The sequence below is a fragment of the Haemaphysalis longicornis genome, unplaced genomic scaffold, assembly GCF_048455015.1.
Source record: "Haemaphysalis longicornis isolate Haplotype H1 unplaced genomic scaffold, Haemaphysalis longicornis Haplotype H1 scaffold_2, whole genome shotgun sequence".
NCBI lineage: Eukaryota > Metazoa > Arthropoda > Arachnida > Ixodida > Ixodidae > Haemaphysalis > Haemaphysalis longicornis.
The window spans coordinates 56,510,597-56,582,685 of record NW_027526295.1 but is presented as its reverse complement, the minus strand read 5'-3'; the positions used below and the strand labels follow the sequence as shown (position 1 = coordinate 56,582,685).

Below are 72,089 nucleotides of genomic sequence, written 5' to 3'. Positions count from 1 at the left end.
TTTGTCATTATTTTCGATACTCCTTTATTCTTGTGCGTTTTGTGGAAGAGCTGTATAAGATTTATATTTTTGAATTTTTTACTATCACTTCTAGATTTCTTATTTGTCTACTTTGTGTATTTTTTTTTTACGTACGTTCGACTAATTATCTTTATTCACGCTTTGTAGCGATCAATTATATTAACTCCGCCAGTATACAAATGCAGGGATGCACATTTGGTGCCGTACGTAGGGTACTCGACGGTTGGTACGTTCGCTCTAGAATCAGCCAACAACAATAGGCTTCTGTTTTTGTAAATGCGATTGTATGTCTCATGGCATAAAACGTATATTACAGTTATATGTTGGCTTTCGCTCGGCGGAAGAGCGCGAGAGAGCAGTGTTGGGGTCCTTTTATGAATCAATGAAGATCGGGGGCTCGACCTGCAAGGCCGGAGGCCTGTGCCTCGAAGGTGTCGAGTTCTCGCCTGTTCCAGTGAATGACATATCCATTACAGGTGTTCTGTGTCAGAATCTTCGGCAGGAGCTGAGCAGAAATGCGGCCAATAAACTCGCAAATACAATCGTGCCAAGACCAGAAAAACTACAGCGTTGACATGCCGCTGAGTGCCGCAAGAACAGCGGCCCAACGGGCTGAACGATGCATTTGATGATGATGATGATGATGATTAGTGGCTTTCCCTTTGAATCGGGGCGTCGGTTGTCAGCAACCGACTTGCCTGTTTTATTACGTTTACTTGCCCTACTCCCAGCTAACCTATACATTTGCTTCCTCCCTCCCATCTCTCCCTCTTTTCTCTTTTAAGCTCATCGCCCCCACCACCGCTTTTTTTCTCCCCTCTCTGTTCTAAATTCTCATTCGTATGATTACTCTGCCTGCGTACCCATCCTTTCCATCCTTTTCCTCCACCACCACTTCAGTCGCCTCTTCGTCACCTCTATGGCCTTGAAGTTGAGGTTCCCCCTCGCCCCAAATCCCAAAGCCTCCGCCAGCGTCGTTTCCCCCTCACCCTGCGGTGGCCGTATCTCTGTGCAGCTCCTGACAATATGTTCTATAGTTTCCCGATCACTGCCGCAGCATGCACACGTTTCATCCTGCTGCCTGTAGCCACCCGTGTATGCCCGGGTTCTCAGGCACCATGCCCGTGCCTCGAAGAGCACGCACTGCCTCTTGTATTGCCGTAGAATCCCTCCTTCCTAATTTCCCGTTTCTCTGCCCTATAAGTCTCCAGGGTTTTTTTCGCTTCCATTCTCAGTGCCCACTTCGTCGCCTATGCTGCCTTTACCTGCTTTTTAACTGTTGTGTAAACCCCGCTTTCCCTTACCGACTTTCCGTACCGCTTGGTCAGCGAAAGTTAATTGGCGAAAGTTAATTCTGGTACCATGACCCCTTTCCAGACTCCCCTTACCACCTCGTATTTGCTGTATCCCCAGAGGGCTCTATGCTTCATTATAGCCGCGTTCCGTCTTCCTTTCGTCTTAAGGTGAGCCTCATGCGCCTGCGTGTAATCTTCGCTGTTGTTCAGCCATACTCCTAAATATTTATACTCTTTCACCAATGGTATGTCTATTTGCTGTACTGATACTGTTTTAAGAGGCAAATACACCAACCAAGGGCGTTTATTCAAAGCGGTCCCAACGTTTCGGAGCCAACTCGGCTCCTTCATCAGGGGTGACTATGTACGAGAGAGAGAGAGAAACACTTTTATTGAGTCCTGTGGTCAGCGGTACGTGGTGGCCGCCGGTTGAAGCCTGGCGGCGACGGTGGCAGCTCTTGTGACCAGGTGTGTTTGCAAGTCCAGGTCCGAGCTGCCCAGCGCACGCTCCCACTGCTCATCACTATTTACATACGGGAAGGGGTCTTGGGGGCATGCCCACATAGAGTGGACAAGTGTTGCGGGGGCGCCACAAAGGAGGCAATTCGGTGAGGGATACTGATCGGGGTACATTCGATGGAGTACTGCCCGGCAAAAGAGGGTATTAGTTTGCAGGAGTCGCCAGAGGCGTTCCTGATAGTTGGTGAGCCATGTACGACAAGAAGCAGCGGTTATATAGTATAGTTGGTGTATTTGCCTCTTAAAGTTTAACCCAACCAGACAGAGTTCTGTCGAAGATGTTCACATTCATGATACTGTTTTCTGTTCCTCGCCGTCATTAAAGACCATGATCCCCGATTTTTCTCTGCTAAAGGATAGCCCTAGGTGCGTCGCTTCTTCACCGCATATATCCATCAAACCCTGCATACCTATCCGGTTGTCCGCCATCAGCAATACAGTCAAACCCGTTTATAGCGAATTGCAATATGCACCGCGATTAGTTCGAGATATCCAATAGTTCGATTTAGCCGAACCCGCCAATAACGCACTTATCGTTACAAGTTCGCAATCCGCGGGAGTCCCCCTCCTCCTCCTAAAACCCCCATCCCCGCCTGCAAAAACGAACACAGTAAAGTAGCCGTTACGATACCCCAAAATATTTCATTTATTGCAAGTATTAAAGCTACTTTCCGCCTGAACTGCCTACTTTGCAAAGAAAAAACGGGTGATTTTTGTTTTCACGTTCGTTTTGGCGGCTTCAACTAGCATAGTATTTCTCTACACGAAACATTATTTGCACCAGTTCGAGTCTGCGTCCTCCAAAATCTAAGAAGCATTGGCGGAGCACATTGACTGCCTAAAGCGCTTCATTATAAGCGTCGGACGGCTTTCACTCGCGACATCTTCGGGAATGTGGGGGAGCTCTTCCCACAGTTCACCGATGCTGCTGTCTTGGTCCGGACTCGCTGACTGCGCGGGTTCTGTCGTGAGTCCCGCGCGTCGGAAACAGTTGCGGAAAGTTTCGGGCGTCATGTCGCTCCGTGCGAGGCGCAATGTCTAAGTCGCAACTCTTGCTCCGTGGTCGCGGCCTATCCACATCTGAATCGCCGCTCCGAGACCATGCATTTCAGCGGCCATTCTAGGCGCGCAGAGTTCGATATATGGGATGTGAACTTCGTTAAAAGGAACATGTTTCCCATGTATTTCCGTAACAGAATTATTTTTGTTCGATATATAGCATAATTCACTCTATCCGGGTTCGTTATAGCCGGGTTTAACTGTATGTCGTCTGCATACATTAGTCCCGGAACCCGTTGTTCCACCACCTGCCCGTTTTTCATGTAGGATAAGTCAATCCCCATCGTGCTGACTTCCAGCTTCCTTTCTAACCCCGCCATGTAGATCATGAACAGCAGCGCAGAGAGAGGACATTCTTGTTTCAAACCCTTGTAGGTGTATACAGGCCTATTGTATGTTACCCCCTCCCACACTATTTGCCCTTGGTTCTCCCGGTATAGCTCCCTGAGTAAGCTAATGAATTCTGCCCCAACTCCATCGTCCTCCATGATACGCCAAAGCCGCTCCCTGTCTGCATTATCATACGCCGCTTTAATGTCCAGAACGGCTAACCACAAAGGTCGGTTTTGCATCTTCGCCACCTCTTTGCATTGGCTTACCACGAATAAGTTGTCGTATAGTCTTCTGTCCTTTCGAAACCCATTTTGAAGCTCCTCTAATATCCTACTTTCTTCCACCCACTGCTCTAGTTCGAACTTCACTGCCTGCATTGCTAACCTGTACAGCACTGACGTGACGGTTACTGGCCTATACGAGCTTGGGTTTGTCCTGACTCCGTTTCCCTTGTACACTAAGTTCATCCTGCTCATTTGACACGTTGCCGGTATTGCCTTTTCTTCTATCCTTGTTGTGATGGCTTGCAGTAGCTTTTCCTTTCTCTTTGATCCTAACTGATCAATCAACTCCATCGGTGTCCCATCCGTGCCTACCGCGGTATTTTTGGGGACCATTTCCTCTGCTCTTTTCCATTTCAGCTTGTCCCCATCTATCTCCAGACATTCGGGTCTACCCGCCGCGACATCTCTGTGTCGATGCGGGACGTCTTCATCAACCTTACCGAACTTCTCCGTGATGATTTTGTGTAGGTATGCCAATGCTTCCCCTCCTTTGAGCATCTGCCCCTGCTCGTTTTCTATAGTACCGCCTTCTGTGGGACTCCTACGTTTCCCTAATGCCTGCACATGGTTCCAAAACCTTTTCGGTGCGTCTCTACCCCTTCCTCGTATTTGCACTACCCATCGCTCCCTGTCCCCCTTTATTTTCGCCTGCACTAATTGCTGCACTTCCTGTTTCATTTGCTTATACTGCTCCCATTTTAGGTCCACCTCCTCCTGATGTCTCCCTATCCTCTTGGCCTGCCTGTGCTCCCTAGACGCCTGTTTACGCATCTCTATCGCCGCCTTGATTTCTGTGTTCCACCAGCTTTTGGCGTTTTTTTTCCTCTCCATCGATTGGCGCCCTCTGCCTTGACTATTTTTTCGTGCATAGTCTTGATGAGCCTGTCATATTCCCATTCTTCTCCATGCTTTTTTTCTATGTCAGCCTCTATGCTTTTGGCTATAACCGCAATTTGTTTGCTGTTTAACTTTGTGTGCTGCCCCGGACGACCCCTTTTTCGCCCCCCAGTTTCCCAAAACTCAGGTTTATGCGCTTGTGGTCACTTCCCAGACTGTGGTGCCCTTCCTCATCTATGGTCATTCCGTCCAACTATTCATAAAGTCCCTGTGAAATAAGGCAGTAGTCAATACTCGACTGCCTCCTACCACACTCCCACGTTATTTGACCCTCGCATTTTTGTTCCCTATTTACTATGATCAGCTTCTGGTACTCACACATATCTAGCATTATATTTCCGTTGAAGTCTGTGTACCCGTCTAGGTCTTCAATGTGGCCGTTCATGTCCCCTACCAATAGTACCTCCCCGGAGCGCTTCAAATCTTCGATGTCCTTTTTTAGTCACGCCACCAGTTTTTCGTTTTGTTCTTTGCTATCATTGCCCGTCCACAGGTAAGACACCCCTAAAGTCATCTCCCTACCCTCCACTATCCCGTTCATCCACACATGTTCTTTACAGTCTTCCTTCACTCTCTTCCAATTAGCCCCCTGCCGTATAAGCATACCTACTCCTCCGCCTTTTCACAACCCAGCCGTCCTGTTACAACCTTCCCATACATACTCTCCGATTACCGGAGGTTCCTCCAAGTCCCGTAGGTGCATCTCGGTCACAGCGTATACCTGGATATCTTCCTCTTCTAGCTGCTTAGTAATCTCCATCCACTTCTGTCTTTTCCTGCCACCCTGCATGTTTATATACGCGATATTCAGTTTCCCCCTCTCTTCTTTACACGCCGTCGTCGTCCCTTTCGTTTGCCTGCACCGACCCCGCTATCTCCATTTGCTCCTTGCATTTGTCTACGCCATCTTCCCAAAGGCCTGTGGATCCCCTAAATACCACAGTTCTCGCCACGTGTCGTCTTCCGAAGGCTGCTCCCACCTTCCCATTGAAATGCGCTCCGCCACGCTGGAACGCCCTTTTCCGGCCCACCCATCGGACATCCGTGTTGATGTCTACGACAGCGAAACTCAGCTCCTTGCCCAGCTCCCGTATGTCTCGGTTTACCGCTACAACTTCCCTTTCCACATGCACCCGCTCCCAATTATCTCTGGTACTATGCTCACGATGACCTGCACATGTGGGCCCACCGCCCGAAGTTCCTTCACCCCCTTTTCTAGCTGCTTGCGCACTCCCGCGCCCCTTCCCTGCAGAACGTCATTGGTTCCTCCTGCGATAATCACTAGGTTCTGCCCCTGCATATTTTCCCACATTTTATCCTTTGCTTTTTCTAACACTACCCTGATCGCCTGCCCCGGGAACACGCCAACCTGCACTCCCTCGTCCTCTCTCACCCGGCCTCTAATCTCCATTTCTGAGTACCGCATGTCGGAGTCCCCCGCCACGATCACCATGCGCCTTTCTTCCTTTTCCGGGCGGCCCCCCGGCGCGGCCACCTGCTCCCGCACCGGCTGAGTCAGCGCCAGTCGGGATCGTCTTCCGGCGTGGCGTCTTTGTCCTCCTCCTTTCCCTTCTCGGGGTCAAGCACTGCCGACACATCTGCCTCGTTACCTGCTTCATTGTCGGGATGTCACCCTTCGTCGCCAGTTTGACCTCCATTTGCGCCAACCTCGCTTCGAGTGCCTTCCTCTGCCCATGTTATTCCTTCAACTCCTCCTGTAGCTCACCTACCAGAACTCTGACATGCTCCTTTTCTTCCTCGAGCCGGTCGAGGCGCAACGCTAGCACACACACTCTGCACCTGAAATCCTGCCCTTCCGCGTCCTCGACCGACTCGAATCTCGTCTCCTCGAGTGGGTATTCGTGCTCGCACCCCGTGCACACCACTCCCGGCTTCTTCCTCTGAGGCATGGTACTGCCAGTCCAAGGCGTGTCCAACTCAGGCTTACTTCACTGCCGCGTTCTCGCGCGCTCCCCTGCAATCTAAAAGTAAGCCACAACGTGCGATTCTTTCCTACAGCATCAATTCTTTCACGAATTTCCAACTATCACGCTTTCAAACCGCCACGTGCAACAACCGCGCGACACATCTGATTCGGTCACTTCCCTACGCTAACAACTACCGCCCCTTTCAACTAACCTACATCTCTGTCTAAAACATGGTCGCTCTAAAAAGGAATAATAAATTTCAAACACTTATCCCTTTTCATCGTCGATGACTCCTCCGTGCTCTGTACGTCCGCACACCTCGACAGCCACCGCGCTCCGCCAGGCGGCAGAGCGCGGGGGAACCAGCCCGCTTACAAAATTTGGATCGGATTGTAGGGTTTAACGCGCCGACGCAACGCTGGCGATGAGGCGCGCCGTAGTGGAGGGCGCCGGATTAATTTTGACCACCTGGTGATCTTTAAAGTGCGCCGAAATCTCGTACACACGGGCGTTTTTGCTTTTCGCCTCCATCAGAAAAGCGGCCGCCGCGGCCGGGAATCGAACCCGCGACCTCGTGCTCAACAGCGCAACGCCTTAGCCACTGAGCCACCGCGGCGGGTGCTTACAAAATTTGGCTGGGGCGCGCTGCGATTGGGACGGCCGGAGCAAAACGCGCACGGGGGAATCTCGGAGGCCATGGTTTGAGCACGGCCTCCGCGATCAGCTGCCGGCGGCGCGCCGCCGGCAGCCGATCGCGGAGGCCGTGGTTTGAGCATAGAGTTTCTTACAGTGTACACTAGAGAGGTATCTGGCGCTAGCGTCTATGCGGCTCACATCAAGGTCGTCTGTTTCGTCATGGGCCGCCATTATACATCGCGCTCGCCTTAGTTTCATCATTTGCTTTGATTGAAACGGTTTAGTGACCCAAAATTTAATCAAAGTGCCACGAAAATGCGTAGAAGAGTGTGCAATTATGTAAGTGGGAAATAAAAACAGGCTGTTTTAAAACTAAGGAAAAAAGAAGTAAAGGGTATTTTTGCCGGAACGGTTGTGCCTGCTATTTCGCAGGCCAAGGTTGTAGTTACGAACAATGTTAATATTTCGGGGGTAACTCATTAGAGACTGTGATTTTATTAATTTTACCATTAGTTCAAATAATAAGGTGCTTGAGGAGTTTCGAAAGTTTTTTTAGCGTGCCCATGAAAACGTTGCCTTCGTGGCGAACCGGTGCACCGACCGCCAGCTAGTTTAACAATAAAAAAGAAAACGTGGCGTTAAACAGTCCTGCACGATGACAAGATAGGACGCATACAAACGCCCGTATCTGCCGTATCTTGTCTTCGTCGAAGTAAGTTTTGCTTCTTCATTTCGTCGGCTACAAATTTCGTGGCGTCATATTACCCTCTCAGTCATACGTCGTTCGACTGCGGCATGGGCAACGTCAGGTGCGATCACACATTGCCTGCTGTTTCACTGAACACGGCTACCACAGAAACGGGAGGATTTCGGCTTCCCTGTAGCTCGTAAACGTGTTAATGCATAGTGACGAAAGCAAATCGCAAAAACCGCTTAGGAATCCAATTGTCATGCCAAGCTCAAGCCAAAAAGGGGGTCTTCCCATGAACCCCCACGACGACATGGCTTACGAGGCTCAGTTTCCTCTCTATTATACTTACTAAGAAACTCTATGCGTTTGAGAGCATTTGTACGACATCTCTGGATCATGGTGTGTTGATCACAAATTGATTCTCTTTACATGCTGTGTTGCGAATCAGTGTCACATTATGCACAGGCAACAAAGTGTTTAAATTTTTTAGTGCCCTTGATGAGTTAATTTTTTATTACTTTCATTTATTCTCTGACCGCTTTTCTGGTGATCATGTTAACTATCTTTGGAATGCTTTCCTGTCACTCTGTGGTTATTGCTTCGAAATACTTTTTCCAAACAAAGCTGAGAAACAACACTCAAAATTCCGTGACAAGCTACAGAAGTTATCCATATTGCACGGAAAGTTAAACGTATGAGAAAGCGCAACTCCAAAGGATTGACATTTCACAAACTAAAAGGAGTGATTTTAGAAGAGATACGGTAGAGCAAACATTTCATTCATTAAGTAACCCCAATTCCTTAAAATTATCTCGCTAAGTTTTGGCCCCACAAAGATTTATCAACAAGAAAAGGGCACATTGCCTCGTGCTGGGCTGGGCGAAAATTATTCAAGATAACAAGCAAATAGCCCCAGAGTTTAACCGTTACGTTTACGCTGCCTTTTTGAAACCCATGCACATTTCATAATGCCAGTGGTAGTAATTCTGCAGAAATTGATCCCTAATTCTTAGCATTTTTATGTGTCTGTTCACGCTTCTGGACATTAAAGGGAAGATGAAGACGTTTTAGAAACAAAAGTTGACTAGCAGCAAGTACACATTGAATAGTTCCCGTGTACGAAATATTTTCGCAATACATGCAACAGAAGCGGCGCAATACGCAAATAAAAGTGGCCCTATGCCCCGCCCCCATCTCGGCGGGCTATGCCGGATGACCGAACAGCGGAGGCGAAAACCGACCGGAAAACGTTATACCTGGACTTCCGGCCGGATCGGCCGCCTCTTCCGTGCTTTTTTCGTCGTGTAGGGGCAGGCCGCAGGAAGAATGATACTTGTTGTAGTTGATAGCACTTATCTGTACAATTTTCGTTTTCACAAAGTTTGCACGAACGCCAAACGAGGCATACGTTATCATGCCGTATTCTTAAGCAGGATAATACCACGCCAGGATGTTTTATACCATACGGAAGCGACAGCCGAGGTAGCTGTGCTTGATGACAGAGAATATACTACACTACGTCAGATACTTTGTAAAACGCACCAATGCGTTTTTTCTTTCTTTGTGCGACGGACATAAATGTTTGCATTAGATGCTAGATTTAGGAAGGATGGTGAAAATTGCTGTACCTTGCCTCGCGAGATGTTTCATTCAGTCCCGGAAACAAAATCACATTTGTTCAGGAAATACCTGTTTCGTTAAACGCGTCGGTTTTATTTCCCTGATGGGCTTACACAGTGTTCAAAAACTCAATTTTTTGGCGAAACTAAAACAAGGTGCCAATCCTGGTAGAAGTTCTCTCCCGGCTAGTAAGTAAACAGTATTCCTACAAAGTAAAAGAACCAAGACCACCCCAATATTTATTTTGCAAGTTTACATGCCTCGAAAATGTAATATTTGTCTGGAATGAAAAAACACCGCTGCAAGCTACCACCGGACCATAATTTGTGAGTGAGTGCGGGGGCCTAATTCGTTGAACAAGAATCCGTGGGCCTGCATATTATAACCTGGCAAGCACTTGTTGCCGCTGAACCTCAACTGTGCTCCAGCGATAGTCGTTGATATAAATAACGATGAGAGTAAAAAAATTAGGAGCGAAGAGTAAATATACGGCCTTTGTCCGACTAGCGCGGTAAATGCTGTAATCTAGAAATGCTGAAACAGGCCAACGATTCACTATCACAAACGTTTGGTGCTTGTTACCTAGAGTAACGTAACTACAACGTAACTGCCTTGTCAGAGCGGTCTGTTAATTATAACGAGGTGGCCGTAATATTGTAGCAGAATGCGCCACGCACACGCGAAAATCAAGCCCTACTAGAGCCGATAATGCTGCGTTGCCACCAGTAGGCTACCGTGTTTTTAGAATAAATGCAAGTCAAGCAGTGACACGCCAGTCATCGAAGTGCAGCTGGCGATAGCGGAGGCGCCTTAGCGCCGCTGCCCAAATGGCGCGCGCGTGTGTGTGTATGGGGAAGATTAAAGGGGGTGGGCGACAACGAACCAAGAAAATTCGGAAGCAGAGTACGCTTGTTGGTTTATACGTGTACCGGCAATACGTTTATGCGTGTACCGGCAATACCGGCAATGCGTGTACCGCATATACTTTTACAGCGCATGAACGATACATTTTCGCGCAGTGCACGTACGTGCTTTTTCCCCATCCCAAATTAACAAGGAAAGAGTCAGTGGTATATAGACAATTGCAGACGAACTCTCTACTGACCCCAGTGATAGCTAAGCATATATGTCCAGAAGTGTATACCAGTGATCTGTGCAAACTGTGTAATAGAGACAGAGCCACGGAGGCCCATGTCTTATGGGACTGCCGAACTCATCCAGAAGAAGCGAAAGGCACCACGCTCCCGCCGCAGCTTACAGCAGCAGCGAGAGATGTCAATTACAACTCACAACTCCAGGCCGTCCAGCTGGTGGTGGCTGCCCTGAACCGTCAACGGCCTGAAAGTGCTCCTCCAACAGAGGACGCGCAAGTAAGCCTTGACAGGGGCCCAGCTATCACGACGTCCTAGGCCGCGTCCCCGCAGCAGGTGTTTTTCCTATAAAGTTGTTTCCTCCTCCTCCTTCCTGGTACATGTTTTATAAAACGCCGCTTAACTTGGGCATAAATGGTTTCGTATATCGTAACAAACAGTTCAGGCAGTACCTAATATTAGTATAAGAAATCGAAACCTCCTACGCTGGTTGCCCAGTTCAGAAATATTCTGACGGAACCCTCTAGCTGACGCCACAGTCACTGCTTTGGGGCGCTCGGTCGTGTAAAGCAAATTCCAGCTCCAAGATACTTGACCTAACAGCACGGAAAGTTGGAAAATAAACTTGCAGTCATGTGCGAACATTAAACTGCAAGTTAAATTGCCGAAAAGGCAAGCGCCGCTGCCATGCGATCGTTCCCAATGCTTCCGACAACCCGCGCGACCGAAGGGTGTCCTCCTTTGACGTCATGACGGGCGCAACCAATCAGAGGCGTCAAAGACGAAGAGCGCGCCTCTTTCAAACGGGACCGCGTGTTTTGCAAGATAAATTCCGGTTGGACTCATGTACGAGAAAATCTAATGTGATATTCGGAGTCAGAATGCAAGAAACTATATAAACGTGCCTCTAACTCATTTTTTTATAAAGCGTTTTAGCTTCCCTTTAAGACGAACTCTTTTTGCGGTCGGCACAAGCTACCACATGCATTTTTTACGTGGCTACGCCGAATCGCTTTCCCGCTTCCTTATCGCATGTTTTGTTATTTTATCCCAAGGGGTTCTTCTCAAAAACTGACGCAATATTGGAGCAAGTCCCGTGCCGAAAAAACGAAATAACAGATTTTTGTCTAACTAAAGACCAACATCACTCATAAGTACATGATGTAAACTGCTATAGCACAAATTTCACATTGCATGAATAATTTTTGTAGCGTGAGCTACACTGGCCGAGGTTAAGCAGTTTCGTGTGGCTACTGGAGAGCTGTGCTGCGCAAGCGCGGCACGTGGCGGCCCGGTGCTGATCATGCGAGGGGTGGCCGGGTGGGGAAGCGATGGCTCGCGCGTCACAGAAACGCCGGTGTGCGGCTGTGAAACCATATCCCACGCGTTCAACTTCTTTGCCGACCTCCGTTCTGCACGTGGCAGCCCGGTCCACTTGATGATCATGCGAAGTGTGGCCGGGTGTGGAACGGATGACCCGTGCGTCGCTACAACACCGGCGTGCGCCTGTGGAACCATCTTATCTATTGAGCGATTGGTGACGCTGCGCCGGAGCCGCTTTATAAATGTAAATGTGCCGCATAATTCGTATACCGTGTGTGGGTTATTGAAGCAGCACTAAGTTTAATAATGAAGCTAAGTATAGACAACCAGGACAGCTCAGAATACCCGGCTGAACCTTAGCTCACACTACGTGTATCCTGGCATAGCCGTGCTAAGCCACTGCTAATTTTTCAGACCACCAAAACCTACGGTCATCTTTCCAACGCTGTTTTTGTAAAGGTTTATTCACTACTACCCAATTAGTTATTGTATATATTCTGTCCTCCTATTTCTAAATAGATCCCGTCAAACTGATGTCTTCCTTGACTTTTGCAACGCATTTGGTAAAATATCCCTTACAAATTAGTTTATAAACTTCGGTGCTCATTAAAGATCCCCAGGTGGTGAAAGTTAATTCGGAGCTTTCCACTACGGCGTGCCTCATCGCCTTTGTGTAGTCGACGCTTTGAACCTAATAATCAATAACTCATTAACTCAAAGTGACTGGTTTTCCGTCGAACATTGTTAAATGGGCAACACCGTATCTAACTTCTCCCAAACAGTTTGTTGATGTAAACGCTACTTACTATAATCATCCTCCAGTCAACTCCGGTGTTCCCCAGGAAAGTGTCTTCGGACCGCTACTTTTTAAAATGTATATCAATGGCATTACAACCCGTGCTAAACATGGCCGTGATATGCGGTTGTTCGCCTATTATTGCCTTCAGTTTCGTTCAGTTAACTCCTCAGATAACCAAAATACCTGTACCAAACTATTGATGCAATACCCCGTGCGAATGCTGGCGCATGCAGATACCCCCGGATAAAAGTGCCTTTATGCGCATAACCAATAAAAATAACCACTGTTTTACTCGTACAGTATAAAAGGAACTCATCTCAGTCACAGAGTTGTAAATATCGTGGCGTCCCAAGTGCTAGTATTATAACTTGGTCCCCCCCATCCCCCTTCCCCACGTTGAAAAGATTTCTTCATCCGCACGTAGAAAGTTATGGTTACTAAGACCCACCTTCAGAAGTTCTCTCTTATCAGAACAAACTCGGCCCATTTAACACAATAATCTGGCTTCTTCTTCTTCTTTCTTCTTTAATACCTGGTGGAAAAATAGGAGAGGTTGACGCTTTATAGAAGCGCCGGCTACTCCTACAATCTGGCTTTATTGGGATACTGCTTCTGTGGTTTGCGATCCACCCATTACAAAGGATAACAATGTTGAGCGAACCTAAATATTAGCTGTTCGTTTCATCCTTAATCGCTTCCGACAGTCACACTCGCCGACAGAACTAACGATTAATAAAAATTACAACATTATAGCCCCGAAGAAAACTACCAAGACCTAAATTTCTTTTTTACCTATCAAAGAAAACGGTATTATGGACCTCTTATACAACATCACTCCGTTATCTTCGCGTCCTACAAAAGGATGACATACCTACAACTTCGCGCACATCTATGCGCGCACTAACTACTGTAAGCATTCCTTTATCCCTCGCAAACTAACCGACTGGAACAATCTGCAGCGTCCTATATTAGTCAGGAAATGTGCTAATATTAATCGAAAATTCTTTTAAACTGTGGTTTCAATCTTGTGTCTGAATATCTTCGCCACACAAATCGCTACCGAGAGATCAGGAAAGATTATTGCGTGCCCTGCAGGTCAACACCTTCCCGCATCCCACCAGACTACACCTCTTTGACCGGACACACGTTTCTCCCGTTTGCCGCTTTTGTGGAGAGCCTGGGACTCTCAGACACATAGTGGGCGGCTGCGACAAGTCCACCCTAGACCCCCCTAACATCTACCTTTGCACAGAGCTTTGGGAGAGAGCCTTGGCCAGCTCCGTCCTCGAAGATCAGCTGCGCCTGATCGAAAGGGCTGTCGACGCGGCCCGAGCTCAAGACATCCTGGAATGAGGACGCCTCTCTCAAGCATTTTCTGGATTAATTAAAGTTTATTCTCTCTCTCTCTCTCTCTCTCTCTCTCTCTCTCTCTCTCTCTCTCTCAATATGGTGATGGTGTATACCTGTGTGTTGTTCGCCCGCCTGCACGGTTATGTAATTGGTCATGTTATCATTCTAACACCTCCCCCCCCTGCCTAGGTCATTTTTGTGACCTGCAGTAATCCATAAATAAAACATAGTTTACACTGCCTTATTTGGAGGGTAAAAATTACGTTATAAAGGAGATGAAATGCCCTATAGTACTAACATGGTGAAGAATGGCAAATTTTCTATTGAAAATACGGAAACAAAAAACCAGTAAAAATGCGGGTAGGTGTTTTTTTTTTTTTTTCTTGAGTGAAAACTCTATATGCGAAGCGAAGTTTGATATTCACCTCAACGCAGCTGTAGGCTACACAGGAAAGCTGTAAAGATTTTTTTAACTTCGAAGCTGAAGGAAAATTTGTCCTAGTCCAAGATTACGACCCGGGACAACCGCTTAACCTGACAAGTCGCTCTACCAACGGAACTAACCAGGAGGCTAGCAGTTTGTATCGCGAGAGCGAATTGATCAAGAACTGTAAGGGAAGGACAGGTGTTAATTGACCAGGTTTAATAAATACTGCGACCACATCTATTTTAAATATAACATTCCTGGTATCACTTAGGAATTTATGTTTTGCGTCAAACATGCCTAGCAGCAAACATGCTAATGTTTTTTTTTTTTTTTTGCTCAACCGGCATGAAGCATGCTACCTGATTTAGCAGGTTGGAACTGTTTGCCTGTATCATCGCGACTGCAAAGCCTTTAACTTGCAACCGGTCAAGCAAATCGACAGCAGGGTCTAACCTGGTGATATAAAATGTCATCTGTGGTCCAAAGAATCGAGCTCGCTCACTGTACCCTGTAGCTGGTGCACAGAAAGCGTCGGTAACTTTTGGTTCATCCAGTTGGCATGAGATTCAGTCTTGTATTTGCATATAACACTCCACAAATGTATTCAGTGACCACGCTTGTGACATAGTTTTTCAGCAGTGCAGATATAGATGTCAGGTCTTTATTTTGCTTGCGACACTGCACATACTATGCGGAGTTATGCCTGCTGTCTTCTAATATCAAAGCTGCTGCTTTGCTGCCAATCATCATACATGGGGCGTTTGTGTGGCCAGTCACAATGTCCGGCATCACGGATGCATCTGCCACTCTCAGTCCGGTCACACCGCCACGGACCCTGCGTAAACGTAATGTTGACCAGATTAGATACCACTTAGAGACAGATTAGAGACATATTAGAGACATATTAGAGACATATTAGAGACATATTAGAGACATATTAGAGACATATTAGAGACAGATTAGAGGCAGATTAGAGACTGTATCAATCGGCAGAGATAATTGACAGGATAAGCGCCAGGGAGGGATAAACATACGCCTTTCCTTGCAGTGATGCAAGTAACTTTTAAACGAGAGGGGCGAGCTGGTGTGAAAACTGTTTTTAACCTAAATTTTATACTTCTCCTATGATGCCTATTAGATGCAACGCATCTCATGCTCGCCCATTTATCCTTCCTGCGTCTGTCGGGCGTTGTCCGCACAGCTGCGCCTCTCCTCCTCTCCTCTCTCCGATAGCGAACACTCTCTCCCAAACAGCTGCGGGTTGGCGCAGCACGCTCTCACTCCGTTGCTAGGCGCCGGTGGGCGGCGCTGCGTGCGCTGCGCATGTGCAGTACTCTCTCTCTCCACGCTCTCCTCTCCTTCGGACGCTGTGAATATAAAGCGGCATGCCGCGCTCCGACGGTGTCAGTCGACGGTCGTCCGCGTTACGCTTGCACTCTCTCGCAGTACTCGGCGATTGCTTGGTGCAATCGTCGAGCCCCTAACTGTGCACTTTACGGACCACAAGGCACTCATTCTCGTCTGCAATAAAAACGGTACCTGAGGATACGTGTACTGCATGTGCATTGCTTGGTGAAAATGGAAAATTACGCCCACCTCCCCTTCGCGTGAGAATCCCTGCTATAAGCGTAATCAATACGATGGAAAACGGCAATAGAACCCCCCATGAGATGCGTTGCATCACACCAGGGTTCCTGCGAGGGGAGGTGGGGGTAATTTTTTTCTTAATTATTTTATATCCACGTGACCAAATGTATGTGTTAATCTGAAGCAGAGGTAGCTCTCTACACTTCACAGAGTTCCCGACTAATTACTGACCAAAAAATTTAATTTCTAGCTATGCCGTGTACATGTACACCAGTTTATAGGCTTCTTCCGGCTTTCAAGTACAGAAAGTTTTGTGCTGGAAGTGTGTGAGGAAATTCAGAACCATTAGAAAAAAATATGCAGAAATTCGAAGAATCGTCTAGTAATGCGTATTATTCTTATGCCGCTTGTCTTGAGTGTGACTTGTTTAGAGGCAACTTTTTTTCTTCCCGATCAACTACCTCCATTTACGCTATTTTAACGAGTACAAGTATTACTTGCGCCAAATCTGATTTGTTTTTTTAATGAAGGGCGTTACACGGCTAACTATTTTCCGTATTTGAGTGACTGCATTCTCCGAATTTCTGTATTGCGTGGCTGCAATAAGTAAGACCGCTGAAGGCCTTGGCAATGAGACGGGTTTAGGCTTGACTGACTTCGAAGAGTTATAGTAGGCAGTTTCAATCCCACCCAAAAAAACCCGTCATGCTTATGACAAGCGGAAAATAAACAAGGTCGTCGCACCGCTCCACAAGCTTCAAAACAGTAACACCCTATCAAACTGTACATTTTCTGTTGCTTACCTAAGTCGTTCATCGACGACAGCGCCCGAATGCGAGCCCATGGGCGCAGTGCAGCAAGCATGATACGTGGACTGTCCGAGGTGGCGAAACAGGCACTCGAAGTACTCCAAGCTCCACAGAGGCCCGCTGTCGGTGCAAGCTGGAAACGTCACATTCCAGGGCCTGGCTCCGATGCTCCGCATAGCGTCCGAGCTAAACACTTTCTCCACAAATGTTTTCAGGCCTGCAGGATCAGACAAGAACAGCTTAACGCGAAACTCTCCCAGAAACGCCAATACGCGGGATCATTTCATTTTGCAGTGAAGAAGCGTTGATGCCCATTGTAAAGCCAATTCACTAATTTTTAAGGGCCAATTATTTTTAATGCGGTTCTGCCGGTACACACAACATTATTATTAGCAAGAAAGTAAAGCACGTGTATCAAGAACAAAAGTTCGAAATACATATTCCTTGCATTATCATTACAGATGTTGCGGTAGGCCTCAGATACCCCGAAAGCTTTCAAGTAGCCCAATAAAACTGACCAGTGCTTCAGTGGATGCGACGCCTAAATTGGACCTATAAAAACGCACATTATGAACAAGTTAAAAGGGAACCCCCCAAAAATTTGACCGCGTATCTGCTCCTTTACCTGCTTTCATTGCAAATATCCACGAAAGGCTACAGTCGACTGGCGCCCAAGTAAATGCCTGCCTCCTTTTTCCCGCTCATGTCTAATGCAGTTCCTTCCAAGATAACAGGCTAGACGTTAAATATACCTTATATATTTATATTCTGCCTTACTTTTCCGTTACGTTTTGTTCTTGTTCAACAACGTTACAAGTATGAACATTGACACCGGACCTGTACGTTGAAATTTGGCTGTGGGTATAGTAGACTCTTGCGCAGCTTCTGTTTAACTTTGGCCGGGTGGCTAAATCGAGTCACAGATTGACAGACATACAGACAGACCAAAATTTCTGTGTTTAACTAGCCCAAGAAAGACTATTGCCTTTAAAAAAAGCAACTAGGTTACCCTTACCTAAACTTGATGTTTCTCTACGCCAAACAATTGCGACACCCTGGAATGTTCATAAAATATTATATTGCTTCAAAAAGACCAAATAAGCGATAAAATTTTTCAGAATACAGAGGCCTCAGTGTCCTCATTTGTGCTTTCCGAAACAGATGTCTTTGTTCCGATTCCTTTGACCTTGAGTGTGCATGAAACGCTCCTCGCAAATTCGCAACTTTCTGCCTCCTACTGCTGACGCCGCAAAAGTATAAGCGCAGTGCGGAAAATGGTAAGAGGTGGAAAGCCGATTATTCGGGATATGTTCACTAAAGAAATGTTTGTTAATTTTGCAAACGCCAACGGAATAGCGTTTTTCTTGACTTTAAACGTGGCGTAGAGGCGCATAATTGATTCCCTGTTTTGTCTGCATAAACACGTGGGTGTCCGTTACACCAACCCCAGGCGACAGTGAAACGCTTGCTCAGAGGTGGGTAGAGCGCAAGAAAAAGGGGGATTGGTTTATGGTGTCGAAAATGGTTAAAACGATGAATGTCCCAATCTTTTCATTGCGCCAATTTCATGTTTATTATTATTGAGCTATACTCATACAAAGGAACCGGTAATGAGATTTGAATGCGAGTCGTGTGCGGAGAACTTTTCAAAAATAAAGAAGGAGACATTACTTTTCTGTAGCTTAACATGTGGTCCCAAAAGCGCGTGGCTGCAGATTGTTGCTGGCTTTTACTGCGAATGCGACAGTTTCAGTGTTTCCAACTGTACATCTTGTGAGCGTCGTGATGGGGCCAGCATTTGACCACCTGGCGCCCTCCGTCGTTTGGTAGTTCTAGCTTGCGACGGGGACGGGGTCGTGGGCGATCTTGAAAGTTATTTGCAAATTCCTTCAGACAAAGGCTATTTGTTGGGTACAATTTGTAGTAACAGTACAATTAGTTCGCCTTGATGTATACAAGATAGTTGCTAGCGTTTAGTCGGTTGAGGGTGCTTATCAACGGAAGAGGAGCCAACGCAAAAGAGATGAGGAGAGGCCCAAACAAGCTCTGCTCGCACACCAAGCGTCCTAAATGCTGCTTCTTGTGGCCACAGTTTTTGTGCATGCCCATATGGGTGGATAGCGCCACGATGTCTGCTGTGGGTTGCAACGTGGATTGCGTTTATATTCTTGGCTGCATCGCCCATTGTGTCCGTATCGACATCGCTATCCTGGCGTCACGGGGTTATACACGGCGAGTGAGTCCACGTATGGCTTCACGCGCTGAAAGTGGAAGGCGTCGGAGCCACGGCAGCGCTCGTAAGCAAAAATGGGCTCCGGGCTCTACGACGTAGTTTACAGAATACGTGCTTTCAACAACTCGGTAGAAACAGTGATACCTCGAAAGAAGTTCAGTGGATATTCCAGTGAACGCAAGGGGACCCCCGGCCAGAGGAGAGGGCGGGTGAAAAAGCTGCTCGCAGGCGTAAATTTGCAATGGCGGTGCTTCTCGAGAGCTAGATCCTCGTTCGAAAACGATTGCGCTAGCTGGCGGCACTCCTCCGCATTCGTTGACAACGTCTAGAATAAGCTTGTTGTCTGAACCATCAGTACTTTACGGGAGAATAGTTTCACGGCGACATGATGGCTGACACGTGTACGATAGAAGCAAGGAGGGAATCCGGTTGTGGACTGGGTGGTGAGCTCTCTAACGAAATTTCAAAGGTTCGCTTCGTTGGTTGGCATACTGGACTCAACTTATGAGAAGCACAAGGCCGATTAAATTACACTTGAGTTCTCAGTACAGCACATGTAGATTTTTGCCCGAAATGAGGGGTGCCCAAATTGCAAAAGATTGCCCACCGTCAGTGCTTCGAGATGCGAGCCAGCAGCCCAGGTGTTTCTAGAACTTCGCACCGCACGAAACATATACCACCACCACCCCGTGAAACGAAGGCGTAACTCACGAACTGTGCGTTGCTTTTATTCGCCGAACAACAACACGTACGCAGCATTAAAATACCCATCGTTCAAGGCAGAGCGTCGGTACTTCCTACAGGCTTACAAACGGGGCCACACCAAAGGTATTTGGAATCCACTCTTTACAAGGGCGTTAACTTCACAAAAACAAATGGAAATAGTGTCTTGAAGGAAACGACTAAGCGCGCTTTTGCGGGACCCTATCGTGTGATCCCGAGAGTCGGCGGGGGGTGCTATTGAGCCTTTAAAACTCAAAAAGAAGACTGCCATGGGGAGCCACTATGTGGTCGTAATTTCGTGTCTGTAATCGATTCTATTGTAGCTTCCAACCGCTTTTACCACCGTATACACTTAAGAGTTTTGTATTCGGCTCCGGTTCACAAACCAACGATCGTGGATGGTTTTTAACGACTTCAGGCATGACAGAACGTGCACATGCCTTGAGCGGCTGCCTTCACGTCATCGGGGTGCTGAAAAAATTGCGGGTCGATGTCTGGATAGTCAGCAGGGTTCGCAGGCCGTAGTCTGAGTGTGCCTCGTGACTTTGGCCTGTTGTGAACCACGGCCACTTGGAATCCAGGCTTGTCGGTTTGGGCACCCAGATAATTGTCGTAGCGCTGGAAAGAAGAAATTGCTTTCAAACAGCCAGTCAATAAAAAACGTAGACGCTTTTATAGTTCAGATTAAGGGGTTTAGCGCGCCGAAGCTACAGCAGGGCTATCAGGTGTTCTTGGATGCAACCCGTGTGAACTTAAACAGAGACAAACGAAGTGGAACACAAGGACAGCCGCTGGTCTAAAAACTAAAGTCTAATATCAAAAAGGGTAAATATAAACACTTAACACAAACAATAAAAAACACTGCTCATGAGGCAAACAAGATTACAAAAGCCACGGTGATAAGGCAACCAGATATACACCAGCTACAGTCAAGGCCAACGCAGATGTGCAATCTCTTTGGGATAAAGACACTCGCTTGCTTGGCAGACACACTTGTATCCTCTTTCTGCTGTATGGAATGCCTCTTATTTCGCGGGCGTTTGTTCACGGTGCCTAAATAAAATTTCAGTGCCAGGAAAATTAGGTTCGCATGCGCTGCACTTAGTACAATGGGAAGAAAGATAAGGTGATGGTGGGCCTTTTAATGACAATTCATACTCCCTCAAACGCACTTTGATACAACGACCAGTTTGTCCAGTTAAGTTCGGCCACAGGGTAGGGGAATGCTGTACACAACACCCCTTTCGCCGGCGACATAGCGGTTCTTGTGGTTAACACCACAATCACTTTTCCTATCACTTCACGGCTTTAGCTTTCCGTAAAGCCTGCCACATACAGAACGCAACTTGTTTCGAGCCGTGATAGCCACTTGCACTCCATAGCGATGGCCCACTTTTTTTAGGCGGTGCGTGATGGTATGAATGTATGGGACGACGGCAACTTTTTGGGCTTTTGTGTCTCCCCCGCAGCATCCCGACAGCCAGATTTTGTTTTCAGGACTTCTTGCACCCAACCCTGCCCTCCCTGATATTACGTATTCGTAGTCAGGCTGGGCCACTCCCCACCGATAATCTATTGCCGGCCCTGCGGTCACAGCTGGCTGCCCATATCAAAGAACTCGGTGCACCCCCACAAAGCACCCTACCATATAAGGACCTTGTGACACCCACTTCCTTTGAAGACGCGTAGTAACGTTCAGCTCGTACTTGAGTCACTCTCACTTCAGTCTAAAATGAAAAAAGTCTCGGCGTATCCGAGTATGTTCAGTCGAATCACCACTATAAGCGATGCGCGCGCATTTCGCCCAACAACTCAACGATATTTATGTGCGGACCCTTTCTCCGGATATATTGTTCTAGAAAGATATCATTCAGGCACCTCCAATCTAACTTCTACGGGACCTTCACCCTTGAAAAAAATCCAATTTCTAGGGAATTCCGCTAAACGATACCAAGTATCTGTGGGTCCAGAATCGTAACCCAAATAGCATCTTCAGTAAGACGTGCTGCTGGGCGAGTTGGTTCATATTACAGAGATTAGATTTAGCGCAATAAAAGACGCGGACGGTGAAAAGGACAGGACGGGCGCTAACTCGCAACTGGATTTTTATTGAAAAGACGGCATGCATATATACATTCGGCGTAATCACACATGTGTGCTAAAAAATTTAACAGACATCGGGTGAGTGCACAAATCAACAAACATCAAGAAAGCTATCAAGGAATGCACTCTCTTTTGCGTAGATTAGCAGCGATGGCACGCTCACGCGGTTATCTCCTTTTCGCTTGATGTAGAAGGCGTCCGCTACTTCACGTGCCGTGACGTGCTGACTTCGTTTCAAAATTTTTGTCTTGTCGAATTCGGGTACACAGTGGCATTCCTTGCAGGGGGGCGGCAAGTGTGATCCCGTCCTATTTTTAATGGAGAGGGCGTACTCTCGTAGTCGCTCATTCACACATAGACCAGTTTGGCCGTATATACCTTGCCAAAATCCAACGGTATCTGATACACAACACGTTCAGTGCAGTTAAAAAAGGGTTTAGCATGCTTCTTATCGCATGCTTCTTATCGCATATTTTGGGATGTTATCTTGTAGGGTGGGCTCGCATGCATAGCGTGCCAAGTATAAGGGGTGCTGAAAAGACAACCTTGTGGCGACCTTCTGTAGATTATGTGTGACTCGTTGCGCGCAAGGTATAACTTCATGGCGTGTTTTTTTTTTTGTTTTTTTTTGTGCAATGACTGCGTGAGCTCTTTTCGGGACAGTTTTCCTTTTGCGAAGCAAAGCCTCAGCCACGCCAGTGAGCATTGAGCGCGGAAGCCTGCGGCTTCTAGTCTGGTCATCTGCTGGGCAAAATGTTTTTCTATGGCATGCTCACATGATTTGTAGACCGAAGATTGGAGGAGCAATGCCGCTATAGCTCGCTTTACAGTCTTCGAGTGTGCAGAATCCTAAGGTAGCAGTTACTTGGCGGTTCGGGGTGAATATTCCCAAAACAGTGGTCGTCTAAAAGGTTAAGGTTAATATCTAAAAACTGGAGACTACTGTAAAAAGGTAGCTGATGAGTAAAAGTTAAACCCTTCCAATCCCGAATTAAAAGGTATAAAATTTCAGTCACAGTGGTGGGGTAGGTGGCTTTATCTTCTTTCTTCAAAAAGACTAGAAAATAGTCAACGTACCTAAAAATCTTTTTAGGTAAGTACCTAAAAAAAACACTTTGTCCGAGGTAATTGAGTTACTTTGGTCACGGTTGACACTCACCAAGAGAATGCTGCACAGTACTGGCGCTACACACGAGCCGATGCAAATGCCTTTCTTTTAAATGAAACGCTTGTCGTCAAACGAAATGCACGTTGCACTTGGGTAGAATTGAAGTAGATCCAAAATGTTGGTAACGGAAATATCTGCTGCATTTTGGACGGCCATATCACCATTTGCTTGAATGCATTCAACAACCACGGGCAAGAGCTCACTGTACGGTGCGGAATAAAACAAATCTTCTACATCAATTTAGAAGGCGTAGCCTACGTCTGTGTGGCCGCGTATTGCACTGATTACCGTAGTAGAATTTTTAATATCAAACGGGCCCTTCATACCCAAGCCGCTAAGCTGCTTCAGAAGGTAGCGACTGACAAGTGCTTGCCGAGAATCTTTCTCGCTCACAATGGTCCTGAAGGGAATAGCAACGTTATGCGTTTTGGCTGCGAAAAAAACGATTAGGCTGATTTTCTTACTGTCTCCAATGCCCTGAGCAAGTTTAGTAAATTCAGGGCTCTTTCAAATGGCTACAGCCTTATTCTTCTGCTTGGCGGCACTCACGTTTGTCAGGCCAGCAGCCAACGAGCTGCTAGCCTATTCAAGGCTAGCAGATCGTGGGCTGGCCCCCTCTTTTCCGCACTGTATTTGGTTCCTTCCTGAAAAAGGTCAGCTATTCCCTCAGGAGCATGGGTTTCCCGATGGCCTTCAGAGTTCCAGCCACATTCACTTTACCACCGGTGGCCCTCGGTAGAAGAACCAAGACAGTCCGCCATCAAAATTCCAAAATATATGCATGTCGTCTTTTCAATAAAAATCCAGTTGCGAGTTAGCGCCCGTCCCGTCCTTTTCACCGTCCGTGTCTTTCGTTGCGCTAAATCTTACATCTCCAATAGCATCTTCCCGTGCAAGTTTCGGCGTTGCACTTGCAAGCAACGCTTCTAAGCTTTGTTATGCACGACCTCACCTCCGCTGGCAATCCCAGGACCTGCCACAATTCTCTGACCACCTGGTTTGCGGGTTGGGCTGACATCAGGATTACTTCAATGTCGGGAAGGTCCTGTCTTGGCGTATAATCGGTGCTCAGAAACAGCAAGGCCTCCTCTCCTGCTGGAATTGACAGCGGTCCTGAAAAAAGTGACAAGAAATAGGTAACAAATTGCACGTATGCCCAGTCAGGATAAATGGCAGCATCCGTACCAACTTTGGTAGAATACTTCACATCAAAAATTTTACGTAACCAGAATATTTTATTTTTCAGCTTTTTGTTTGATCCATCTTAAACGAGCCAGTAACAATGTCTAAGTGTAACGCAGAGTGAGGAAGAAAGCAAAGGGAAGCTTACGAGTAACTCATAATTTTGTATTTCGTAATGCTTTATTCATTGTTGTAGGTCATTCTGTGCGCCTCTTTTTTCTGCGCATCTACTGCACGTAGTAAAACACAAAGCAGGCATGTTATGAAGCTCCTCCAAGTTAACGGTGCTTTTGAAAGGTTAAGTAAGTGTCCTGCGATGAGTTTTCGCAGTAACTGCACTCTTACAATTCTCATATTGCATTTCTCGTGCTCCTGATCATGCCGAACAACGTTATGGCGATGATGATGACGAGGACTATGATAAAGATTATTATAGGATGATGATTATTGTTATTATGACGATCATGCAGACGATTATGACGCCGACGATGACGGCATAAGGTTTTCTTGGCTCAAGTGCGTCAATAAAACAAGCGCCTTTGCTATGATGGCGATTTAGTAAATATATAAACTAGAAGGCGATGTATAAAAAGATTCAAATTTTTGACAACCTGTTGGCCTAGAGGATAAAGTAAAAACAAGAGACATCGCATCATGCATAAGATATGGTTTCGCAAGAAACTGTCACAAGCTGCAGCAGGATGGAAAGTTAGCCGAGCTGGTGTTTCGACATGGTGAAGAAACAGCTCGGGAAGACGAAAAACACAAGGAAAATAACCACACAGAACGGCGTTCACCCTGTCTGGTTATTTTCCTTGTTTTTCGCCTTACCGCACTGTTTCTTCACCATGTCGCAAGCTGCCTCTGGGCCCTTCCCTGATTCAAGCCAGAGGAATGGCTACGCTCATGAGTGATACGATACCGTACATGGGATTAAAGCACTACTTTAGAAAAGCGTTCGCTCGTTGGATAAAAACAGCAATCGATTTCGAGGTATGATGTGTGTATATAGTTTTCGGAAGTGCTGCTTTTTAGTGGTTTCAACAGTGTACGTTAAACTGCCACATGAAAAACTGAAAGCAACCCTTAACATCTCGTGCATCTCAGCTGTTCAGCATATTAAATTAGTCCGCATAAGTCCGCACGGGTACGCCCCAGCCTCGGTATACACAAAGTAACTTCTATGATCCTTCCAACTTTGTTGGGTGATCCGTTTACGTATTTCTGATTTGATTGCGTGCCATTTATTTGCTCTCAACCTATTCAAGTCTTCCTGCAACTTCTCACCGAGAACCTTCCGTAAGCATGATTTAAAAATTGTCTGATGGGAGGTATCGAATATCTAAATTATTTAAAAGAGTAGCAACAGCATTCCTCTCTGCTTCCTTATTTGCGCCTATACCGCAGTTGCCCAGGATACAACAGCCAGTGCGTTCCAGTTTCTGTTTGTGTGCCAAGCCCAATTGTTTTAGACGCGTATAAAGACTGTATTATTTTGCAATTTCCTTGAAGGCTAAGCATCGACTGAGTTTGAGAATTTGTAATTTGACAGACCTATAGACTTAGCCGTGAATTTTGCCTTCTACGAACGAGCCGAGACCGTGCGTTTCATCAGTTAAAATGGGTACGGTTTTAGGCCTAGTTTTGACCTACACAAATTAGGAGAATGTGCCGCAGATGGTACTTCGTCTGTGGGCTCAGTCGTCTCTTTAGATCTGGAGACCTGAGACGCTTTGTATTCGTTTGCAGGTACAAGAATTGCGGAATAAACATTTTCTTGCATGTTTTCTTGTCAGCCATGGCATATATCCAATCGAGGGACAAGGTAAGCAAAGCTGGTTTTCAGAACATCAGCGAAGGATTTCGTTGTGTGTAGTTACTGCATTCCGTAACAGAAAATCTTTGGTTATTGTTTAAACAGAGAGTTCATAATGCTTTCCTTGCTATAACAAGTTCAAGCTGTCTTCATCAGAGGTTACACCTGTAGCAGTGCACATAAATTGGTTGAGCGTTACACTCGAAGAGGTTATTTCTGTCAGTTTCGTGCACTCTTATGCATCATGACTTCCTGTAGGAAGTCTCCAATGGCTAGCTCGTGCCCACCTCCATTGCCTAACTTTTTAGCTACGACTGCCAATTCGTTCATTAGAACTTGGCTTCGAGAAATGGTGACAGACGTGTGATTGTGGTCCCATCCTTCCCGCACTGCATGGCGTGAAGTTTTTTAAATCATTCTGGCTTTTCAAAAATGAAAAATTGCTGGAATACTTCTTCACACCCCATTTTTAGAGGTTATGGTGAAAAACATTTTCTTGCCATTCAAGTGACATTTTCAGCGGCCGTACTGGCCGCCCGTCACCGGACCCAGCATTGGAACGCGCCAGACACGTTAGCCATGCCCGGTTGCTATACCCTCCTTTAGGTACTCAACCTTAATTGTTTTTAACAGGGTTAACCATCAGCACCTTGAAAAGCACGGAAATAAAAAATACAGAAGATGGCAGCGGGGCGTAAGGAAGAATAAAGAAAAGTTTAAACAATGAGACTTGGAAAGGGAGAGGTGCCTGGCTGATTCTCTACGTGCGGATCAGACCGGGGGTACCGTCTGTTAGAATTGGGCACCAAACTGGTGCGTTGCCGCTCCCGGTTGGCCATGAAGGTCTCAAACAACCCTAACTTTGGCACAGCTACCAAGATGCCTTTTTGTCCAGTTGCCGCAAGGCCCCCAGCAGTTCAAGGCGGGGGCGGGTTTACCCCATAAGTTCTCAGGACTAAGGTGTCGCAAGGCGCTTAATTCCTGCCAGTGTACCAGTGTAGGCACCCGTGCGGAGCTGGGAAGCGTGGAGGCGCTACTCATCAAACATTTATTACTCAAGGTGCCCCCTGGATCGGTTCAATTAAAGGGACGCCGTATTCGTAGGTTTCGCTAGACGGTAGGCCATCTTGTATTTCTATATGAATGAGAAGCCGCACTCATAACCTCTGCTTAGTTGTCTACATTGCTCTTCTCCTCAGTCCACTCGACCCTACACGCGCAGCCAAAGCTTATCTTCCGCAACTTATAATCTAAGGTTTGTCATAGAAATGGCCCATATAATTCATACGTTGCAGAGAAGTGAAACAAATAAGCTACACTAACCAAACACGAAGTCGTGCTGATCAGAGCGGAGAACATTTATTGCATTAATCTCCAATTTGACGCATGCTTAAACAAGGTTGCGAAATATTAAATCCTTATAAAAAACAATCAGCCTTCACACTTTGGAGTTTTGATTTGCATTAACATTGCTTAGATGGAAATAAAACACATTTTTTTGAATAATGTGTATTCCTGTTGTCACACCGCACTACTTTGTACCAAACAAAGATTGTAATTTTTCACAAGCAAAACTTATTACTGCGGCAGAATTTCAACTTCGTACCCTGGTTTTATTACGTTTATTCTTTAGAATTACTCAAGTATTCGCAGGAAGAATTCCATCATTGCCTTCATACGGACGGTAATATAGTATCAGTTATCACCGGTATGTTTGTTTTTATTTTTTTCAAACCGATGATGTAAGCGCAACTTCCGCTTTCAGAAATATTACCGCCTACTTCCCGTGTGGCAAATCCGCAAAACAGCCCTGCTCATAAACGGTTGGTAAATGTTGTTAGGACTGACAAACACAGTACGCTGGCCCAAGTTCGGAAACCGCTGCTTTGGATTATCCTGGACTTCGCAGAATGCACAAAATATCTTTACCGTCAGCTTTGAACGAAACGAAATTTTGTATGCAGGATTAACGCACATCTGCTAAACTTGCCACCAATTTTTGCGCTTTTATTGCGTCAGTGTAGTTGTCGAAATTTTTATGGCGTTTTGCTTTTGCAAGCGATGCTTCGAAGGGTGGACGTAATGTCGTCATTTATGGCACTGGATATCCTAGGAGGGCGGGTGGATTATTTTAAGAACAGTAAAACGGGATCATATCATTTACTAAATTTCTCCAGTTCTCCTTGTAGGTCACGCCAAGCACTCTCGCAGAACAATAATAACCCGGGAAAGGCATTTAAAGTAAGTTATGAAAAACTATTCGGAACGCTTTCACAAAAAAACATCACACAAACACTTCGTTATTGTTCCTAGCCTTCAACGGCCATTGTATACAGCCTTCTCATTCGGCCATCTCATGACGTCCACTTACCGCTCCTGTTCCGGGCGTACAGCGCTACATCGTCCAGGTTGAAGGGGTCTAGTCCCACAGCAGAACTTGTGCCGACAGGAAAACCTGGGAACAAGATCACGTGGTCCTGGAGGTTCCGCCCAACAGGAAGATCAGCTACCACAGGGATCTGCAAAGTCAGGAGGGTAGTAAGAAGTATTGTTACTTTACGCACGAAAATAAACTTCTGTTCGAGGTTTCTCGACGTGAAGATACGAAAGTAGTGTTTATCTGTTATAAAGGTACCAGATCTTTCTCCTCAAAAGATTGTGGCAGCGTTCGCACACTGGATTTATTACTTTAGCTGAAGGCCTTATCCATGTATGGCACCTCTGCTACATATGATTGGTACAAAAGAACAAAAAATGTTCTACTGCGATTGTTGGAACAGCACAAAAGTTTATTTAACGGAGTATGGGAAGCGTTATGCTCAGCTTGAGAAGAGTACTCCACATCGTCGTGTCTAATGATTTCTTAACGTACATTCGTCCACCAATTGTTTTCTACCGCTTGCCTTGCATCTAGTATTTTTCAGGCCATGAAAAAGGCAACTCTCCGTACCCTACCTAATTCGGTGCAATACTATGCAGTCATGCTTTGTTTAAGGCGACAGTTGAATAATTGTATTGATTTAATTTGTTCCCCGCTTTTTCCATAAACAAAGCACAAGTACGGTGACCGGTAAGTGTCATAAATGAACCGTTCCCACACCAAATGAGCCAGTACTAGTCGAAACGTGTTCGTAACCGCAAACCCAAGAAATGTTTCAGGAGCAGGCGTAAGTTGCGGCGAAAGGGCATCGACAGCAATAAAACACCAAAATGCTTATTTATTGTTTTTTTTTCAGTTATAACCCAAATGTGCGTCCTACGGGTCTGAAGTGCGGAAAAGGGTTAAGGCGAGAGCCTTACAACCTTTCCCATTCCTATTGTGTAAAAAGCGAGCGTAGTTGTGGTTGTTGCCGTTGTCGCAATTAATTGTCGGCTGATACATCAAATAGCCGTCGCTTCGAAAAGGAAAGAACACATTTGAGTTCGTAAGGGAATCACTGATTGATTATAGGCTTTCACGCGCTGACGCAACGCAGGCGATGAGGCGCGCCGTAGTGTAGGGCTCCGGATTAAATTTGACCACCTGGAAATCTTCAACGTGCGCCGAAATCTCATACACACGGGCGTTTTTGGTTTTCGCCTCCATCAGAAAAGCGGCTGCCGCGGCGGGGAAATCGAACCCGCGAACTCATGCTCAGCTCGCATGGGAATCACAGCCGGGTCTTCAGAGCAGGAGCAGAGCGGGTTATCACCGCACCTCCTCAGCTCGTCGCCAGCAGTTTCGCCGACTTCACATCGCCCTACAGGGGAATATGACGACACCTGAGTAGAACGGGTGCCCGCCAGTGACGAAACCTGTCGCGTCAAGTGCGGTCAGTCGAGTAATGCACGCTAAAACACAGGTAAACAAAAGCGAAAAAGTCGGCGCAAACAGAGGTAGCAAAGTACTGGTAACAAAGCATTTCGAACATGTTGCTTGGCCTCCGCCTTCGAAGCATGTCACAAATGAACTCCACGAATGTATTATGAGGAATTTAGATGTACGGGTATACAAAAGCCTTTACATCAAACGTTAACATTGTCATGGTGCTAAAGTACAATACCACTGATATTGCTTGAAATGCATCCGAAATCCTAAAAACCATCTCCCTTCCTCTAGCAAGGGTAGTGAGGCTTCTGGTGCATATTAGAACTCTCAGAATTACGCTTGCTGTTGAGAGGTCGGAGGTTACACGGGGTACGATGCGAGCGTAGAGGTGTTTTATTTAAAAGAAGAGTTCGTCCGCTAAACCAAAGGGCTCGCCTCCTCAGTTTATAGGCGCCACATATGTATAGCGGTGTTTTTCTGCACGTGATATTGCGCAACCGTCTGCGACGGTGCACCAGCACTACGGGGCCTGACGTATTGTTTGTCTGCCTTGGCCGTCCCATAGCCCTTGGAAGCATTGTACGGAATCTGTTCACAGTTAAAATAAAATAGTTTTACTTTACCATTTAAGACAAACTACACTCGGTAGGACCCCACAAGCATCTTAGGATTAACGTAGAACGCCGCTTCTTGTTCGAGTGGGGAGAGTGCATTTTTTGCAAGCATACATGTGAAAACAACACTACACGTTTGTTCTTGTTCTAACACACCACAATGAGGGTGTGGCATTTGTAGTGCTCGTTTCTGAGGGCTGCCCTTCATAGGGGTAAACCTCGGAAGGCCCTACGCGTAGGGGGAAATCCATGCCGGAAATAACAAGTGCGCCGCTACGGAACACCTGATGAATGCGCCCGTTGGAGACTGCCTGACACATTATTTTATTTAAACAGGGCGACAGCCGGTCCCAAGTGTGAGAAGAATTGAATAGGGAAGGACGTAGGTCACACTCAATAACGTGCGCCCTTGGCAATGCTTAACTGGGCTAATGTAACTGACTGATCTTTTCATGTCTTTATGTACAGCTTCAATATCATATTGTTGAAAAACGCTATGGTCGTGCCGATGAGGCTTCTCTTCTGCAGCAACCTCACGTTTCTTTTGAACCGCGGATCCGCACCACTAATTTTCGCTCGGCGCCAACGACAACCAACCAACCCATAGTGAAGATATACCTGAAGCAAAATGGAGAGACGAGCTAGTTGGTTCACAATTTCCATGAGTGAAACTTGAGCGCAAAATTTTTTCACAGGGACGAGAAAGGGAACGACACAGGCGCTTCTTATACAATCGGGACCCTTAATCCGGTTCCCTGTGTCGTTCCCTTTCTCGTCCCTGTGAAAAATTTTTGCGCTTAAGTTTCACTCATGGAAAAAGAGATATACCTCCTTAAGGGATCGGTAAGTGACTATGACAGCTGCCATCACTGGCTAGCGCCCGCCTAATAACATCTTATTGCCTTAATGGTTTCGCATTCAAATCTCGTCAGCGGACTTATCTGACTCCACCAATGTTTTTTTTTTCGGAACATGCCGCGCATGACCGACACTCGTAAAACAGGCCAACAAATACCTCAGTGATAACAAATCTGGCCGTGCACTACAAACAGTAATTTTTGTGAGCCTCCAAGTGCCAATTCTAATTCACCAGTACCCATCTCCCCCATTATATCAGGCGATTGCAGCCCCAAAATATTTAGGTACTGTTGTATGAAACTATACAGACCCCCTCCCTACCCTCTCCCTCATTTGTAATCGTTCAGCCCCCTCTCCTAAGCCAACAGTCCAATCACCATCACTGTTACTGAAGGGATGACATCAACATTTACATTAACAATATCACGTACTAAAACAACAGCAAAAAATCACGTGTAGTGCAATTCTGAAGCCAAGAAGGGTGCAAGCGCCAGTATGTAGTCGGTATCTTGAAGCGCTAGAACACAGGGACAAGCGAGTCCCTGTGTCCCACTCGCGAGTCCCACTCGCTTGTCCCTGTGTTCTAGCGCTTCAAGATTCCGTCATGTCATACCAACAGGCCCAAAGCAGCACCCTCATGTAGTCGGTAGTTGTGCCAGTTACCCGCACACTTAATACTTCATCATTGTAGCCAGGCACTGCGGCTTTAGCACGAGCCGTGCTCGTAATTTTTAGCTTCTCCCACAACCCAATCAGCAGTCAAGATTTCCAAAACTGACCTTTTACTCTCCTTTTTTACTGACCTCCTAACTGCGTGGAAATGTTTCCTGGTAGAGAACTTGGTTCGAACACTTTCTGCGACTACTCAGAGGTAATACTAATCGAGCGTGCCGCGCACGGCGAACCCGCCTGCAGTCGTTCGAGGTCCTCCTTCGGTCCCACGCCGGAGAGCATCAGCAGTTGAGCAGAGCCCACGGCCCCCGCCGACAAGATCACCTCGCGCCGCGCAGACACGTTCATCACGCGGCTCGACCTCGAGAACGTCACACCCACCGCCCGGCTTCCTTCGAAGTTCACCTGACGGAGAAAAAACGGAACCGCGTATTAAAATAAGTTTCCAATTTTTATACCACAAAACATCTAAGGAGTAACAAAATAACTAACAGGGTAGTGAAGATTCAGAGATATTTATTTATATATTTCGGTACCTTCAATGCCCAGGGGGCGTTACAGAAGGGAGTGGGTTTCTTTTTTACACGGTATTGAAAAAATATATATACAATAAGGGGAAAATATACAAAGCAAGTATAGATGCGATGCCTTAAAGGCAAGAGCGAAAAAGTAAACAAATCACAGGAGGTAAAAACTATACACATACATATATATATACATACATACACACATATGCATATATATACACATTCATATACACATACACGTGCATACACACCGAGAGAAAAAAAAAAACATTTGGTGCGGAGGGAAATATAACTCAAAAGCTGGGGAGTTATACAAAGAGAGTTGTGAAAAAAAGACTATGTAAGAAAATTCATTTACAGTGAAAAATATGCAAGTGTACAAATGAATATCCACGCAAAAAAAATTGATTATACAATGCACAAGTGACGTTCAACTGCCGAACGAAATGCGCGCGCATCTGTGATTGTAGCTATTGAAGTTGGCAGGCGGTTCCACTCATCTGATGTTTTTGGTATGAAGGAATGGAAGCACAGATTAGTACTACAGTGAGGGACGTTTACTTTGAAAGGGTGATCAACGCGCGATGATAAGTACGACGGGCTGGAAAGGAGTTCATTTTTTAGTTGTGGATTGAAGTGATAAATTTTGTGGAACAAGTTGAGTCGAGACAGCTTTCTGCGCACGGAAAGCTTCGGCAGATTTAAGGTTCGTTTCATTGAAGTTACGCTCGCTTTGCGGTAGTAGTTAGTTAGGATAAAGCGTGCACTACGGTTCTGTATGGATTCTATTGCGTTAATAAGGTAATCTTGTGCTGGGTCCCATACCGAACAGGCATACTCGAGTTTAGGGCGAATTAGGGTTTTGTAAAGGATTAGTTTCAGATCGGAAGGTGCCATAACAAAATTACGTCGCAGGTAGCCTAGTGTTCGGTTTGCATAACTAATTATATAATTCACGTGTGTTTCCCAGGATAGGTTGTTGGTTATGTGTACTCCTAAATATTTGTATGTTGCTGTTGTTTCAAGTTGGTGGCCATGAATGTTGTATGATGTTGGTGACCTTTCAGAAATATTGGAACGTCGCGAGATTCTCATCATTTTACATTTGTTAGTGTTCAAACGCATTTTCCAAATGTCACACCAAGTCGATATCCTATCAAGGTCAGATTGTAGTGCGGATGGATCAGACGTTGATGACATCACTCGATAGAGCACGCAGTCATCTGCGAATAATCTAATGGAAGAGGTTATGGCGTCAGGTAAGTCGTTGATAAAAATAAGAAACAGGAGAGGGCCGAGTACAGAGCCTTGCGGCACACCTGAGGTGACTGAACAATAAGAGGAATCGTAATCGTTGGCTGTTACAAATTGTGATCTGTTCGATAAAAAATTTTCAATCCAAGCGAGAATTTGGGGGTCAATGTTTAGTTTACGCAGTTTTTGACAGAGCAAGTGATGGGAAACAAGATCAAACGCTTCGGAAAAATCCAAAAAAATACAATCAACAAAATTACCATCATCAAGGGCACAAAAAAGGTCGCGTGTAAAGGAAATTAATTGTGTTTCGCAGGAAAATGTTTTCCGAAATCCATGTTGGTGTGGAGAAAAAAAGGAATTATTTTCAAGAAACGTAACGAGGCTCGAGTAAATGATGTGTTTAAACAGCTTGCATGAGATGCTGGTCAATGAAATTGGGCGATAATTAAGAGGGTTATGAACGTCCCCAGATTTAAATAACGGAACAACTTTGCCAATTTTCCAATCGTCGGGTAATTGACAAGAATTCAAAGATTGAGAAAAAATTTCCCCTAGATATATAGAAGAATAAACGTCTATGTTTTTCAAAATTTTAGAATTTATACCATCAATTCCTGACGATGAGGAAAGTTTTAATTGGACTATGAGTGGAACAATTCCAACCCAGTCAACTACCAAAGGCTCCATTGGAGGAAAGTTTGAAGTTTCACAGGAGTATGCCTGATCATGTGGCTGATGCGGTATAAAGACCTTTCTGAATACGTCATTCAGAAGAAAACAGCTTTCAGAGCAGGGTGCAATGTCGCCGTTTTCATCTATTAAAGATATCACATTGTTCTTCGTTCCACCAATGACGTTCCAAAACTTCTTCGTGTTATGTAGAAGCAGAGAAGGGAGGGTGTCATGAAAAAAAAACACGCTTTGCATTTTTGACTGCGTTTTTGAATTCCGAATTGACACTACGATACGCAGACCACATGATCCGGTTATCACTCTTTCTTGCCTTGCGAAACAGCCTTTTCTTCATATTCAAGAGACGGTGAAGGGAAAAGTTGAACCATGGGGACCGATGGGTGCAGGAAATGAGCCGTAACGGTATGTACTTTTTGATTAATGAGTGCACTTTATTTTTGAAAAGATCCCAGTTTGTAGCTACACTACGTTCGTAAAATGTGACCATATATTCAAAAAGAAATGCTTCCAACTCTTTGTTGATCGACAAAAAGTCAGCTTTTCGATAATCACGGACGTACTTGGGCTTGCTAACTCTAGTATTTGTACTGGCTTTAACCGCGAAGTTGATGAAACAATGATCGCTGAGCCCTGGCGTGCAAGTGAGTGAGTGAACAAGGTCGGGGGAAGTGGTTAAAACCAGATCAAGCACATTAGCGCTTGTTAGTGTAGTGCGGGTTGGTTGGGTAGCAAGTTGTGATAAATTAAAGTTGGAACACAAATCTACAAACTGAGCAGCTTCGGGTGAGGGGCCTGAAACACTGAAGGAGGGTCCAGTCCAAACTATTGAGGGGTAGAAACATTACATTACATGTACATTACATGTACATTACATGTACAGAAACATTACATGTACGTAGTTTACAAGAACATGTACATTACATGTACATTACATGTACATTACATGTACAGAAACATTACATGTACTATTATGAGCAATATGAAAGGGAACACGGGAACGCATTGAAAACACCCTCAGACCCAGATATGCGTGATACGCAGCGGCTGCCGTCGGAAACAAAGTGGAAAGGGGGACGCTGCTCTAACAACTGTTCCCATTCCCGCTGTGCGTCTTATCGGCTGTCGGACGATACCATATTATCGGCGAAATGACGTAAGCTGCTGCTTTGTAGAAATCCCATCGTGGTGGGAGTGCCAACAGTTAGTGGAAGAGCGCCCTCCTTCTCCCTTTCATTTTCACAGCGCCATCCGCGTATCGCTCCGAGTCGTTTCGAGGCTGTTTGCCACGCGTTCCTGTGTTCCCTTTCATATTGCTCATAATAGTACGTAGTTTACAAGAACTTGTTGATGCGCGAGTTGGCGCATCTTGGTGAATAGACGCGGGCTTTGCACAAAAATGACAACACATACAGGAAGGACGCTATGAGCACAAACTGTCAACTGAATTTTATTGGACGGATCAGACAAATATAAGTACACTTTTTATCAGAGCACTCAAGCGCACTTCCTACTTCTGTACTCCCACTTCCTCTGTGCGCACTGCCACTTGCTCAATCTGTTGTCATTTTCGCTCAAAGCCCGTGTTCATTCACCCTTACATCTGCGCGCATATTTATCTCGAAGACCCTAATCTAATTTAATCCACCTTTATAATATTCTAATTTATAATAAACCCCTTAACGTAGCTTAACCCACCTTAATCTGTCAAACTATTAGTCTATCTTCCACATACAAAAAACAGGACACAAAGGAGGAAGCTACACACACACAGCGCTGTTTACCAACAGGGTGTTTATTTGCCTCTTGGGAACATAAACGAAGCGGTTGACGAAAATCAGAGCAAAAAGAGTAGATACATAAATCTGTACTGGTTTCGGAGAAAAAAGTACACATTTATGATTTATTTCGGTCTGTCTCGCAGAAAATGTGGCATAAACCACGTGCAGCCCTTCTCCAAGTGCAGGAACTGCGTTGTTTACTCCATTCGTTTGAATTGTGGCCTGCGGTATGTAGGAAAAACTACGCAGTGCCTGAACATTGGGTTTATGGAGCATGCACCCAGTGTCAGAGCAAAATCCGGTGGCTGACTCACCTCGCACATTTTGTCCTGCAAGTGTACCCCTGAATGTGAGCGGTGTCGAGTTTTAAAGCATTACGGAAATCAGCGCACACATTAGCTGCTGGAAGCGCACACGATACATAAGAGTTACACTGATTGTGTAAGCACCCCTTCTGTTGCCTTGTCTCCAAGGTAGATAGCGTTTATTGACGACTAAGCTTCACCTTACAGTAGCGAAATAGTCGAACTGTTATGATGAAGGAAACTGCTTGTTTTTTGTTGATACCTTTTAATATTTTTTGTAATGTTTTATGTATCTTTACTCTTTTCGCACTTATATTGGTGTGCCCTTTTCGTTTATATGGCCGAGAGGCAAATAAACACAATGTTGGTAGACAGCGCTACGTGTGTGTAGCCCCCTCCTTTGTGTCCCGTCATGAGCGCTGCTTTTTGTATGAAGTATGAACTAACAAGCCCAAACACTTCAATTGCTATGCCTTCAGTTTGCCTCTAACCATGGGGATACCCGTTAACGTGACCTGATTTACCGTAATGCATATTAAAAGATCATAATCTACACCCTAAACATATCGGCCAATATTATTACACCCTAATCCACATTATTGCATCATTGCGCATTTTTATTCAATTTATTTCAATATATTCCTTTAAAGTCCATACTCATTTACAGCAATCAGCACAAAAAATGTCCTAAACTATCTCAGTACACTTCAATATACCGTAATTCATCTCCATCTTAATTTACTTTAATCAATGTTAAACCATCACAATCCACAGTACTCTACGTTCGTTCACCTTAATCTACTTTAACTCTCCTAATCTATGTTAGCACATTCTATTCCGCCCTAATTACCCTACGAAGTTCCCTTCACTGCCGATCGACCCATCATGAACGTTTACGCCTTACTGGTGGGATTTGCCTCCTTATAGACGGCGCTGACAGCTTTGAGGCACGGTGAGCAGCGTTGTTGCAAACTCAGTAGGCAGGCCTTGCCTTTGCCAATCCTGACAAGAAGCTCAAAATCCATGTTTCGCAGGCATAAGGCAAAGACAAAACAACACCTTTGTTCATAAATCAAGCGTGACAATAACGTTTCCAAATAACATACAAAAACACTGCAGGCAATGCAAACAAAGTCCACCCTTTTCCACGTAACCTGGGAGTGGCGGACCATATGAGGAGTTTTTTTTTCGAAATCAGCCAGATCCAACTAACGCGAATCTGAGCAACAATCGGAAGTTTGTTACCGCATCTAACTGCAACATCGCGAAAGGTATTATATGATATATGGCAGCTGTTAGAAGTTTATGGCCACAAGTAATTAAAAATTAATCCGCGAATTTAAGCATTACAGTGGTAAGATTGTATTTGGCTTATATTTATTTCGAAACTCTAAAATTGATCCGGAATTCTTATGAAAACTTCTAAATTGGCTTTCAAGCATGGTGCGACTGAGTTTTGGATGACAAGGCATTAAAATATGCAGTAGGTCCTTAAGAACAGTATAACCTTAGATGGAGAGCTGGTGAGTCATCTTGGCACCACTAACAGGTATTTTCGAATTCTTTCCTAGGATAATTTTCTTCGCCACGACCGAAGGCACTCCGAGGAAGCAATTTCTCCATTCCTGTGCCATGAATTTCCAAAACGCTTCACAAGAAGGCTGCTCATAACTTCTTCACCTTAATGAAGTAGTTCGTACTATCAGAGGTAGACGAGGAGGGGGAGATTTGCTAGGGCTGTAAGCGTCGGCTATTTAGTTATGCATGTAAATCGTAAATATGGGAGTAAAGAAAATAAATATAACCAGAGTTATTTCATAGGGAGTTTGGAGACGAAATGAAATGATTGTTTCACGTCTCTCAGTTTCATTTCACTCACTTCTTCCGTTTACTGCGTCGCAGACATCTGGAGACAGATGTTTCGGGTATCTCCCAATTGCCGTCTCAATTCATAATAAGCCAGCTCCGAAAAGCAGAAAAAGAAAACAAACTTCCGAAAGCACCCACGAAGCAGAACAGTCAAGCCAAAACCAAACTCCCATTGGGCGAATGGGCTCGGCTCATTTTGGTCCGTGCAACAATAAGATCTGGCCCATTTTCGATGCGAACTACGATATGCGTGCATGTTTTATGGGCGCTATCGCAACTGTTTTCTTGACCCCCCTTTTTAGGAGAAAGTTGCCGAGTTTTTCTTGTTATTGCAGTTTTATCCGACTAAGTTTAGGTTTCTGGATCTGGCTAATTTCAAAAAAAGCGCCTGATATGGCTCTAGAAGAATAAGAAAACCCCGAAAACCCTATAAGATACGTGGAGGGGGTGGGGGCAGCACCGGTCAATTCGGCCTTAAAGGACCGAGTAAACTTGGTCCCAAGGGCAAGGCAGACTGCTGCTCAATATGGGTTCCTGAACTTGGGCCCCCCTTTATTCTCTGGAGCTCTCGCCTCTCCCCATATCTTCTAAAATAATATATTCACCTGAAAAATGTATTTTAGGGTAGACAAACACCGCTCCGCCGTAAACGTTTCAAAATTACCGTGTTTCAGGTCAGTTCCAAACGCTTGATCATAATAAAGTAGAGAAATAGCTGTATCCGCTCCCTACGCAAAAAGCACGTTTATTTCTTTTAGCTACTGCAGAAGAATTTCAGTGTTAATAACTTATACCCCTCAAGTAACACACTTCATAATAATACAGAGCTGGGCGACGCTCACTACACCTTAGCGTGTGTACTAGCCTTTTTCGCTCGTTTTTGCTGCGTCTGGCAGATGAATTTTCCGAAGGCGTGTGAAAGGGAATATTTCAGTTTGGAGCAATGTGTGAAGGCGTGTTAGGGTTTCAGGCATTCATTTTGCATAACTCTTTCTTCTACCCCAGCACTGGGATGCACTCGTTCCAATAATGTGTGCTTTCAGGAATAGGCGAATGCAGAAATTAATGACAGGTATCGATATTGGCGTAAAACATGCGTCCTGTTTTTGTTTACGTTGGCATTTTGTTGCCACCTTCCGGCTTCGCCGGGCTTTCTGATCTTCATTTGGTAATGGCCCGTACCCACTGAGGAGAATCGGCCGTGGCTTGAGGTTTGTTTAATTATTTAGAAAGTGTTCTTTAAAATTGGAATTTAATGTTGGGTAATAGAAAAAAACAACACATACGCTCAGTAGGGGCGCGGGAAGATAAGTGATTGTACGAATCAGCTAGCAAATGAGACTTCCCGTGGCCACAATGTATTCGCGAAGGAGGAAGTAAATTTCTTTGCTTGGTTTGCCAAGGCTGCTAGTACCTGAAGAAAGAAGAACTAAAGTTTTTAGTTGAAGTCGAAGACATTCGAATGGGACAGTAAGGTAAGTGTTTATCTGCTCTGTGAAACAGCGGAATTCAAGCAAATAGTGTTTTAATGATTCCGGTTGTTACAATACGAGCACGCGTCTCTTAATGGCAATCGTGACCTGCTGAAAAATAAGTTTATTTTGGAAGGAGGCACCTGTTTTCAAAACGAAGCGCATGTTCCCTGCTTTTTCTTTTGTGTGCCACACAGGCCATCTTATTTTATAGGAAGAATGTTTACCCTGTCGTCACTAAACTAGTGTGTTCATCTCTGACAGTCGGAGTTATCGATCTAATTCGATGGTTCCGGAAATAATCATGGGGAAAGATAAATTTTCTGGGAAAACGCCGCGGCATCCGATTCGCCGACACTCGTCTGTGCACGACAATGTGTACACTGCTCCTTCGCCTTTCTTTAGCGGTGCAGAAGTTCGCTCCAATACACTTTGTTCGTTAAAGAAACCTGTATCGTCCTTGGCTACGAAACTATACGGTATGTGGATTCACACAAACGCAACAGCAGCGACGGTGCGAAATTTCTAGCATCATCATGTGCACCAAAACATTCAAAGGTATGGCTTAATTAGTCAAAATACAGCGAATTCAGAGCGTCCGGTGAACGAGCACGTAGTTTCAGACTTCACACGCTGTCTCGCACCACTGGGATAGTCGCCCATCTTACCTTGGTGACTTGGCTTAAGAGGACCACGTGGAGATTCTTTCGCGTCCCAATGATGGGCTGAATGAAGGCCGTGCTTGCGCTGACTCGCGCTCCATCCTTCGTGTTAGTCTGGGGCCGGGAGCAGCCTTCGTGCAGTGGAAAAAGCAAATCCGTAAAAGTTCGCTTTCGTACAGTAAAGTAGTAACAAACTGCGGAACTCAGACATTGTGGTGACATGTCGTCAAGTTTTCCTCTAAATTATAAATATCGGTTACCTGACATCGTACGTCCGTTGTAGTCCACGTAGGGATAGCCGGACTCATTGCACGCCGCCAAGAAGGAGTCGCTGAGCCTCGTGCGAGCGTTGGCATAGTTTATGGTTACCTCGCCACCGGTGCCGTGATACTCTGCTCAGAAACATACAAAAAATCGGCTTTGGTTGAATACAAGCGCAGGGCTCAGTTTCGGACAGTAACCTGCCAGCACACGTCGCCAGAGCACCGCCGACGGCGGCCATGTTGTGAAAGTCTGTTCGGCCCCGTTGGCTTCCTACCCAATAAGCGCCTTGATCACCCAGTCAGTGGTGCAGCGTCTCAACATTTACCCGGTTTTGTGGGTTGGCGCAATCCTGTATGGGCTTTTTATATTCTCTGCGCACGCTACAAAGCTGAATATAGTATTTTACTTGTTCTTTTTTAAAGTGTGTGGCGATAAAGCGCCACTGTTCCTTCTTACCTGGTGCCCCGGGGCTCATCTCCCGTCAAGTTCTTTTTCCCGAACCAATTTCTTCGGCAAGGCGTGACGACTGTGATGAGTGCCGTCGTCACGAGCGCCATGATCATCTCATCACCGACACGGCCAGCCGAGCTCGCCATCGGTTCGCAGCTACCATCACCGACAGCAGCGGGGCTCGGGTGGCACGTATGCGCACAACGACCGGGGAGTGTGGAGGAACAAGTGCTCGAAACGAGGGGCTGCTCTCGAGGGCACCATCTTCATCGAATGCTGCTCGCGGAACGGCAATAATTCGAGCCCAGAGGTGGACGAACAGCCGTAGAGCGACATTTTGGGTTGAGATTACGTTTTCCCGTGGGTGCAATTACTGCTTTTACGGTGAGCACCAAGCATCATCTACTGCTTCGCTTGCAACACTCGTATTCTTCTGTGAAACTGCTAAAAGAGCTCCGCTGTTCTGACTCAGTAGCGTAGTGGTATATTCGTAAGGTTTCCCAACTAACGCCCCGTGTTCGAGCCCCAGCGATGCCAATATTTTTTTCCCAAACGCCCGCAAATTTTTCTTGTAAAATGTTCTCTTAGCTTAAGTCTGCACGTTCGAAAGTAAAATAGGTTCGGAATCTTTTACGTCGGTTTAAAGGTGGGGCGCAGCATACCAACACAATCGTTTTGCATCGAGCCGAAAGTACCGGTTTTGTGCCTCTCTTGGAACAAAATATCGCCATCCCGGGTGCGACTAGATCTCAACGGGCGACCCACGATGCTGGAGCAAAACAGCGAGGATGGGTGGAACGCACCCGTGGCAGCACATCCTCACGGTCCCCCAGCGCGCCCTAACAGCGAGCGTCACCGACCCGACGCCATTGCCAAATCCAATCGGGAAGTGCTGTCCTTCGATGCCCTGCGTAGCGAACGCATCGGGGCACCGTTTGACTTCTATGTGTTTTCTGTGCTTGTGTACCGCGTCCGTTCATCGTTCATCATGTTCAAGTAAAATGCACCTTCTCCCACTTTCGTCGTCTTCGATCTGTATCGTGCACATCATGAACGTGCAGCCATGATCTGTTGGCCATCTGACCCGCAACTGTACAACAGCCTTCATGTTCAGATTGAACATGCCGATTTGGGTGGAAGGTTAATGACTTGTTGCTAGGCACTCACTTTTATTTCTAATAGTTGTTATCGAGTTCTCAGGTTTTTAGCTTTGTATCACTTGTCAATTATACTTTCGAGGAATTTCGACATTAGAAACACTGACAGTGAGCAACGGTGTTTTGCTTGTCTACGACTTCTGTTATCATAGCAGTTAGCGAGCTTTGGGAAAACTGATGAGAAGCCGAGGAACTGGTACTCAGGTGCCGCCGCTGTGCTTGCTCTGATGGCCACAATAGACCCATAGTTGTGTGTGCCTGGTAGACAGACGACGGGAGGGGGGGGGGGGACCATCGCCCAGAGCTGGGCTCCCTCGTCTCACTCCTAAAGCAGAAAAGCAGCCACCGCGGCCCAAAATGAAACCTGTATCCTCGTCCACAGCGACATGAGGATATTTTGGATATTTTTCTGCACCTCTGCAAGTTCTGAAAGTTTTTTCTCGAAAAGATGTCGCAAGCAATTTTTTTTTATAAAATCCTGATGCTCCTTATCAGTACATTGACCGATTCAAGGATATAAAATCCGGTATCAGTGGAAATAATGCAGGCTGCGCACGTGTCCTAGTTTCACTTCGCTTCACTTTCATTTCACTTCGCATGTTCCCTATTATGTGGGTGAGAACTGCTTCCTATGGCGCTGAGGTCACTCAAAACACGGAGAGGCTTATCAATGCCGCCGAAGTAGAAACAGGTACCCAAAGACGTGTGTGTCGCGAAAAATAACATTTTTCTACATGCACAACTTATTACAACCTCAGACGCATTCTAAGAAGTCGTAAACTATTACTTCCGGAGGGAGGGTTCCTGCATGCGTCAAGTGTCCAAATGACAAAAAAGCCACAACCGTTCAACGAAGAAGTATCATTGATACCATACGGAAAGTGCGGGGAGAGAATCTTCACACGCTGTTTTTATTCCAGTGGATGAGTTTGAAGTGCGTAGGACTTAAAACACTGAGCAATACAAAATCTCTAGTTATATAAGGTGCTTACCGTCAGGTGTTGCAACACGATAATCCTCGATTTCCTTGAAGTGTTGCAGCACGTCTTGGTAGCTCCACCCAGTTGCGCCGTACTCTTCCGACCAGCGATCATAATCATGGCGGCTCCCCCGAGTGTAAAGCATGAAGTTGAGAACGCTGGAACCACCGAGCACTTTGCCTCGGGGCAAAGCGGACCGCTGCAATAGGGCACGTGGAAACATGAAGTTGTATAACATGAAGTTTCAGGGTTGTACAGGTGCTGTTACAACGTACACCGAAAGCTTCGTGCACTCTTTTCCAGCTGGAAAACTAATCTTTCAATGACAATATATTTTAACTGAGGTATGTCTGTTTCATGCCCCTTAGCCAACTACCTTTGACCTGGTTGAGCTCTAAATTGTCAGATTGAGATAATTTATGCCAGGGTTGTGTTTTCCGCTGAACCGCCCCCAGATATTTTTTCCAGTGAGTTGTTCAAACTATACAACTTCAAGCATGCAACTCTCCCAAAAATAAATTAAAAAGAATTGCATAAAAAGAAAGGCCCTTTCTGCTGCAACCAATTGCTACTTAGAACAATACCACGATGTTCCACAGTTAGAATCATGACCACTCATATTTACGGGCAAGCAGTACCAAATGAGAAAGAAACACCAAATTTGAGTGTAGCAGTCGATGTATCGGCTATCACCATAAACACCAAGAGCAACGTCAAATTTTGGTAATCTCCTCAAGAAATGTGACAACGAATGGTTCAGGCAACCATATTCAACACAAAACATTTTTAATTAAGGGCGAAAAATACATTGCGAAAATTATTTATAAAATGGGGCAAGAGTAATTCGCAAGAGTAATGGTGACGCAGTACGCGGGAGAGGACACTCGAGTGAGCCTCCTTTTCGTCGATGGCAGGATTGACGGCGTCCCCCTTATCAAAGCACATCTCGCGCTCTGTAAACGGCCATCTCAGCTGTCGCCGGATGAGTGGACTGTGAGATTGCTACTCTTTTCTAAGACAGCATCGCCTGTATCCAAGGGTGCGCTCTTCGTAGAAGATAAAGATACCCACGTGGTGATAATGACGCCAGGTGTCGCTGCAGGTCCAAGTGCTAACCTTGCAGTTAGAGTTCCTCTATACAGCTCTCATAGTGAGCCAGAGTTGCGTGATCATACGCCATCTTGTAATCTGGACGGAGGAGGAAACGCCACCCGGTTGAGCCGCCAAAACGCGCAGCAGCCCCGTGAGCGTAGCACCACGGTGTCAGAAATTGTGGTCGGTGCTAGGTCTTTCCCGCTCAATTTCATTCTAACTATTCAGCACTTTATAGGCAATTTCTAACATCAAGCATAATGACAGCATTCGCCTCGCTCATAGCAAAACACCTCGTTTCACTGAGACTCCGCTACACTATGTGAGCGCTATTTCCTATTCTGGGACCTTTGTATCCGCGGGTGGAGGAGGGACACGGGGTGTATCTTATATCTAAACAACAAAGCTTGTGCTGGCCTAGCTTTTATTCAAAATTATGTCTGCGATAACATGGTACCAAGTGACAATTTCTAGTGCGAACGAATTAACCCCCTTTTCTTGCTAGAATTATTTGTATTAGCTATCTTATGCTACAGGGTATGTCCAGATAAGGACAGCCAAAGTGGTGCCATATGACCATTTTTTGTTTGGCATAAATCTTTTAATTTGCCTAGTATATTGTATTCTTACCATGATCCCGACATTCTTGGCGAGAAACCCCATAGATGGGGTAGCAAAAAAATATTTAAACGCTATTGGACAGGACTACTTTCATGGTTCATGGTGTAAGTTCATGGTGTAGAAACTTTGAACACCTGCAAAACAAAAGAGAAAATTTCCCGAATATTCATAATATCTTGCCCAAATAATTGCCCACTTTCCTATTGAATTGACCAGAATTGAATTAGTACTTGTATTTTTCTTGAAAAATAGTTAGAAAACTACTAGGGAAAACAAGGACGTTCAAAAAGGGCACTTTTGAAACATTTTTGTTCATACATTGGCTAAACATGTAAGCTCAAAGTTTTTCGCCTTGTTTACGAGGGGCGCTAAACTTTTTTACCCTGCTCATTTCCGTATAAAACATGCTTTACAACATGCGGCTGTATGAAGAGCGCAGAAAAATGATAATCTCTAAAAACAACTCACTTTTCGATGCGAATTAAAAAATATTGAATATAATTTGCGTGATATTTTCTCAAATAATGCCTGAGGAAATATTATTCTGAAGTTCTAAAAATTTATTGCATTTTTTTAATTTTAACTAAGAAAAACGAAATCATAGTCAACCTGATAATTTCAAACGGAGGGGTTGCAGCGCTTTCTGTTAGACGGCAAAGAAAAAGAGTATCATTGTGGATCGAGATGTCTTTCGAGAAGTAGGAGTGGGGCTTAAATTCAGGAATGTAGATATTTCCCAATTTTCTTGGAGAATTTTGCTGATTTATTTTGTGTTTCTTGAAGCACACTTCTATTTTGTTGTAACTTGAAGACAGCGCACCTTTTTTGCTCCCAATTTAAGTGTAACCAATGTGAGGGCCCGCTTCCAGAAAGCTTTGAAATTTCTCAAAAAACATTTTTAATGATATTGCCGCGAACCATGCATTGGGTTTGTTTATTTGTGTTTTGCTTTTGCAGCCCGGCTTCGCCCGTCTGTGTTATCGGTGTTGTCTGTGTGGGAAGAGAGGCGCGTGTTCCGTTCATTCTTTCTGTGCAGCATGTGTTATTTCTTCTCATAGGGAAAGCGTTCCGAACTAGCGTAAGCAGCCTAGAATATTCTTCTATGTTCTACACACTAAACTTTTTAACACCCTTAAAGGTGCTAAAAAGGTGCACTCAACATTTTGCACCCTTTTTGCACCTTTTAAGGACTAAAACATTGCTCCGGCACCCAATCATGAGGGTGCCACATATTAAGGGGTGTAAATCTTAACATTTTTACACCCTTTAAGGTGCAAGGAGAGTGTACTGAACATTTTGCACCCTTTTTGCACCTTTCAAGCACCCAAATATTGCTCGGGCACCCCACCTCGAGGGTGCCAAAATTCAGGGGTGTAATCAACAGTTTCATAGGGTGCTACGACCGTTAAAGGGGTGCTAAAAAGTATTTCTTCTCGATTGGGGTGTTACCACGGCACCTTACGTTAGGGTGCCTAAAAGAACGGTGTGTGAATGCAGGCATGCAAAATTGCACAAAAACAGGCTGAATGTTTAAACCGCACATTGCACTATTTCACCGCCCGTTGAGAGAATAAATATGAACTCTCCACATAGACCAGGGGAAAGGCTCTAAAATTGCTGTTCGTAAATTGAACAAAACGTGCTGAATGTTTAAATTCCACTCTGCACTAATCTACTGCTTCGAGTGTATCACAAGGTTCGTTTCGATGTCTGGGTGCACGGGAAGGAAAGGCTACAAAATGCCTCTTGTAGTCCTATAAATAAAACTTTTACGCGAGGCATCGGTGTCCTCAACGAAATCGAATTTACCTAAGAATTTGTTCCCATATTATTATGCCCCGGGCAAAAATTCCAACAAGACTTTCTTGTTGGGCTCACAGCACGCCTGTGGGGCCAATACGAAGTTCTGTCGGCACTCTATCGTTCCAATAGCCTAGTCTTCCAACAGGGAGTTTAACCTTGATGGCGTTTGTGGGGCCAATAAGAAGCTCTGTCGGCACTCTATCGTCCCAACAGCGTAGTCTTCCAACAGGGAGTTTAACCGTGATGGCGTTTACCGGCTCGCCAACACGATAAGTCAACGCCAACAGACGCCTCGTTCGTAATCAGCGGCGCGATCGCGCCATCAGACAGAACCGACAGACGCCCTGAAGGTGGTTTTTAGGGCCTAAACAGCAGCGTCTATGTCTGGCATAGACGCTAGACGTCAACGTTTGTGTTCTGAATTTTCCCTTCAGTAAGTAACAGTCAGACGGACGATAACATAACTATGTGAAGATATGCTTTGGCTCATACCGCGGCAAGCGCAATCGTTTGTGGCTGCAGCCTCGGTTGCTCTTCGTCCACAACAAACTGAATCGGCTGTACAGCTTTCTTCGAGGGCGTGTATGCAGGGGTTCTATCTTCCTTTTTTGCGCAGGCCGACGGGGGCGGTCGTGTAAAATCATTTTCGCTCGTCGCTGCCGTAGGGTTGCCACCTTCCTGGTTTTGGACCGGCCCGACCGGTTTTTTAAACAGCGGGCCGGTTTCCGGTCCATATCTAAAACCAGCCGTCATCAGCCGGTTTTTTGGCTTTTGTGCCGTGATTATGCCCGTTTTGGCGTTTTATAAGCGTCAATTCAACAACTAAGACGATAAATACGTGTCGACAAGCATAGGCGTGCGCACAGGGGGGGCAGGGGGGGCGGCCGCCCCCCCTAATCATCTGAAGGGGGCGCCAAATTTGCCCCATGCCTTGCCGATGTAACACATGAAAGTAAAATTTCTGCTCAGAAATATTTTGTGTGTTGCAATTCCATCACATTGAAATAAAAATTTTATAACCATCCCTCTTTGCACTGCGTTCGCACCGCAAGGCCTTTAGTGAGAAGAGGTCGGGAGTTGCTCTAGGGGGGGGGGGGGGGCGCAGCGGTAAGACTTTGCCCCCCCAAATTGAGAACTCTGCGCACGCCTATGTCGACAAGCTGCGCAAAGACACGCGAGCAGAGAAAATACGCGGGCGAGCGCGCTGCCTCAGATGGAGGGGGACCTAAGGGAAGAACAAAATAACGAAATTCTACCGCCGCGGTCAGCAATTGCGGTTACTTTTCAGTGAAGCACATGCAGAGCGATTAACCAAGCTCTCAATCTCTTTCAGTACAAACGTTATGTTGAATTCTCTCTAAGAAAACACTACAATAAATGGCACTGCATGTTAAAAAACATGGCGTCTTTTTTCAACACAATCCCCCCTCCCCCCCCCCCCCCGGAAGGCCCGTTTTTTTTTTTCGGGGAAAGGTTGTAACCCTACGCTGCTGTTCTGCCTACCTGCTTGCTGTACCTATTACGTCGCCGCCACCGCAAATCCCCACTTGTTACAAACTCAGAGGTTTTCGCACTGTTAGCAGTCGTTTTACACGATGGGTTTGATGCGCCTGACATGCCAGGAGTGACATCGCTTGTAGTATTAGAGCGACGTTGCTTGTCTGCAAGACGGTGCCGGTCAAACAAGCGTTATCAACGCCATAATTCTAACGGCACACTCCATTTATTTCGTGGCTGCCGTGGCTTGCGCAGAAAAGGTCGGGTTGACTGCGATAGCTTTTCTTGAGTCAAAAAATGGAGCTTTGGCTCAATCGCTTGCAGCGCTAGCAATGCGGCCTCGTCTGCAAGACCGGTGCGTGAGAAATAAGCGTTAGGACAGCCAGAATTTCAAAAATGCAGCATAAACTAGACCATCGTTAAAGGAGGCGATGACTAGACACAAGCAACAATATTCGTTGACAACTTACGTAAGTATAGAGTTGTTTTAGGCGCCTCAAACCCCGCCCGCCGACATAGCTGTTTGTTAACGCGTCCGTTTACTGTTTTGTAGGTCGATGGTTCGATTCCTCGTCGAACGTTTTTCTTTTTTTTTTTTTTTTTTTAAGTGAGGGTTTCATTAGCTCCTTTTTTAACGACCAGGGTAAGCACTTGCTTTCTATCACGCCGACATTTACCGCCCTCTTCCTAAACCCAAAGTAGCTCGTTTTCTCGCACGTTCTCTCTTGAGAAGCCCGCCGTGAAAACAAAACCAAAACAAACGTCAAACCTCTTTACAATATCAGTATATATGTCAATTACTTTATGTGTATTCACTTTTTGTGTTTAAAAACCTTAAATTTAAGTTATAAACACATTTCAGACTTTGAAAGCAGAAAGATAATTACCAACATTACAGTAGTAACACAATTTTCGTCAAACATAGAGGTGCTGCATTTGAAGTCTGGCAACTATCTCTCACTTTTGTGTGTGTTTTTTCATGGCGTTTTGTGCCGAGTGATTGGTGGCGTGATTTAATCTGTTTTATCTATTTCAAGCTTAAATCATAGTTATAGAAGCTTTATGGGTGATGTCTACCCTTCTAACCTACGCGTGTGTTGAACATGGGGACCCCGGAAGAACGATCATCGCCGGATAAAATACTGCGCGTCAAAAGTGGATGACATTGCATCAGAAGAAAGCGTGTTCGTGTGTCCGCGAGATGAAGACGACAGTGAAGGAGAATTTTACGTTGGAAACATCGTTTTTGCTCGGGTAAGTATGCATTTTTTATTATTCTGTATTTGGTTGGAACGAGTTCTGGTGTTTATGGGTCAGTAATTCGCTAGACCCCCATCTCGTTTGCTCTGAGAGCCTACGTGAGTTAGTATACTTGTTTGGCGCCCAGTCCACCGTTTCCGCAGAAGTCAGCATCAATTTACGCTGAAGCTAGACCTTGGCTACGATGCTCGCGCTATGGTACACGGCTGCTAATAATTTCACATCACGCAAGGCTCTTTAACACCGGGGCGTTTGTTTATGTGTCTCTCAAACAGTGCCTTTGCGGTGGCAGATCGCAGTCGCAATTTCGCGTGAGTGGCACAACGCTGTGATTAGTCCTCCCTCGTAAAATACCCGCGGTATACCAAGAAATAACATGAACAGGAGGTTCCCTGGAAGTGCATGTGAAAACGCGTACACGTGATTCCATGGCTGGCGTCTCCCCCCCCCCCCCCCCCCTTCACGAATTCCGTGCAGTGCGCTTCGCAGCTATTGCGCTCGCGAGACCGGCGACCGTACGCCTCGCGGTCTTCGGGCCGCGATATGTGTGCTGTTCTCGTGAAGCTCGACAACAGCGAAATTGCGGTACTCGCTCGCCAACGCGCCCCGACAGCGTACGCGTCGACCGGGTGCTGACGGAGTTGTGCTGGAAGAAAAGCAGGCAAGAGATGAGGGCGCACGAGGTGTAGTTAAACATGAGAATTTACAAAGTGCAAGGTGGAGAAAATAGTATGCAAGGGCCGGAAACGGTGAGAGAGTTCGGGCCGTGCGCCAGCGAGCGAGTGCGGTAATTTACGTTGCCGAGTTTCACGAGTCCGGCACGAATATGACGACGCCCGTCTGAGAGTTCATAGAGGTATAGAATTCACATACGTGCAAATTGAAGGTGAAATGCGTGCATGTGGCCTCGCAGGGAGTTAGCATAGTCTCGGGGTAGTGGGGGAGATTTCACAACGCCTACGAGGCGCCTGCCGATTCTGTCAGAGTAGCTCTCGGGAAGTCTGGGGCTTGATATCAGAGGCATATGTATTGTTTAAATTAGTGCAGAAAATTGAGCCAATTCGCAAGTTCTCATTTTCGCAAAACCGCAGGCCATACAGAGACTAACAAGAAAGCTGTAGGCACTCACTCAACTCGATTTATATTGGAGAATTGAACGTGCAGATACAAGTCAGACATTGAAATGGAGGAGCCTCAACTATCACACACCAGTTCCGATTGAAAGCAAGGGATACAGATGAGCTGCTAGCATGCGTTCCATGCAAATTAGCTCAGTAGCTAGATTTGCATATATCATGCATACCCCACTCACAGTACCTGCGGGTCTAATAAATACATTCTTACTGTGACCTAAATTTCACTTGGGGTGTTCCGGGAATGTTCTTATTAGTGCCTTGGAGGTTACTGTCTTTAAACGATTAAAAATCTACTTGATGTAAGCATTCGTGCTTAGTGTGTGCTCTTGTATTTCAACAAGTGTCAGCACACTCACAGATTATGCACCTGCAGGTGCTGCTGCTGGCTGTCCTGGGTCAGCTGCCTTCCAGTCCAGTTTCAAAGGCTTTGCCAGGGCCTCCCTTGGCCAACCGACACTGCACCTGCTGTACCCAAGTACTGCCTGGCCTTTCGTTGGTGCTCCGTACGCTTTGCCGCCAGGAATGGTCATTCATCCATCATCTGGCCGCTTGGACCACCCGTTCAGAAGTCAGCGCATTTGCTCGACACATCGGTCCAGGCACTGCTGCCATATCGGTGCACCCACCGATTATGTATTTTCAGGTTAGTTATTGCATGTTGTGGAACTTGCCCTGATGTATACCTGTTAGCAGTGCTGTGGCCTCTGATTATTTGAAACATTTTCATGAAGCAGTGCTGTGCGTATGGAGCGTGTCATTGCTTAGCAGAGATATTGAAGAGAATCGGGCTGACGACTAAAGGGCAAGAAGAGAAATTGAACTGACTTTGAAGCAAGTATTCGTATGTAATCAAGCCAAGCAAACATTTAGGATCTTTGGATATGGTTTTAAACTTGCAATACAAACTGGTCTACTTCAGATCATACTGGTAATAATCATACTATACCGAAAAGTACATCCCGCAGTCTGTAGAATTCTGACAGCGCTTTTTTCGCAGTCTCTCATGACAGGCACTAATCTCAATGGTTGGAAGATAGTCGAGGTAGCACCAGTCTTTAAATCAGGAGACGGTACTTCACCATTAAATATCCCTAACAAGCACCATATGCAAGGTCAGGAAACATTTCATCCACTCTCAGGTCGCTAATTATTTATAAAATCAAAATATCACATTCGAGTATCACAACGGTTTTCACAAGGGTTACTTGAGAAACACAACTTTCAGGATTTGTTCACGATCTGCATTGATCCATTGACACAGGCTTACAAACTGCGGTAGTTTTTCTCGATTTTTCTAAAGCATTCAATCGCATTGCACACCACAGACTACTTCTCAAACTTCACCCTAATGTCCTCACTTGAGCAAAAAATTTTCATTCTTCTCAAATGCAGTTTACTTCTAATAACTATATACTTCTTTTGCTCGTGCCACTTTGTTGTCCCCCCAGGCAGGTTGCTTGGTCTATCTTCCATGTTGCATATCCTCCCATGTAGGTCTATTTGCAGATGATGTTGTAATTTATCACACAATTTCTTTCAACTACTACCGTCAATGCTTTCAATCTGATCTTAACACAATTAACTCCTGGTGCTGCAAATGGCTAATGTCGCTTATCTCTAAAACAAAGTGCATGACTTTAACGGTGGCAAGTCTCGGATTGTAAATACTTACTTCATTAACAGCCTGATTACCTCTTGAGACAAAGGTGTTTTGGTAGGCCGGTAGGGGAGGGGGGATTGCATGGTGGATTTCAAAAGGTACATCGATTGGGAAAATAAGACGTGTGATTAATATTTTCATTTGCACTCCAAAACTCGCTTTATTTCATATGTTTAACCCACTGCCGTGGCTAGGGTGGTGTGCTGTGGAGGCGAATGTCGGTTAGATACCGCTTGGTGTAGCCGCTTTTCAGATGGAGGCAACACGTAAAGACGCCCGTGTTTGGAGATTTCGATGCGCACAAAAATACCCAGATGGTCAAAATTAATGCGAAGCCTTCCCCTACAGTGCTCCCCATATCCCAAGTGTAGCTTTGGCGTGTTAAACCACCGTTTTTTTCATGTTTTTGGTATAGTACCAGCTGCTGTAGCAGGTGCAACTTAAAGGTAAAATTATACATAATGTTTCCAAGAGCTAAATATAAAGGCCATATTGAAGTGCGTTTATGGGTCTATCTCATAGCAGTAGTGAAAGGTTATATACTCTGGTGCAGGTTAAGAACGCCAATGGCTCATGTGGTGTAGTCCAGTGTTTGACGGAATGCCGTGTAGGCAGGTAAAAGCATTATTGCAGTGATGAAACGTAGGTCACTGACCAAGTCAAGAAAGCCATTTAACGGTTTGTTGCTTGTTCACGGTGAGCATGTGTCGTGGAAAACGAAGCTATATATTGGGCATTACGCGGCGCAATGAGTTTGCATAGATATGGTGCAGATTGCCATCCATTATGTTGATAATGTTGGGCGTCGTCTGAACAATGAGGGACTCGAGCAGTAATCGAGAAGATAGATTGCACTCAGTTGTCAGTAATTTTGTCTTGTTCCAGTCGACCACGTGTCCCGTCCTCTCAGGGTGCTCTGCCTGTGGACTTGTTTTTGCATGGCCCTTGTTCACTTCGTTCCAGTGCTGCATTAATCTTCTGTGCAGATTGCCCGTTTCGCCAATGTACACTGATTTGCATTCAGCGCATGGAATCTAATAAACAATACTCGGAAGCTTGGAGCGTGAGAGGGGGTCTCTCACGCTGACAATGTCAGAACGCAGCTTGCTAGTGGGCACAGGCACAATGTATGCACTGCGTGTCTTGAAAATGTGTGCGAGAGTTTCACCGATGTGTGGGACGTAGGTAATTGCTGCACGTTTTGATGCAGTCGTTGTCCTGAATATAATGCCTAAAGCATTATATTCAGAAAGAAGCGAAGAGGGCGACTAGCAAGAATCCACATTGACATTAGCAGGCAGAAGCGTCCACAAGGCCTGTGTCAAAACGTGCTGCAATTCTCGTCCTACACATCAATCAAACTTTCGCACGCATTTTCAAGAAACACATTGTGCACATCGTGCAGGTGCCCACTAGCAAGCTATGTTCTGACATTGTCAGCGTGAAAGACCCCCTCTCACGCTTCAAGCTTCCAGGTGTTGTTTATGTTTTGAACAAAAAAAGTGCCATTTAAACGTGACACCTCCTTCCTTGCCGATTTCTGATGCCTGATTGTTCAGTTTGTGGGGATACGTTTAGCAGATTGCTCACATGTCTAACCTGTATTTGTGCTTGAGCAGTCAAACGCTGATGTTAGCAGTGAAGTAGGTGAAAATTGTAGTTTGATTGTAGTTGTGTGCAGATTACCTACATTGTGTTAATTCGTAGAAAAGCAAAATTGAGGTAACCCTGCTAACTGTTCCGCATTGCAGCATTTTATTATGCGAACGTTAAGGAGTTCAGCTGCTTGTTAAAGGTGAAATAAACAGTGGTACAAAAAGAAGAGCATCTACTAAACAGAAATATCTTCACAATCGCAGGATGCCAACGGTCCGCCTACCAACTTGTGTCCTGCGTCGTTTCTGCTGGCTGGAGCGGTTAATGGAGCATTTTCCAGCTTCTCAAAGTTTGTGGTCAAGCGCTCCTCCAAGTGAAAGATGCCGCAGAGGGATCTTTTGTTTTAATGCCACAATTTCACGTGCTCAGCAGCAAATTTACTCGTAAGGCTTTTTAAATATTCATCACCCAAGAGGGCATGTTACCTTCGTCTTCGGTGGAATGTGTCTGCACTCAAGTTATTTGTGACAGAAACAAGTGGACCACGTCATGAGAGTCATTGAGGCCTTGTTGATTGTGCATGCTTCTGAAATGACATTTTCATTAAGCTGAATACTTTCCACATATTACGATTTGTGAACAAATTATGGTAAAAGTCATGATTAGTTGTACTACACTGCAGGAAGGAAATGCCAACATACGTTTTAAGCACCTCTGATATTTCAGATCGTTGGCTGGTGAGCAATAAAACAAAACTGAAATTTTTTAAAGTAAAATCAAATATTCGTTGTCACCAGTGCATGACCATAGTAAAAGCTATCTAGTCACCAAATTTAGAATTAGACACGAAATGCCAAGAAAAATAGGGAAATAAACTAGACAGCTGGCTACAATAAACCAATTCGTAAAATTCCTCAATGTCTATCAAGTGATGATTCAGGCGGGTTAGTTAAGATGTCAGTGGGTTTACACACCCAACTTGCAGGGAAGCACATGAGCTCCCAATATTAACATGTTTTTAGTGAAGACCGTCTTCCTTCATTAAGCTGCTTTGCACATTGATGCCAGTCTGATAAATGTCCTGAATTTTTGTTATGATCAATCTTTGTATGGGAACCATATATTTTTATATGATGTCGCTGTGTATTTCTGAAACTGTATCTAGTCACTAATTCCAATTTGTCGTGGTCAGGTTTTTTCAACTAATTCGTAGCTTTTTTAACAATTATGGTATATTTTGTGTGCCTAAAGGAATGCCTCATTGCATGTTTAGCCTATGTAGTGTTGAAAGCGGACATTTTGCTTCAAAGTGGAATGTCGGGCTAGCAACAAGGTACTTCGCGTGCTGCTCACCTTCATTCATGCCATTATTTTTTATATTATCATTTAAAATTAAAAGCCAACCAATTTGCGGTCGTTTTAATTTTGTCACCTACTTTATACTTTCTTTTTTTTTCAACTTTGTGTAACGATTGACTATCCATATTTTTATGATACCAAGGCGTTGGACTGGGATAGCTGGTACATGTTTGAATGGATGAAAAACCATAGGAAAACCCAGGACACAGAAGAGAATGACGGGACAAACTTGTGCCGTCATTCTGTTTTAACTGTTTCCTGTGTTTACCACTGGTTTTTTATGCATTCAAATATTTTTTATGAGTTTGTTGAACAGTGATTAGTTTAGGTGTGTTCAAACAATTGTTGGCTGCGAAGGCTCCCTGTAGCATTTGTATAAGTGCTCTCTGCTTTTTTTTTTGAGCAATACCCCACCACCAGTCTTCATGAGGTGGTCTTTTGTAGAAATAAGTTGAAATAAATATTTGTTTGCATTGCTTTACATGTTTTGAAAGAATTTCTTGTTCATTCTTGTTTCATTCAACCCCGTTTCAGAATCCTGCTTAAGGCATTTCCTCTGTTATTTTTTTTCAGAACCAGGAAGGGTGCTCATCCTCGGTTCTTGCTGAAGCAGCAGTATCCATACTTCACACGTGAGCTCTGAACACACAGTAATTATGGTATGAAACATTCTACCAGTATAAGCCGGCTTTGTAGACGTCATTGTAGATGTCAAAGCTCTTGACAGTGTAGTCCAATGTCTGGTGTAACGGGCAATGTCTACAACTTGTAAAAATTAATTTTGTGGCTATAATGTTTGTGATTATTTTAAAATGCACGTCAACTACTATTTAGAATCGCTGTCTAAATTGGCAAACATTTTCCTGGTGGATACAGAAAGTGAAAAAGCGCATGTGTAGAGATTTCAGTGCACCTTAAATGTCCCAAATTTGCTAAAGCTAATCCAAAGCCCTCCTTGTGGTGCACTTCATATCCCATGTACAGTTTTGCGTAAAAACAGCTAAAAATTTATGATCAATTTAAACTTATTTTAATGTTTTTAAATGCAAATATTCTCAGTTTAAGCTGCCATATTTAGAGTAAAATATTTTGTAACAATTATATTGCTACCAAAGGTTTACAGAAAAGCTTTTTGCTTTTGGTTGTGCACCTTCTTATCAAAAGAAAAATGTTGTTATGAAAGGCAGAAGAAACCCAACTATGGAAATTAGCAAACCCTAAAGCTGCGGATAGAATGAATGTTTTGTAGAGAATCTTTTGCTGATTTCAGTTCTAGTCAACTCTAAAAAAGTCTATCGACGTAGAATGCTTACCGTGAGGCACCTCGTAATACTAGCCAAAACTAATGGGCCCTGGCTGTTGGCTTTTCATTTGCAACAGTGACAAATGACCCCACATCCACCGGCAGGGACATAATGCAAGGCAGCATGTACAAGCTAGCCTCATGATAAAATAATGTTTTCTGAACAATGGCATTACATTTCAACCATGGGCTTCACCAGGGAACTTGTATGCATTGTTCTGTGATGTTTGCAGTTCTTGTTATTGCTATGTGGGGTCATTTAGTCTAAAGGTATGTTTATAAAACTCCAAATACCACCAAACCTTGCAAGTGCTGTACCATATGAATATTTTTCCGTAAAGCAAAAAGAATAATGCAAACGAAAATAAATGGCTTGGGTACCCAACTTTTATAAGTAGATTATGAGCCGCAGTACGGAGGGAACTATATTATGAGCCGCATTACGGAGGAAACTATACATTTTGCATTTGGTCTTCCTTTCCTTCCTGCTCAGCTCAAGAATAAGGCACTAAACATTGCAGGTAGCTACCTTGATTGGAAGTTTGATGCAATACTAAGAAGCCAAGGGTTTTAAGGTTCAAGGAAGTTTTGTGTGGTTGAAGTGTTGCACACCTAATTGCTTTCACTGCACAGCATGGTTAGGCTCTGCAGTGAATCTCGAAGGATGTGTACTGCAGTTCGGCAAAGTGAACATATAATTGGTTTTTTACGAAGTTTTGGGTAATCAACTACCTCTAAAGTTATAACTGTACTGAGATGTGGCTCCTGACTTTTTAAATTGATGTTTTAACAATCGGTGACACAAGTTCAAGGAAATTATCAGCTGATGTTGAGCTTCAATGGAATGTCTCAGAGAACCGAGCTTGGAAAGCACGAATGTTTCATACCATAATCGTGTGTGATATTGTGCAATATGTGGTCTCACACCTGCTGCACCTGTGAGCCGAGGACGACGCACCCGTTTTGTACCCCTTTAGGTGGGTGCTTTTGCAGAAGATGCTCCTACAGATTGGGGTGCTAAGTAGCACCCTAGGATACTTTTAGGCGGAAAAGGGTGTTTATAAGGCACCTGTCTTCTGGGGTGCTTCACAGAGGGTGCTCCTGCGGCGACAAAATCCAAGCACCCTAAAGGGCGTAAAATATTCAGTTTTTAGGGTGCTCCTGCGGCGACAAGCTGAAGCACCCTTTTGGGCGTAAAAATTTTTAGTGTGTAGAGTGTTCTCGATGCAATCCGATTGTTCGAGAAGCCCTCGCGCCGAGAGATAAATCACCGCTAAACAACGGCCGCGGCATTCGACCCACCGCCGGTCACCTGCGCAAGTCACTTTGTTGATTGCTGCTTCGCCACCTGTGTATTCTTTGAGTTGTTAGGGGAGCACAAGTTCGCCCCAATAAACGTGTTTTCCTTGAAGACAACTGCGTCGTCTTTGACTACGTGACAATATCATGAGAAAGCACATTCAATTGAAATCTTGTGTCATCAGAAAAATGTTTCCACTAATATGGGGCATCACTCGCACGCCTAGTAAGACGTCGAGGAAATGACCAAGCTGAGTTGCTTCGTCATCTGTGGATCTCGTACCCAGCTGATGGCGGTGTCATCGCGATACGTGCACCTCCAGTTATTAGTGCCTGGCCCCCGTTGTCCTGTGCCCCTACCAGCTTCGCAGCTCCTCCTTGCAGTCGTCTGAATCAATTGCGCTGCTTTTATCAGATGGCCAGGCATCCTTCTAAATGCACCTGATGTTTTCGAGCACTGCCCGGCATCTACCGAAGCACATGAGTTTCGCCGCGTGACACCGTCGTCTCTGTGAGTGTTCCTGTTTTGCTCTTGCTGAACCAGAATATAAGCCAGAACTCAGCAAGTAGCACTTGTTCCCTTTGCAGGAATATGTCGCCTTTTCCTAGGCAGAATTTTTGTGCTGACTGCCCAAAACACAAAAACGGAGGATTCAAGTTCAAAGGAACTTTCGTTGTATGAGGGAAATTGGTGTCGCCGCCGTCATAAAACTGCTATTCCCGGACACAGCCGCTCCGATGCATGAAGACATGCTTTGTCAGAACTATTCTAGCCGTTTTAAAGAGTACCCGAGGCACGTAAGAGAAATTTCACCACGCACTTTATAACATTCAACCTTGAGAAAATATTGTCGCAAACTTAAATGACATTGTCGGCAGGCACTTGGCGGTCTCTTCAATAAAGAAACCGAATGTTGTGTGGAAGCGCCTTGCTACCTACGTAAAGAGGAAGGAAAAGGAAATTTCTGATGTCGTAGTCAGTCAAATTTACACGAATATAGGGGCGGCGTACAATGTTCCACGCAGATCGACAATGCCTCAAGGAAGCTATAGTGTCTGTGACAGTTGGAAAGGCAACATGCGCTAGGTGCATGCTAAATGCAACTACTGTCAGGTTCGGTGCCGCTTGCTGACCCTGCTATGGGCGACTAGGCACATAATTGAAAAAGCAAACTCGCATATTCTGAAGGCGTTTGGTCTATAGCGGAAGCCTACAGTAGACAGCGAGTGAACAAGGAAGTCAACCGTACCGTGCGCTTTATTACAGCACTGATGAAATGGACTGCTCAAGGCAAAGCCCTAACAAAAAGGATGCTGTGCGTGTGCTGAAGTCCACGGAGAGCTTCAATGCACTTCCAAGCGCTTAATTACACGGTCCTTGCCAGAAACGTACCGTATCTACAAGCTCGCTCACCTAACCTCCGGAGTTGGGACAACAAAGTTCATTTCACTGCGTCCTAACTGGGTGAAGTACGCTCCATACCGTCAGGTATGCGCGTGCATATGATGTGCATACCTTCACCTGGCCCTAGTGGCCCTTCAAAGCGCAAGTGGGCGTTCGTTTTCAAGCGAAACCATGCAGGCTGTCTACTTATGTTTGCATCATACAACAACGTGTTTTTGGAAGATTGTACACGTGGCACGAAAGCCGAAAACGTGACGCTGACTCGATTATGACTTCGAAAAGGATGTGGTCCTGGCTTGCTTGGAATCTGGTGATCTTATAAAAAAAATTATGGTTGCACCAGTTTTCATTGAAGAGCTCCAAAGGTTGGCTGAAAAATAGGTGCCCAGAGCTTCACGAGATGTGTGCCAGCCAGAGCGATTCATGATGCTAAGCAGAACTGCGAAACTAATGCGGTAGAGCTACACTTTAATTTTGCGGACAACTGGGTGATTATGCTGCTCGACGAAGTTCAATGTTACCCCTGGCAGAAGAAACACATAAGTGTGTTCATGTGTGTTGTAACGTCCAGGAAGGGGACAAACAATTAGGCCGTCATGTGCCACGACCTTAGTCATGACTCTGCCCATGCATGCTTGGCGCTGAGCAAAATCAAGAAGCACCTTTAAGACAATGCACCAGTATTCGCTATGGTTACGCATGTGAGTGATGGCGCTGACGCCCCTTTTAAGAACAACTACAAGTCCCATGAGATTCAGAGCAGCCAATACATGGAGACGAAATAAATTTTCTCTGCAACCGCACACGGCAAAAATACATGTGACGTCGTGGGTGGCCTTGTAAAGCCACACGTTAAGGCACAGAGCTTGTGCTCAACTGCCAGTGAAGCCATGCACAAAGCGCAAAACAGCTCGTGGACACATTTGCTGGAAAAGTGAAGAATGTCGTCATGCTGCATCTTGACGACAGTGAACGTGCCACCTTTAGAGAAAAGACGAGTGGAATAATGTCAAACCAGTACCTGGAGCTTACTCTACTCACAAGTTGAGGTTCATGAAAACAGAAGGAGGAAATTTCGTGTATACAGCACGCAACGCGGATTGATAGTGGCAGCGATGGTTTTGGACCAGTGCTTGTGGACACTTTAAAGGCCTTTTATAAGATCAAGCTGTACCTTCCCGTTAACATCAAAGGGTTTTATACAAATGTAGATAGTTATGTAGTCGTATAAAACGTCTCTTTCTGTCCGTTTTCGAGGACGAAAAGAACGAATCATTTTGTGATTCCTGGGAGCCTGAAAGGCGGACAATTGAAAAAGGTTGTCGCTCAAGTACAACTTCGTGTGCACAAATACAACGAAAATAAACCATTGACTGCGATTATCGCATATCACACTTTCTCAGTACTAGCAGCTGGGCTACTTGCTTGTAAATGGGGTAACTTTATATTTTGTATGATTAAGCAAGAGCATAAATATACAATATGTGTTTCTGAAATAGGTAAAGCAATGTTACATTCTTTTTATCAATATTTTTCAGCAAGCATTTGATGCTGTAGAAAACTGGGAATTATAAAACATCGTCTCAAAGTAAAAAACTCGCAATTATTTAAATGAATACCGCAATTCGCACGTTGAACAATGGGTAAATATGACTACACAAACCGGTTTTCATTATGTCACTCACATGATATTTTTTTTCATTTATAAAAACAGCCCCAATTGCTTGCCTGTGTTCATCGCGCAGTGCTACTCCCCTGTTGACCTGACAAAACATCTGCCGAATATTACCTAAAAATTGTAAAGTTATAACAAAAATATTAAAATACATTTTTGGCGCTTCAAAAAATTCGTTTATTCCCACTAAATTTGGAAATTATTTCAGAAAATTGACAGAAAATGGTTGCAAAATGGATTGTTTAACTGACGCCGAAAGCTGGCGCGTATTCGGATATTTTCATTTTCTACGCACTTCATAAAGGCGTATTTTGAAAATTTTGTTTTCTACGGAAATGTGCAAGGTACATTTCCGCACCCCCCCAAGCTTACCTGTTTCTGGTAAACAAGGCAAGAAAACTTCCGAGCTTATATTTTAGGACGATTTGTAAGAATTTTTCCAAACTACCATTTTTAAACGACATTGCTTTTCTTATAAACTTCGGAAAATATTTTCTCAAGAAATATAAGCACAAAGAAGCCAGTTGTATGACATTCACCAGTATCTAATAAATAAACCTTGTTTCAAAAAATTCTGCTGAACTTAACAGGAACGTTTGCAAATATTTGGGCGAGAAATTAGGAAGATAACAAAAATTTTCTCTTTGGTTTTACAGGTCACCAAAGTTTCCACACCAAAACCTAGGAAGTAGGCCTCCTTCGTCGCGACGTAAAAAAAATTCAGTGAGCCAACAACGGTGTTTCTTGCTAAGATATTGTCATGTCTATGGTGAGGAGACAATATTCTACGCAACTTAAAAGTTCTGTCTCAAAAAAAGTAGTCATGGCACCACTTTGGCTGTCATCTGAACACACCCTGCAGTAGCTCCGCAGTAAACAAAGCACTTTATATGTAGGTCGTGCCAGGCAACACGCCACCCAAAAACGTGTCTATTAAAGCGAAGTTTTAGTGCTCTCGCTGATGCCGTTGTAAGCCAGTACGCCCTGCAGGAAAGCCAACTTTCTGTGCTGGTGAGGATGAATGGCTGTGGGTGAAGTAAAAGAAAAAAAATCAACTACCTCTGTCTGACGACAACGATGGGAAAACGCGAAGCTTTAGTCATTGAGTTTGTCGGTTGCTCGTTTAGTTTGATCACGACGACGGATGGACGCGAAGCTTTCTCGTAATAAATTCTTTGGTCGGCAAATTCCAACCAAAATGGTGCGTACCTCCAGTGCAGGACATACTCGCAGTGTGGGATTGGCCACCATAATGGGTAGATCGCGTTTCGTTCGTTCAGAGGAGGAGCAGGCTGTCTTTAGGCAACGTCACGGCGAAAGGGCACATCAACCGCCCATCGGGACGTCAATTGTCTCTACTTGAGCAACTCAGCCGGACACCACAAGTTGTAGTACACCACAGGTGACGTCACCGTCAACACGTTCGTGCTACAGACGTTGAAGCTTGAAGAAGATGAGCAGGAGGACTTGATCGCCGGGTACTCAACTTTATGTCCCCTAAGAAGCACACGGAAGACGGTACGCATGGTGAAGTCCTCTGCGCGGAAGACGTTCTCTGCTTCTCAGAAACATGGTCGGACTGCACAGTCGAACTCAAGGGGTGGTGATCTATAACCACATTGTCCGACCTTCATGCCCGCGCGGGGTGAGTGGCCATTTACGCCAAGAGGGCGATACCTTCGTGACCGCGTACGCCTCCTAAGCACGAAACGTCAAGGCGAATGCGTGTGCGGCCGCCGCGCTGAATGTGCTCGTGATCGTCACCGTATACCGAACACGTCCCGGAGCGACGTTCAGAGTTTCCGGGTCGAGGTATCCAGACACTCCTGGTACCGATAGAAGAAACTCGGATCTTGCTCTTCTTAGACTTCAACGATGACGTGACGAATCAATCGAGTAAATGGATCGAGTGCTTCGTGCTAGACCGATACTCGCTGCATATGAAGGTCCTCTTCGACCCACCACCCAAACCCACTTCTGCATAGATCTCACGTTTGCAAACACACTGTGTCGAGCCACGATGACAGAACCTCTGAGTTTCTACCACAGCGATCACAAGGAAAAACTGTAAATGTAAAGTCGTTCGTTCCTAAGTGGTCCAAATTAAATGAAACGTACGTGTCTTCAATCTCTCACCTTACTTCAAACAAATCAACTACCCCCCTGTCTAACAACTATGGGAAAACGCGAAGCTTTACTGTGTCTGCCCGCATTGATCCAGCCAAACCAGCGCTATATCCAGGCCAAGCAAACGATGAAACTGAAAGATTCAACGACCCCTCGACTAAAGCTTCGAGTTCTCCCGTACTTGTCTTTAAACACAGGGGTAGTTGATTTTTTCCGGTCTTCAAACGCATCTTTTCATTGTTCAGTTCCGTGTCCAATGTCTAAAGGCCACTTCAGTCGTCGTCATTCGCCTTCTCCCCACTTGCAACGAGGAAAAGATTTCACACGCTTTGTCCTGTGAAGCTCGCCTATAGGGCTCCAAGGCGATTTGTTGAGCTCTGTATCGACTCCGCCCAGCAATCTCCCCCATACCAAAACCCGTGGAAATATTTTGGACTGCTGAATAAATATTTTCCTCCCTTTCTCGGCCCTGCTAGTGCAGTCAGGCACGCAACAGTCCGCAATTTCTCTTTTTTGCCCATCTTCCCTTTCCTACATGCAGGATAGCAATCTAGGCTCTTGCCAGCTAACCTTTCTGCCTTCCTTCTACATCCTTCCTTCCTTTCTAAGTGGTCATGATAATGATTTCAAACCCTCGTAGAACGCCCTTGGAAAGAAAATATATAGCCGAGTATGTGCTCGCATTGCTCGAAAAGTCATCGAAAGATGACAGTGGGGCTCTTAGATTTATAGTCTCTGACTCACCTCGAACTCCTCAATAAGCAGTCCGGCGCTGTAATTTTAAAGACGATAGTCTTACTTGGGCGACTTCAACGCAGAAATATCGGTCTGTCTGTATGTCTGTCTCTGACTCGATTCAGCCACCCAGCCAAAGTGAAACAAAAGCTGCGTAATAGTCTTTAATACCCACAGCCCATCTAAACATCTAAGTCCGCTGTCAATGTTAATACTTATCAACATTGTTGAATAAGAACAAGGCAGTGACATTTAGTGTTTTTTTTATAAAACAATTTATAGCTGGTTGATTCTTGCGAAACAAAATACTACGTCCACTGCAAGAAAAACATTCTCTGCGTCGCCTGCTGTCTCCCGCGCCATTATAGCTTCTGGTGGCATTTTAACAAATTAAGCGGCAACAGTGACGACATATTTCACTAGACGGGTTCCACATTCTGCTTGTAACGCACGTGGAGTAGGGCAACATGGTTCTGTAAATGTTGGAGTAGGACGCCTCCATTCACGCGCGTCTCCGCCATACGGCCGCGCTGGCATCCAGGAACCCAGCCTGCAGCATTGGAACGCGGTAAATTTAAATCGTCTTGAGCGAACCTCTAGCGTGTTTACCTTGGGAGGAGCGACGGGAGAGGAGCAGCATGATCGGTGAGCGGGAAACAGAAGGGAGGTATTTACTTGGCAGGGGCGCCAGTCGACTATCTTCTTTCGTCGAAATTTGCAACAAAAGGTACAGTAAAGCGCCAATTGTTTCATGAACCCCTGTAGCTTCAGGGAATCATTCTGCTACCCACGGACTATCCGCGCCAAGTCCTACACTGTAAACCGAAAAGCCCCAGTGTTCTGCCGCCCCTGCCTCGTCACTTCCTCTGCAATCTCCCACTCCCAACTCCCACCCCCCACGCTCTTGCCCACTTGCCTCGGTCCTCCCATGAGAAACGCAATCGAGGTTTGCTAAATGCTATTAAATTCTCCGGAACTCGCACTGCTTGCGCTCTATCTGCTGGGACGTCTTTTTACTGAAATGAGCCTTCCTCTCAAAACACGAGCCACAAACGTGAGCGCGAACCTCTTTTTTGCATTTTCTGTGCAGAATATTGTTTTAACGCGTTCTTTTGCTATTTGCAAGAATTACTCCTACATGTCATCATCATCATCATCACCAGCCTTTTCTACGCCCACTGCAGGGCAAAGGCCTCTCCCATTATTCTCCAATTACCTCGGTCCTGAGCCAACTGTGACCAATTTACTCCTACATGTAGTTTTAGTTAAAGGAACACTGCTGGTATCGGATGTATTGATGTTTTGCCTGAAGTGTGCCTGTTTTCTTTTTGCTTAACAATGTTAAGTTAAAAGTGTTCTGCCAGCATTTTTTTTTTAACTTTTGGCCGGCCGGATTAACCGAGAGACAGGCAGACAGACCAAAGTTTTCGCGTTTAAATTGCTCAAGAATGACACTTTGTTAGAACTCCTCGCTTGGATTCAGGTGTAGACCATTTTATGAGACATGTCGCTACGTTGAGTGTTTCAGTAAAGTGTCGCGAGAAGCCGTTCTAGTGCAACACTTCGGATAGCCATAACACGCGGAGAGAGTAAACAATATACACGAATGACCGCTATGTAACCCAGTTAATTGTTTAGTTGTAGATGCACGCAATAGACCTAAACCTCCAGGTCTCCGAAGCTCATCTGAAATGCCGATAATTGAATGCCAACTAGTAGTTATACAACCAGGTGATATTACGTAGTGACAAGTCCCACCTGTTCTCGATAGGAAAGGCAGGCGTTCCTCTGCGGCACGGTAACATACGCCCAGTCGTCATGGCCGCCGAGGTTCAGGGGGGCGATGGCCGGGATTTGGCGTGAGGGGTCTTCCAGACCACCGGCTTCCAGCAGCAGCACGGACGTATTCGGATCCGCCGACAGCCTGTTGGCTATCACGCATCCGGCGGAACCACCACCCACTGCAGTCATGTGAGCGATGCGTGCGCTGAGTACTTCAGCATCAGCAGTAATGTCAACTACGCGAAAATACGGTTTCGGACTTGCCTTCCGAATTTAAATGGGGGCTACTGTTCATAAACGAAAAGTGTCAGCTTTCTTTTTTTAAACACTGTGGTTTCTAGCACAACTCTTTGTGCTCTTTATCCCAGTTAAGCTTTCGTTCTCTCTGAACCGAATACAAAAAAAAATATGCGATTTTCTAGAACAAAATGCAACCAAAATATTTTACTTGTTTCTAGAGAAACCCCAGCCCTACCTCCCTTTCCTATTCCTTCATATTCTGCAATTTGTATTACGAGAACGGTCTTGCAAAAAGCGAAGTTTCACATCTTCTTAAGGTGACACGTATTTACGCTTTGGTTACCAAAATGCCTAATGAACCATGTCGATATCAACGCTACCTTTCTTAAAATCATTCGCATCACTACTTGCATGATGGTACGGGTCAAGAGCATTTGAAGAAATCACATCGAGGTGCCCATGCATTTGAAAGGCAGCGTCTATTCCTCCGGCGCCGGCACAATAATTTTTCCAAAATTCTGCCTTCAGTCGCCGTCCATTGGCTGCCGAAGTAGGCTGACACCTGTCGGTAAAAAAAACGAAATTTCTATTTTGACCAAGTCAATAGAACAACGATGTCTTCATTTTACCGACATCTGTCACGTAACTTGAGGCAGCCAATGACGCCGACAGAATAATTATTCGATATTCGCGCACCAGATCCTACGTAACCCAACCAAACCAAACCAGCCTTCCCCAACCTTACCTAGTATAACCTAACCACCTATCACAACCTAAGCCCAGCCCAGAGTAGCCTAACCCAAACCACCCCAACTACACCAAAACCCAACGGAATCCCTGTACTTCATGCGCGTCGATCTCGCGATAAATTGTAGGAATAACCGCAGTGCAGAAAACTACGTTAGCAAAAGTCTGATCAACAAAACCTGGTCAAATCCCAAAAACAGCATCTGAAAACAACAAAATAAAGAGTCGGTTATTCCCCGGACGTCATCAGAATAGAATCGCCTTTCCTCACCAACAGCAACCATTGTTGACCATACGCTTTTCAAAAATGCCATAGCCAACATTGTATGAACCATGTCTTGTTGTGTGCCATAATAATCGCTTGCTGTGTTTTTTTCTTTCTTCTGCCCAATTTTGTGTAAAAATGTATGTTTTTTGTGTATTACCTTTGCTGCTGCTTTGCTGTTGTACTCATGACCGTAACTATCCCTCTATAATGTCACTGGCCTTGATGGTATTACCAGAGTCCTTCAATGCTTTACTGGTCACGAAACTGCTCCGTAACTCAATGGGAGAGCTTCATATTCTGCGTTTGGCCGCCGAACGGTGGCGCCACCATCTCACTGAGGTCACTCTTCGGGCGGCGTTGCGCTGGCTCGAACGGCGGAGACGCGGCGAGTTGTGTTTGTTTTGTGCGGGAAAAAAAGTAATGTGCATCTCGCGCTATTGTGATACGACGTAAGTAGTGAAACGACGATGCCGAACACGTGTTGTGTCCCGGGATGTCGTTCCTTGTACTAACGATACAACAGAAACTGTTTCCTTGTTCTCTTTACCGAGCGACGGGGAGCTGCGCGAGAAATGGAGGCGCGCCCTTCCAAGGCAAGAAACGAGTGATTTCATCTTCGATTATAAGTGTCTGACCGTGTGAGGGAATGCACTGTGCGTGAGAATGAAAAAGCAATAAGCCCTTTTGAGAGCATCCGGAACCTAGAATTGTACAAGTCTAACTTAAAGCCGGATTTTTGTCAGATTAGTCAGGTAGTAGCCGTGCTTCATTACCTTTTTCAAACTTGTATTACCTTGCGCTCAGGCTAGCATGTACAAAAACTTTTCAACCGGAGCGCCCGTTTGCTCTTTTTGTCGTACGTCCCGTCGGGCAATATTGTTTGATATGGAAAGAGTGTCACCTTGTCGCTAACTTGATTTTTTGTTTCTTCGACAATGTACTGTATCCTGTTTCCGTGGATCTGAAATTAATAACGTTCCCCGAGTAATGCATGCAGAGCAAACGCCGCGCAACTCACTTTGTCGACGTTCTTCCGTGCACGTCCCACTGCGGACCGCTTCTTCGACGTTTGTGTTTCATTATAGTCTTTTGTGGAGCAGGAGGTCGCTTTAATAAACTTCGTTCAGAAAAGCTTTGCGTCGTTCTTGGCTACGTGGCAATATTTGTTTCCTCTCTGTGCTGCACATCGCAGTGCAGTCTCCCTTCGTAATATTGAAAATATTTTGTGGCGTGTGATAAAACCAGTGTTATTGTTCTTTCTAAGCTTCCTTTTTTTTTGCAAGGACTGCAAACCGTGGGAACGGAAAGACACACGGTGCAACAAGTATATATCTTCCTGTTTTGATCCTTCGTGTTTCTGCAGCGTTTAAAAATGTTCTCAATTATGTACCAACTCATCGAAACAACTATCTCTTCTAGCGTTCTCTGCATTCCAGAGCAACCGACGGATTCATTAATAGCGTAGTCTGAACGACGCGTACTTGGTTTCTTTCAGTTTTTTTTTATTGTATTATCGGTAGGCCCGCAGCAGTCCATGACTACGGAGCTACCGTATGTCTGGTATTTACAACTTTTGCTTTAAGAAAAGACGCAATACAGATTAAAAATCCGTAAACACGACTGCTCAGCGCTTGTGCCAGAGGACGCAGAAGCCGTTGCCGTTCGCGGCCGAAGTCTACGGTAATTTAGTTGGAAAAATAAAACCCCATTGAAGGCAGATAGTATACACAATGAGTGGACTATTCATCGCTAACTTCTACGAAAAAGAGCACACTTAATCAGCGCGCAGACACCAAAATCAGCGAGCGTTCGCACGCCAAGAGCTGGCCGATATGCCGCAAGCGCGGCGGCTGGATGCCCTTCGTGCGGCGGTGGCGCCTGTAGTGGCGCCCGCGGTCCCTATATGAAACAAGCGCCGAAGTTTCGTGACCAGTAAAGCATTGAAGGACTCTGGTATTACTAATAAATAAATAAGTAAAGCTACCCACTTCGGGTTCGTACCGTAGTCTTCTCGTTTAAAGCGGGTATGGTTCTGTACCGGCACGGGAGCAGCTCACAGAATGGCTTTTCGCGGAATATTTGTCTCCACGTTAGCCAATCACGGGCGAAGGCTGGTATAATTTCTCAAAAAGCCATTTTGCTGGGGCCGGCACTACACATTTAAAAACGTTTCGGGGGCAACAATGTAATCCCTCACACCTAGCAAGAAGGACCACAGTTAGAAAGCATCGTCAACGTTCATACTTAACGTTTCGAACGCTTTCAGCAAGGGCGATTGACAGTTAACGCCACAGGATCTGCAGGAGCAACGGTGGCGACTGTCCGCAACCTTGAAGCCCCCCGTTTCCCCGCAGTTATGTACGCAGGTAATGACGGCGGCAAAAAAAATCCCTTCGGCAGCATGCCAAGGGAATCCGGAAACACTAACACTCAGGAACCTCGCATCTCAGACGCCGAGTCCCTGACCCCCCCCCCCATGATAGCGGTAAAGCGATGCTGTGCACTAGCCGCGACTTTACTTGCGTTGCCACCACATCACAAATTCGCCTTTTCAATTCTGCCAATGCAACCCAGGTTGTACGGATTGCCTGGGTTAACTACCTAGTTGGACCTAGACCACGGACAAACTGTGGTAGCCAAACTACACATAATCCAATTGTTTCTCTCTGTAACAGCCATCCTTCCGTGATTTATGAAGCTAATAAGTCTAAAACTATCTGGCAATACAAAAGTAAAATAAACCTCCTTCTGCTAGGTACACCCGACCATAACTTACTTGTTTGCGTGTATAACATTGTATTTAATAAGATTTTTCATTGTGGTATGCATTAAATATGTTAACTATTCATCTTGTATAAACATACAATTGCAACACTATTGTTTAGATGGGTGTTTAGTTTTCATGATTGTAGTCAACGTCTTAATTGTGTCCTATGTACCAAGTGTGCTTGCTTGTTCTGTCTATCATATATTCCAAGTGTTCGTCTTCGTGTTCTCGTGCGGACTGCTTGCACTGTTGTGTTTTCTTTGACTGTCCCGCCACTGCTTTCCGATGTGTACTCCCGTGGCGGTGGCCTCGACAGGAGACGAACGAGTCATCCTTTGCCACGCCTCGTGGACACAACTACATGGATGTGATTTTGTCCGAAATAAATTGCAATTGATTTACCGCGACCGCACAGTGACCAGCCTAAAATTCATGGCAAAGCTAACTTCGAAGCGAAAGCAAATGTTCAGATAAGCTTAGCAATGCTTCCGCGTGCAGCATACTGCGCAAGTGATTGTGCGCTCATAATGAAAACCGCGGAAGGAAAGACAAAGACAGGGACGAACACAGCGCCGTGTTTTCGATTACCCTATCTCTATTTTCACCTTTCCTAGCGTTGTTTTTATCGTGTTAGCAATGCTTGCAGTTGCAAATGATGGGGGATATACTCTACAGTGGCAGACGAGGCCATAAGAAGATCCTCCTATCCCCTCTCAATAAAAGAACTGCTAGGTAACGAGGTTAAAATGTTTCCATTACAGAAACTTTAGGAATATGCGTCTTGGAAACATGCGACAGTGAAATATTAGGCAATTCATACGGCTACAAATTTGAGTAGCATGCAACGTTCCTGCCTTCCCGGAAAACGCGTGTTTAAAGGTGAAGACTTCAAATTACTTGCGTTCGCCGCAATACTATGTCGGTCCTGGACTCTCTGACGTGCTCAGGGAGCAGGCATTCCAGTCAATTAGGCAATCATCCCACTCAAATAAAGAAAGGCGTACCGTATACTTTATGCCAATGTTACTACCCAAAGACTGTTCACTTATTTTCCCGGCTAAATGCCGCAAAACACTGCCATTTTTTCTTGACGCCACTCAACCCCACTTTACTGAATACCATAAGACACCTCAATAATATTCCAACAAAGGTCGACAAAGCAAAACCTCTATTGTGTTATTTAATAGGCTACTTACAGGTTAGCAATATTCGCATCACATTCAAGACAATGGCAATCAAAGGCGCGTGTTTCTTACCAATGACATAGTCGTACTCGTCAAGTAGATCCCCGAGCTCGTAATCCAACACAACGGGTAGATTTGAAAACGGAACGTGGATCAGAAGATTGACGAGAGCGAATAGAAGGGCGACCGGACTCTGCGGCGCTCCGGCGGCGCACCACAGGGCACCGCTCATCGCTTCGGCGGGACCGTCGCTGCTACCAACTTAACAGCTGCGATGGGGGCAACTGCAATGCACGACCTCGCACCAGTATGCGGCCGAACCAGGGGGCCAAGCTGATCTTATCGCACTGGCTACTCCCTGCGCGTAAAAGATAAAACACAAGACATGACGTTAAATGTGGTCCTGCGAGTGCTACAAGAGTCGGACGGGGCTTATAACCTTTGCGATTAGGGCGGCGCTTTTCCGGGGAATATCTCTTGAAACGCGATGCCCACGCGTAGTTCGCCAAACGAAACTTGCGTTCCTTCTTGCAATACCTTGGCCTTCAAACGTTTCCCCGATGGCCCCGGCCACGGAGCAAGAACAAGACAGGAGTGGAAACGACGTTTCACAACCTCTTGGTCATTCGCCGCGGGAAATGAAGCTGCCCGGCCACCGCGATCGGAATTTCACTGCGCTGCTCTTGAAAGAATTGTGGTCGCTACCATTTAGTCCGTCAGGTGCCGCCACTCTCAACTTTCGCTATCGCGGATACAAAGCCTTGTAGTGCGCGTTGATTTTTATTGTGACGTTATCTGGTCGCTAGCACGTGCATGCTGCAATGCGATTTTTAGCCTCGTGAATTTATTCGTGTTCGTGCCCCCGGCGCACAGCTGCTGCTCGTCGGCTTTCGGGCTGGCAGTGCAGCCAACAATGCAAACGTTTGCTGCGCCCAGAAATATGCAAAACAAATATTACCGAAAGAATTTGATCGATTGGAGGGGTGGTCTGCGCGGAGAGCTTATCTGAGGGTAAATTTGTACGACGCGCATGATTGGGCGGGCCAGTAGAACATTCTTTTTTTGCGTGTGCAAGAGGGAGATCGGTACCCTTTGAGAGAAATAAACGCGAAATTATCCCCAGAAACCTTGAATGCAATTTCTTGCTGCGTGCGCTGTCACCCCTTCCTCTTTTTATGTCGCCCACCTGCATCCGGGTAAAAAATACACGGCGATGCTATGAATATCGGAACGACTACAATTAAAAACAGGTGGTGCAAAAAAGATGTGGAAA

The 72,089-nt window shown here is 45.4% G+C and overlaps 1 protein-coding gene and 1 long non-coding RNA gene across 3 annotated transcripts; one reads left to right on the top strand and one right to left on the bottom strand.

The window, feature by feature from the left end:
- Window positions 1-14,901: 14,901 nt before the first annotated feature.
- LOC144168915 (4-pyridoxate dehydrogenase-like) lies at window positions 14,902-71,382 on the bottom strand. Of its 2 annotated transcripts, XM_077697910.1 has the most exons (11): window positions 70,889-71,382; window positions 65,587-65,789; window positions 43,273-43,459; window positions 40,670-40,801; window positions 40,416-40,540; window positions 32,084-32,251; window positions 28,266-28,413; window positions 23,849-24,009; window positions 20,066-20,243; window positions 16,664-16,886; window positions 14,902-15,108 (listed from the first exon to the last, which is right to left on the bottom strand). In XM_077697910.1, exons 1-11 carry the CDS (start codon window positions 71,046-71,048, stop codon window positions 14,961-14,963), a joined length of 1,833 nt encoding a protein of 610 aa, XP_077554036.1. In that variant the 5' UTR covers window positions 71,049-71,382; the 3' UTR covers window positions 14,902-14,960. The 2 variants fall into 2 exon arrangements, with proteins under 2 accessions (XP_077554036.1, XP_077554037.1); XM_077697911.1 differs by lacking the exon at window positions 32,084-32,251 and having other exon boundaries at window positions 70,889-71,381.
- Window positions 49,255-55,670, top strand: LOC144168916 (uncharacterized). The gene is made up of 3 exons (XR_013322291.1): window positions 49,255-49,527; window positions 51,043-51,312; window positions 54,189-55,670. It is a non-coding gene; the product is annotated as an uncharacterized LOC144168916 (long non-coding RNA).
- Window positions 71,383-72,089: the final 707 nt, after the last annotated feature.

Coding starts and splice junctions, on each gene's coding strand:
- LOC144168915 (XM_077697910.1), bottom strand. CDS start 71,048: ATGAGCGGTGCCCTGTGGTGCGCCGCCGGAGCGCCGCAGAGTCCGGTC. Junction 43,460..65,586: donor GCCTTTCCTATCGAGAACAG/GTGGGACTTGTC, acceptor GCCCTATTGCAG/CGGTCCGCTTTGCCCCGAGG. Junction 40,802..43,272: donor TCGTGTTGCAACACCTGACG/GTAAGCACCTTA, acceptor GTTTCTGAGCAG/AGTATCACGGCACCGGTGGC.